The following is a 72089-nucleotide window of genomic DNA, read 5'->3' as shown; positions in this document are numbered from 1 at the left end:
TTAGCCAACATTTGTTATAGAAGGAAATCTGAATCATCTTTCCAGGATCTAAGTTTATAGAGGAAATGGGAAATTACTCTGACTGACTTGTGGAAAAATTGGAGCTCTAACTTCAAAAAAAATACCAGCCAACCCAAGAGTCACCAAGAAAGCTAACAGCAACAAGCTGTTGCTTGTTACATAAATGCAGCAATTTCAAATAGAAAACACTAACAAATTTGAGTTTGTACAGTTAGAGTCACCACCAGCAATCAATATTGATATGTCACAGCTCTTTCCACATGACAGCATTGTGTATTTGGCTAAAACTTTAATTGTTCTCATATGAGGAAACTCAAAATAAGGATGAATGAGATTATGAAATCTGCAGAATGCTTTCAAGAGATGCCAAGTGGATCAATGTCATTAGAAGGGATTGATTTAGACAACAAGATTAACACCCAGAACGATGAAGCACTATATTTCATAACCAAATAAAGAAATGGAAGATTTAGTAAAGCAAATAACTAGTAAAATTGACACTTACTGGCCAAGTTAACGTAAACAAGCAAAGATAATTGATATGAGCAAAAAAGGTTCAATTTGCCAGTTAAAGAAATGCAGCACAGACCTTGTTGTCAAAGTAGGACACCTTGTCTTATTGCTTGTTTGGCTTTTCCATCCATGTCACTATTAAGACAAAGTGCAGATGAACACAACACAAGTACCACATGATTTGACATTACACCAGGAGACTCACAGAAACAGTGAGTATAATAACATATAGCTCATGTGCTTGACAATTTGGTCTATGTGCAAGTACAGACAAAGATTTTGGCCAGGGTTGCAAAACAGAATCAAATATATATTTGGAAAAGAAGTGATCTTCTGCAAGCATCACATACCTCACCCTAAAAGAAGAATCCTCACAGATCCCAACTCCAGCTTAAGTCTAAATGCATTAATCTTGAAATATTGAAGAGCTCTCAAAATATGAGAGGAATTCTAGTGTCACAACAGGCAACAACAACATTTACTGGAGTAAACTGCCTTTTTTCATCAAAAGTCTATCTTCAGAACTAAACTACAGATATTCAACTTGATTAGCATTTCCATTTGGATATATGGATATGAAAGCTGAAAATGTATCAGAGATAAAAAAAGGTGTCTGTATACTTCTGAAAGCAAATAGATATCTAAGGGAACAAAACCATGGCAAGCATAAGGATCAATCTGTTGGCTTAACAACCAAAAGTTGTCCAGAAGAGTAGGAGGAAATTTATAGGATATACATTAAGAATGAATATAGAACATCTGCTAGGAAAGGGACGTACAGGGAAGCAGGGCCAAAAAAACATTACTCAACACAAGGAAAATTCATAGGGCTTCATAACACAAAGGACAGAGAGCAGCCAGAAACAGACTGACTGGCAGGGGACATACTCATGCCTCTAGCACATCTAGAAAAGGTTCACCTGTGGTTTAGGCTCAGATGAACTCTGACTGGACTCTAGTAATTCAAAACTGCTTGCTGGTACACTTGTTTCTAAATGAGAAGAGGAGTAAAAGGGCTTTGATAGGGCAGTGGCTGTAATTGTGGTTCTTATGACTTTACTGACAAGTGCTGTTAACTCCTTCCTCTCTGTTAGCTCACAGCCAGGACTAACTGCAATCACCAAGAACTGCAGGTCTATCCTTTTTCCAGCCCTTTATTTGTAGCTCTTGCCTGTGCTGTTGCCACCTGGACTATCATACCCACAGCCAGGAGTAGGTGGTGGAAAAGCCCATCTTATGTCCCTTCCTCAGAAGAAATGGGAACTGTGGGTGTCTAATAAGCCAAACAACTGTATCACTCACTGACCACACTGCTGGACAGCACTTACCCCTCCTAGTGCACCAGCTAACTTGCATAGAAATTGTCACTGGTTAATTTTCCAATGAGGAATGTTCTAAACAAAAATGTAATCTGACCGTCCTTGAAGCTGTTCTTCCAGAACTTGTATTATGCAGTATAGGAAGAATGAGGATATTCATTAAAAGCCCCTCTGGAAAAGTAGCTTCAGTTCTACTTTTTCAGAGGGTAGTGGAAGGAACAAATTCTCAATGCCTCATGGAAAAAGTTCCCAGGCTGTGCTTCTTTATGAAATGGGCAGTGCTCCCCAGGGGTGTCCTATGTTTGTGAATTTGACCTCAGCTTCTTTCTAATTTCACCATAATATGGTGGTGTGATTACATAAAATATATCTTGAAGTTCCCCAAGGCAGCACAAATGACAAACCTGCTCTAGTCTTCCCATTTGGAAGAGTGTAATTGCATCAGATGAAGCAGTTTGACATTCTAACTAATTTCTAAAATTATGCCTGGAGATGGGATCTTTGAGTGACTACTCCCTCATTTACATGAAAATTCAGGATAACCAAAAGAAAATGAGGTTGTAAAACATGCTAACAGTTTATGTCATCCATAAGAGAGAAACCTTCCGGTATGATTGCAAAAGAGAACCTGCCAAAATTTGTCTTTCAATGATCTAAACCCTTGTGATGGTCTGAAAAGTAAGACAACCAAGACAAAACTAAGGCACTTATCAGTTTGAAAGGGTCCCCCCTCAATACAATTGAGAAAAAGTCTCTCTGTGGGTGTTTTCAGTCTCATGCCCATGTTCTTCACATGCTAAGCTGGGATTATCACTTGCACACTTATATGTCGAGGGACCAAGTAAATCCATCTACTATCTTATTTTTACTGGGACTGACCTCCAAACAGAACAGGAAATCTCTTTGTAAGCAAATTCCCATAACCAGTCCCTTTGCTGTTTAGTCTGCATTGGATTAAGCAGTGACTTGCTTGCTTCTTTGATTGGCAACTATAGTACTATAAAAACAAATGTACAGAGCAAGTCTCACCAGAAAAGCCTCCCAATCTGCAGACCCTTTCAGCTTTATTTGGACTGAAACTTGATGATAGCTCCACTAGACAGGAAACACTCACCCCTCCTTTCTAATATGGCACTACCAGGAAGACACATTTTCTCACAGACCAAGTAGCAGGGTTAAGAGCAGGGGAGAGAGCAGGAACACCAGAGACCTCCTATAATACATGTTTAAATTCAAGCTGTTGTAAGACAGCAGAAGCTGACAACACTATTTATTTAACCCGCATTTAATTCTTTAATTGAGAAAAAAAACATGGTTTATGCCATGCTTGAAATTGGGTGAGATATGGAGAAAGCAAAGCAAAAGCATCCCAGGCATTTTAAGCCCACCACATGGTAGAAGCTGGAAGGAGCAGACACTTGAACAGCAAACCATTTTGTTTGTTTTCTCACTGGACATAACACATTGCTTGTTAATGATGCCTTGCAATTCTGCATCACCAGGAAGCCCCTCCAGATGGTTAGGACTCCACCTTTGGTGCTGTAAGAATTCACAGATATGCAGAAGGGCTCAATATGTACAGCTCAATATGTACAGCACTCAATACTGACAGAAAATCTTAAGATAAACATACATGTGACAGAAAAGGAGTTGGGGGCATTATCCTGCTGTTCTGCAGCTTATCTCCTAAGTTGTGATATTTATTATGAAGTGACCACATATTGAAAAGTCAAAGAAATTAAATATTTATTTTTGAGACCAAATTAGAGATTCTGGATAGTTGAACTAACATTAAGCAAAGGAGCCACCAGCAGGTGTGAAGCGCAAGCCCTGTCCTTACACTTGCATCACATGCATTTGACACTGCTCTCAAACTCAAGCCTCACCAGCCATCCCAGCCAATTGCCCCAGTTCCATAAAATCCTGAGTTGGAAGGGACCCATGGGGATCACTGAAGTCCAACTCCTGGCCCTGGCTCAGGACACCCCAAGGACACCACGTGCCTGAGAGCATTGCTCAAAAACAGCTTGAGCTCTGGCAGGCTGGTGCTGTGACCACTGCCCTGGGAAGCCTGTTCCAGATCTAATACCCTCTGGTCCAAACATAACCTCTGCTATGTGTCTAACATTGACTGTCTGTTGGAAAGTTGTGGATTCTCCTCTTACTGGTACCAGTACAACCTGTACAGGCAGGTATGTGTGTGTGTGTGTGTGTGTGTGTGTGTGTAAAATTCATTCAAGTCTGGATGGCCACAGAAAAAAAATATACTGCTTCTTTAACAAAAGCAAAGATGGATAAGTAACAGGTTTGAAATTATGCAGCCACTTACCTGTGCACAACAACTTGAATCCAAAGAGTCCTAGGATTTTGAGAAAGGCAGATCACAACTCCTTGCCTGAGTCACTTGCCATGCTAAGTGCTGGTGCTCAGCTATACCCAGGCTGAGGTCCCCTTCCTAAAAGCCCAACAGGAAGGACACAAATAAAACTTCTGTGAGATTCTCTAGCCTTTTTTTTTAACTGAAGAAGTGGAGGTGGCCACTTACTGTGAAGCAGAAAGGTGCTAAATCCAGGAAACACCAGGAAAGCCATGAGCTCATCCTTCTCCCTCCTAAGCCCAGCTATATTCTGACTTTCTGTCTCACTTTCCTTCTGCTGACTCTCCTACCTGCTCCATTTGGCATGAGCTTTATTGTTGCTCTCCAAAGTCTCATGTGACAAGGTGAAAAGCAGGAAGGGGCAAATGCCTCCATCCCATTCACCTGATTCATATTATTCTGGAGCACATTTCCACTCCTGCTTTCATATGATTCATCTGAAGGCAGTTAAAAAGACACTAGAAGAAGTATCTTGCTTGCAAAAAAGTAGCTGTCTTGTGTTAGCCTGTGCTTTCCTTTGGTGTAGGGAACCTACATTAGCCACTTCTTGTGAACATCAGCTCCTGTGCACAAGGCCCAAGGCTGATTTTGCAGATCAGCTGCTGAACTTCTTCTCTGAAAAAGAAAGAAAAAAAGTTATGCATCTTAGTTTTCTGCAGAAAGCCTTTCCTGGAGCTGGCACCAGCTCATCCCCACCAGCAGGGCTGCTCACAAGGCTTTCTCCCAGCCAGCTCTGGGGGTGGCTGGATCCCTTCATGGGATGACATAACTCACTAAACCTGCAGAAGACTACACCTGCCAAGGTTGTAGGGGGGAACCTTTCTGGCATTTTAGGAAGTTGAATTGCCTCAGCAGAGGCCAGTGGTGCCAGAACTGCCACAAGAGAGGGCAGGGCTCATGACTGTGGGGTGAGGGAGAAGGGCCTCCCCCTTCTTGGCAGCAGGGACAGCTGGTTTGGCCATCCAGATCACAGCCTGAGACTCCTGCCAAATGCCTGCATCACCAGGCTGGAGGCAGGAAGCTGCAGTGCTCCCAGGCCCTCCCTGCTGAGGCTGGCACTGTGCCTGGCACCCCAGGGTGTTAACTGGGACAGGGAAACAGAGCTGCTGGCTGGACACAAGGACACAGGGACACTTGCCAGCTGGGGCAGAGCTCCAGGGACATCTCTCCACAGCCAAGAGAGGCAGGTCGACGCCCTGCAAAAGAACATCAGCCTCATCTGGGGAAACCCTCGTGATGCCCTAGACAGATAACAATCCTTGCCTTTAGCTTGGAGCACAGCAATAAGGGGGAGTGTCCCCTCTCCGGCAGAGAAAGAACCTGATGTCAGGTGTCCTGTCACTGTGAAAAGCTTAGGCTGAAGTTAAACCACTATTTTCAGCAGCTGCACTACTTTTGGGGTTATGGGTTTTTGGGGGGGCTCTTTTGGTCTTGAGGGACTACTGGGGCTTCTCATAGGATATTTGTCAGAGCTCCCATTGGTGGATGCCATCAGGAGTTAAACAGGAGCTGAGCATCTACATACTGCACTCAGGAAGGGAAGAGGAGGGAAAAAAAAAAAAAAGGAAAGGAAAAACAGAGGCAGTCCCAGGCATGCCCAGGAGCAGACCTTTGGGCACCTCAGGAATTTTACTGGCAGGAACATAGGCACTTGCAGACTTCAGACGCCTCTAGGGTTAGGCAGTAGCTGAACAGGGGTTTTGAGGATCTAAATATTGGCCACAAATGCCTACGAGGCAGTTAGGCAGAGCTTACATGCCTAAACCTTTTTTGTGGCTCTAGCCCTAAACTAATATTATGGAAAATACCAGCAATTATTAGGGACTTCTTATCAGATTGGATACATATTTCCTTTGCATAGCTTTACCATGGCCTCATTTATGTGGTGCTTAGAGAGGATGAATACCTGTTCTGCATGAGTAATTATGGCAAAGGCTCGTGTGAGGGAGGTAGTTTATGACCGCTGAGTAAGGCCAGCTACATTTACCTACACAGCTCCAGCTAAAAATTGGTCTTACTGCTGAATCTCCCTTGTTGCTTCCTTTGCCTGATTGCAAACAGATCCCAGAATATGCAGTTGCACTGAGGTGATTGATGCCAAGATGCTGCAGTGAAAAGGAAGTATTCTTTTAAGTGTTATCACGTCCACGAGCATAAGCAAAGCCATGTCACGTGACAAAATGTAAATAGAGCATTTCTTAGAAAAGCCATTTATTTGCCTCCATGATTTATTATTCAATGACATGTAGGCTATTTTTTCTTTGTTACTGGCACTCATGTTCATAATAACAAGGTACTTGACTTGAAGGTATTTGGCCAACCTTTCCAAAGTGCTATGTAAGCAGTAATCAGAGAGAGCTAGGTTCGTGAGTCAACAAATTGCTCTCCCATGCTGATCAAACAGTCTTGGCATCTCTATAAAAAAAAATACAAAAGCAGATTTTGGGCTGGCTCGCCCAGTTTTCTCTCTAAAATTATTTATTGTATTTGCATTTGGCAGAGTTCAGGCTTAAAATAACCAAAAGTGACAGTTGTTTTATTAATACAATTTTACATGTGATTTTCATTTACGTTTAGAAGGATAAATGAGACAGCAAGTTAGCCTCTGAAGTTTTTGTTGCCATAAATTGGCTTTCATTTGCTCAACCTAAAGGCAAATGATTCTCTCATTTTACATCATACCTCCACAGCCTTCAGCAGTCTAATACTTAGGTCAAAGCTGGTCAGATCAGTAGATCTGAGGTTTATTGTGAAAAGCTTTTATTCCAGCCTACACCAGGTTATTACTACTAAAGCAAGTAACAATCAGATAGCCTGCACAAGCTGCAGGCTTTACCAGGAGGAGGAACTCAAATCTAAGTGGGATTTTTACTCAATTTCCATCATATATGCTCGCAAACCCAGATTCTAAATCCAAAACACATATTCCTATGCTCAATATTGCTACTTCACTGTGTAAATGAATGTTTTAAAATGAAATATCTTTAGTTGTGAATTATCTCACTGCTTCTGTGTGCAAAGTGAGTAGAGCTGTGTGAATAATTGCATTTATTTTCACTGTGACTGCTGAATTAAAAATATTTTGGAAACTTGCATTAAACAGATGCAACTTTCCTTTCTCCCCCTGCTCTTAATTTTTTTTCCATGAAATGAAAAGAGGAGAGCCTCATGTGCACTGAAAAACTCCATCTGACCCCCAAAATGAAACACTTTGTTTTTGGGCACACGTAGTAAAAGCAAAGGAAATTAAAAGGCTAAATTTCATAAAGGAAGAAACGGTGTTCTCCCTATTCAGATTCAGTAGCCAGTATGCAAGAGACAAATACTTTGGTTTCCTGAGATCTTTGAAGCTGCCATCTCCATTCCCTGGAGATCCCACCTACTATCCCTCAGCTTAAGTGGGGGCCACCAGGCTGTGGCTGTCCACACAGCCAGTCTGCTGTGCAGCTTTTCTTTGTGCTGCCTGTTTTGTGGTGCCCCAGACATGGAAGCAACTCACAGGGAAATGAGGTGAGGTGTCACTGCCTGAACCAGCTGCCCTGAAAGCAGCAGGCTATCCTGCTGCAGACAAGATGCTCCCCCAAGGTACAGCTCTGCAGGTGGAGGCTCTTCCAAGCACCCTTCTTTTGGTTCTGTTTTGGTTTGTCTGTGTAGTAAGCTGCTTCCTGAACCCAGAGGTTCCTTTATTCTCCGTGAGGGACCCCTTCCCATTAGGCTACACAGTCATGCTGCTTTTTATCCAAAGGGTTTCTTCAGCATTTGGTTTCTACCAAAAGGCTGTTAAAATAGTTTTGCTTATTGCAGGACCACAAACATCTGTTAATTATGGGTCTGGGGTTTATTTATTTATTTACTTACTTACTTACTTATTTATTTTAATAGCTAGGTCTTATTGACCTTCACTTAAGCACTTTTGAATATTTTACCCTATATAAAGATTGCTGTGTTGAAAAGTGCTAACAATTGCCATCATGGGAGTCTTGGATTCAAAGACAGTTTGCAGACCTCATTAAGCCAAGGAGCTTGCCAAGTCCAGTCTTTTCAGTTCAATGGAAGCAACACTTAAGTGTCCCTTCATGTGGCAAAGCAGCTGCTAGCAATGGAGCTGCCTGGCATGGGCAGAGAGAGCTAAGCTCACCCAGGGAGACTCGTCCGTCCTGGTAGTAGAAGACAGGGAGTCACACTGGAAACAAAGGGAGCTGTGAGTAGAACCCTAAAAAGCAGCAGGATGGCAGGGCTTTTTCGACATATCAACAAAGCAGAGTCAAGATCTCTTGGCTAGACAAAAGCCTCCTGGTTGTTTCACATCACGGGGAACATGACTTCTGTATAGTCTCTGTGTAGTTACAGTGATGAATCTTGATCAATGTAGAGCAAGACTGGCAAGGTTTTCCAAGCCCACCTAGTGATGGGCTAGCACGCTAGGAGGTCTGCATAATGCCATTGAGAATTCTTGTCTTGTATGCTGGAGAAAAGCAGGTATTTGAGAAGTTTCAAAAAAGATAAGCAAAATCAACTCTTCAAAGAGAGGTAAGATGCTTTAGGCATTCAACAGATTGAAAAGCCAGACTTCATATTTGCATACTAAACATGGAGGTAGGAGAATGCCTCGGGTTAGACAACAGTGTTTCTATGCTTTTCAGCTCTATGTGTGAAGGATCAACTACAGGCACTCAACTACATCAGTCTGAGTCAGATCAATCTTACATTGCTACAGGAATATGCACAGGGCAAGAGCAATTTAGAAGCTTTAAGTCTAAAGGAAGTGAGAAGCATAGTGGCATTGGTATTCTATCAGGGAACTCAAAAATAAGAAGGAAATTAACAAATCCACAAAAGTATTGAGGCTTCTGAATCCAGCAGTATTTAGGCACTTTTAATCTGTGAGAGAAAGGAAAAGTTGTGAAAACACATGACAGGTATCCTGATTCTGAGGCCAGTGCTGTCCACAAAGTCCATCCTTCATGCATTGTGTCATTCTCAGCTCAGGATGTTTTCAAATGAGTATTTTCAAAGGACAAGTCCTCTTTCCTCTCTATTTGCAGTGAAGTTACAAAGATGAACCCTCATACTAGCTCAGCACAACCCCACAAAATTAGTTTTCCCAAACCACTCTTATTATATGAAGGATTCTCCCTGTATTTGTATTCAACCATACATTCTTACAAGTACTAGTCCAGAATAAAACCCAGAAGCTGCCCAAACACAATTCCCAAGTACGATGTAAGTGAATGGCACGATCGTTAACAAGTTTTATAGAAATAAGAAAATAACATAAGATTTGCTCTTCAATAAAAATGAATGATAAAATTCCTTAGTGAACATTTTTGAGACATTGTTTTTGCATTTAATTTACAGCTTCCTAGTGTTATCTCTTCAGGTGGGATTTTACAAATTAACCATGGGTAGAACACACCCCACTTCATAATTCCCTTATCTTACTTAAATAGGAGGCAGATAGCAACTTCTATACATGCTCACACCTTGCTAACAGAAAACAGTGATATATTGAAAATTTCCTTATCACCTCCAGTTCCCACACAGGTGTTCTTGGTGATAAACTACTGAATGATATAAACAGTGATTTCAGGTAAAAAGTAACAATTAGTCAAAAGGAAAAAGAAAAAAAAAGAAAAACAAACCACAAATTAAACCACCTTTCCCAAGTAGGATTTTGAACTGAAAATACTCAAATACAGAGTATAAGTTTTTCAGTATGAATTTTTTCAGTGAGGCACATAATCCCTTGGACTTCCCTTTAGTAATGCTTGCTGTCACTTCTCACAACCCTTTTCTTCCCTTTTGAGATGATCTTGATGGGCAATTCACAGATATGAAAAGGAAATTTATGATATTCCCTTTGATGTCAGCCAATGCTGATTTGTCTCCAGTGGGTGCTATCACAGATGGGGTTTACAACTGTTCCTGAACAACAGTGGTAGGAGAGTTAATCTGGAAGAGAAATTACCGAGTAAGATCTTTCCATTTTAGTTCTCCTGGGACTGTTCTTTCAGATGTAATAGAGAGTATTTGAATGTATTTAAACCAGCTAAACTGTGTTGCTATAGTGCAATGAGTGTATTGAATTCCTCAGGTCCACAGAAAATTGTAAAAGTTTGGGTTCTACTTTGCCTTTGATTATTTTCAATTTTATTCAAAAGAATGTCTTTATTTTATAGACCTTACTAATTCCTTCCAAACAGATTACTAGAGGCCCCCACCCAGAAAAATAAAAAAAAAATCATGCCTATATGCTGTAGAAGTGCATGGCCAAGTCTTCATTCCTGTGAGGACCACAGCTTTCTGGACAGTGTCACTTGGGACAAAACTGAAAACCCACACATGTGATGATATTTTCAAAAATCCACCCTCTCACAATTTTCCACCATCTGCACTAATTATCCAATAATGATATCAACTAAGATTGGTAATTTAATCAACCTCTTCATAAAAGGTAGAGGAATAGAATATCAGTTTAACAGAAGCAGGAATTCAAACATACATTAAATTTCACAGTAAATATTCCAATGTTGTGTCTCAGGCTTTTTCCAGAGTAACACTGACTGTTCTCTCTGTCAGAACAGGACTCTGGCTTTGTATTTATTATTCATGTGGTACCCACAGGATTCAGTGACTAAACTCAGCCAGGCAGACATCACCATGCCTGGACAAGAGTTCCAGACTCCTCAGTCTAAAGGACAGCACTGCCCTTCTTTTATCAATTCTCTTTAAAGTTTCTGCCAACTTACAAGGAATAAAAGTACTTTCAAAAAATGGTAATTTAATTTTAGGGGAAAAAGTAATGTTTTTTTTTTTCTCAGTGGCTTTTAGATTATTTCTGTAGCACCAGCAGTATCCTGTTGAACAGGGAAATCCATTTTAGGTTTTATATCAGACCTATTAAATTTCTCTATTATTTCTGCAGTGGTTTTATGCCCCAGTTATATTCTCCACATATTGGTGTCTACTGAACTTCTGGAACTTGGAGGTAGATACCTAGTTAATAAGTATGGGTTGTTCTGGGTTTTGTCTTTTGTTGTTTGTTTTTTTTTCCCATTCCTTTTACCAAAGCCAACCAACAGTTTAAAAAAATGATCTTCAATGTTTTCTATAGGTCAGGCATTGTCTGGGTAGGCTTCTTCTGGCACCTACAGGAGGCACCAAGTTAATGACAGAGATTTCTAGTCCAGAATGCTTGAATCACCTATGGAAGGGTTCAGTTATTATCTCTTATTTCTCAATAAGAGATGCAGGGTGCCACTACATAGGCACAGCATGCCATTGCACAGCTGAACAGCATCCTTAGTATATCTACTTAGTAAATATTGCTTTCTTAAATCCTCAGGACAGATGGGAGGAGGAATTTAGATCAAAAGTACCACTGGCAGAACATCTATTCCAAGGGCAGTTGTACAGAGTATCAAATATATTTGATTATTCCTAAGCATTCTTGATAAGCATCAGATACGCTTAACACTTCTCAAGAAATCTTTTCACAGAACAAGGCCTCATAGGCATAATTTATCATGAGTTAACCAAAGCAGAATAAAGCTCTTGAAGCATCTTTGCATTCTTGATTGTTTTTATTTGGAGTGGTCACAAGCAATCACATAAGTACTTTTTTTTCTTGTTGCAGTTGTTGTAACATGAGTGTTGGCTGTTGTCCCTGTGCACAAAGGGATTGTGCCTCACACTCCAGCACCACCAGAATCATCTCATGTCACTGACTCCTCCTTACTTTGCTCAGTCAGGGTCCAGTTGGATGCCACCATCTGTCAGAGACCACAAGGAGGCATGGGGTCTGACAGTGGATTCTCATGAGAAAGACAGTAATGTGAACAGGAAATATCCCATCAGGAATCCTTTCTTGGGACAGGCTCCTGTGGAAAAGAACAAACCCTTATTGTCACTATTGCCGCTTTAGCTTTATATTCTTGTGCTCATCCTTTGATTCATTCTCTCTCCCCCCACTCTATTCCCATCCGATGGGTGGGAAACAGGATATTTTGTGAAATTCTTTCCTTCCTGTGTGGGTCTACATGACATCTTTAATTAGCAACTGTCTGCAATGGAAGTGAACAATTAGAAAGCACAACTATCCTGCTGATGAGATCATAATACCGTTGCTTTTTGAACAGGTATTTAAGGCATCACTTTCTGTCATTTACAAAGATCGTTGATGTTATTATTTAAAAATATCACACTCCAAAAAAAGTCTTAAAACACTTCCCTACAGAACGAGTGATCAGGAAGAGTTTTACAAACATTTTCTGTCTTTGTGTCCCCTGAAGAGTTTTTTATTTTTGTTATGCAAAAGCGTGATGGGAAGGAGACCTCTGCCTTCTTCCATGGACAGAACTCCTGCAAGCTGGCACCTGCCATTTTACCTGGAATAAGGAGGAATACTTGTTTATTTAACAACCCTAGTGCTGGGGCTGATCAGAGTGATGTGTCCTTCTACAAAAAAACCCAGTGGTTGAAAATATTTTTCTCAGGGTGGGATTTGACAGTATGGAGGCACAGAGAGCAGCACTGCCTTGGAAGAAGACCAAAATATAGACAAATCTGGCACACTCAGAGGACCTGGAACTGGTCCTTCCTAGCCTTGTCCTGCAGACTGGTAGGTGTCAATGCTATTAAGCCTCATCTGGCAAGACTGCCCTTAAATGCCAGGAGTCAGAGTGATAGCCCTCAACTGGATGTCCTATAGGGCTGGCCTATCCCTCTCTCCCACATCCACCATGATGAAGTTTTCTTTTCCCACTGCTGCAACTGTACAGCCCCAGGGGACATTAAGACAATCTTGCTTTCTGATTTTCCTTCCTTTCTTTCCTTTGCTTCTTTTTATTAGTTTGAATCTCTGATGTTCTACCTGGCACCTGAGAAAACTCATTTACACCACTACAGAGCAGCATACACTCTTTTTGTGAAAACAAAGAGTAACCACACAGGAAGCTAGATCAGGGAAATAACAGGATCTCTGAGCCAGTATGACATTCCAAAATCTGGGGCGGTGAACTAAGAAAACTGCAGAGCAAAGCACAGGGTTGTGCTTTTGCTAGAATATCTGTCATTTCCTCAAGGTGTCTGAAGGTTGGTGTGGAAACCCATGTAGGATCTCACCAGGCTGTGTGTCACATCCGAGAAGACACAGACAGGAATAAGAAGTTTTTTTCCAGGCTGAACTTGTGTGCCAAATCTCCCAATTGCTATCTCACGTTGTCACAGCAACAGGTTTGTCTACAGCTGCTTCACAACACAAAGCAACTGCAAGCACTGCCTCCTCATTTCCATACAGATCTAATCATGAAACAAGAATGTGCTCGGTCATAATCGTGCTGGGACTGGGTGTCTTCAGCGAGGTTTGCACACCCCGATAAATTGGCTTGCAGTTGAAAATAGAAACCACTACTGTAATAACAGAACATATAACTGAGCGAAGACTGCCAGGGTGTGAATATTGCTAATGGCATTGAGGGTCTTTATCGCATCTTGTAAAGTGTTATCAATCAAACTACAGGTGTTAAGCAGGTAAAAGCTGTAGTTTGAGGCAATAGATAAGAACTTTTCCCTTGGATCTGAAGCACTGTTTCCTACTAGACCTTTCCTGAAAGAAAGTGTCAGGATATCAAAGGGGAAAGGAAAGATATATTTTTAGGCCTTGAGGCAAAAGAGGGAGTGGATTTTGTAGATAGTTTTAGGAGAAGCATTATCAACCTCTCGGAATGACTTCAAATAGCAATCTCTTCCCCAATCACAACCAGATGTTTATTATATTTACCAAAGAATTTGCCTTATTTTTTTTTTCTTAAATAGCAATATGCTAATAATATTAAAGCTATGACTTGTGAACTTGTGAAGTGTATGTGGGAAGAGAGGCAAGCACATTTGATTTGCGTAGCTTGCCATATACCATAGGCACCCAATATAAATGGGTGGCTACATTAAACTGGGGCTTGTTTGATGTACTGGGATCTAATGCACATCACTTGGTTTGCTCCCAGCAAGTGTTATGCTTATTTAATACACAGGAGGTAAAGAAATCAATTTCAAGGCTATAACTGAAAGCCACTATAAAATTCCACTGTTACTGCCATGCTGTAAAGTACATATGTTATTGATTCCTCTGGCCTCCTTTACATGGGAGGTGACTTGGTGGCTTGGGGCCTCAGCCTTTTATCTGAATTCAGGCCCTGCCCAAGGAATCTGTTGGCCTTATTCTGAGTCTCCATTTGGGTACAGAAATAGCTGTACCATTTATAGCAAGGAAAGATACCTATGCCTGGTTCTGGTTTGAACCACAAGCTCGTAGTTTTGGAAGCTGAAAATCTGTAATTCAGGACAATTTTTTTTTTTCTGAAACAAACAATTTATTTATTTTTTTTTTCAACTTTATACTTTCTTCCTTCTTTAAAAAAGAAAAGGAATGACCAAAATTAAAGATATAGGTATGAGTTTACAGAAAAGTAAAAGCCCCTTTCACTGTGCAGTTGATCAGATACTTCAACTAATTTCTGAGGCAGGCAAACCCTTTTATAGTCATTTTACAGTCTGGGAAGAGAGGCAGGGATGTACCTAGGGACCTTACTTGGGGCAGAGGCCAGAAACTTGGCCCCACATTTCCAGTTTTGAGTTCCAGAGACCCAACCTGAACTCTAAACCATGGGAACTGCAAACCAAAACCAATCATGAAAAGTGAAAAGGAAAAAAAAAAACCCTACTAGGAAAAAGATCTGTGCATACAACCTGATATCTGAGCCATCTACCTCCTAACACAAACCACTGCAGATGAAACAGCCAATCTCCTCATACACAGCTACTTTTTTAAACTAGCAGATTTTGTCTGGATTTCAGCCAGAACTTTAGTGTATTATAGGTTCAGCTAAAACATTTTTAATAATCTCATATTGTAGTGGTCATCTCCTATGGCCACTCAATTTTCACAGAGTGTTACAGTATTTTTTTATCTAATGGTCTAAGTCTATTAAAAAAGGCAGTGCCCCTGGAAAGGTGAGAATTTTTTTGTATCTAAACTGACGGTAGGTCAAAACTCAAACCTTGACTCTGAGCCCTTTGTACGCTGGAGACAGTAGCTCTGGGCTTGTGAACCCAAGCTGTGTCTGTGCCATGGTGTGGTCCAAGTGTGGAGGAAATATCTTGCCAGATGCCCAACTAGAGCACTAAGAAATACATGCCAGTTGATTTATCCCATTTATTACCTGAATCTCATAGTAGTTGATCAGCCTCTGAAATGAAGAACTCAATCTTAGTTACCAAGATTGACTGATTGGAGTAATTGAAGCAATCTTATTTAATGTTTGCCTCAAATGATCTGGCAGTCTGATTCAGATAAGATTTCAAACAGTCTCTGTGCTTTTGATCTCAAATTAGCTTCAGGATTAACTCAAGATTGGTTCAGACACAGTAAAAAATTCTCTCAAGTGTATCTTGCACCGTAGCCGTGCTCAAGCCCTCTTCCTAATTCCACTGGATTAATTAAAATCTCACTTCAACCCAGTTGTGCTAAGGACAGTTTGAACTGTATGACAGCTCTGGGAAGCTGAGGGGAGACACAAAACAGCACTTACAGAAGCTCCTGTGGATGAAGAATTGTTGCAGGAGGGAGAATCCTTGCTGCCTCCTTCTTTTAATGCTGTGATTTCTTGTCTCTCTGGTACACAAAGAAAAGTATCTGTGAGCGATAAGATCACGAGACAACATGTCCTCCCAGCACAAATAACATTAAATTAGTTTATTCAAGACAGCAGTCAAAACCCATTTCTACCAGTGAAAGCTCCAAGCGAGCCTGAGCCTTTAAGGAGCTTTCCTTCTGCCTTCTGCTCCCTTCACAGGACTGCTTCAGACAGAAATGCTTCTAACATTTTGAAGGCATACTACACAAGAGGTATGATTTAACATAAAAAGACCTATTTTGATGTAAGTATTTGCTTTTAACAGCTCTGTTCCTTTGTGCATTCCTTTCCCAGGTACAGGACAGGTGCTTCAGGGCAACTCTAAAGACAATTTCCAACAGTTTGGGAGCCTAACTATGGTCTGCTAAACAACATAGCTAAGCAGACAGACAGATACCTGTTAGAGTCAAGTTACTCCTGTAACTAACCTCATGTAATAAACTCTCCCAGGCAGCCTATTTACAATTTGAGGGGAAAATATACCTTTGAAAATTGTTTTCTAAAGGCATTCTGGCTCACATTTCTCTGTTCATGATTAGGCTTTGTGGTATTAATTCCCTTATTTTTTTTTTTTAAGATAGGGAGGTATCTAGGCTCAGGTTTCTAGAAGTTCCTAGGTGTGAATAGCTGCAGATGTGTGCACTGGTACCTCAGGCTTGCTGAAATACCTGCCTATGACTTGCAGCTCTCTATTTATCATTTACTCTTTGCTACTGTTGAGAGAGGCAATAAACACTTTGAAAAAGCTGCTCCCAAGTAGCAAGATTACTTCAGAAGGTGAGTTTGAGGTTCTTAATTCCCTTAGAAATGCTCTGCATTTTTCACCCCAGGTCTACAGAAGTGTTTGTGTATCACCTAAAACCGCAAAGCCTGATTCTGATTAGGCTGTGGGTACCACTGCTAGGTTATTGTTTTAAGATACCATCATGGAAAAACTTCAGTTATAACTTAATTAATTCAAACACTATCGTTACTTTTGAATGGAAGCATTTTATCCAAGCAAAGGATCACCCCCGAACGACTGTATTTGTACTGCAGAACCACCACGGCTCTAGGGTTCAGCTAAGGTCTGCATTCAAAGTTATTGCATTAACACTTATGTTATACTGCTGCCTACAGGTCCATATTTAAATTTAGGATGTTATGCTAACTTATGTTTAAACAAGGCTCCTGTTCCAAAGCTTAGGAAACAAGCAAGATAAGAAAGGTATGGGAGAAGCTGAACCCATTTTAACTTTCCATGGTTATGTTTGTGTATGTAATTGAATGCATTTCTTCCACTGGCCTGGAGCCACCCGAGAGGGGTTGGTTTTGTAGCAGAAAAAATCCTACATTTGGGAATGCAGTTCAAGAGGAAGACAGGGATTATGGTAGTGCCTGTATGAGAGGTGCTGTGGAGGAAAGCACAGGGATGCTTAGAATGGCAGCCCTGCACACGACAGACAGGTAGGTGTCTGATGATCTCTCCTGTGGTGTTTGTTGCACACTGTCATTTTGCCTTGTGGAAACTGCATGTTTTTAAAGCAAATGTATATGTATTTTGAGGTTGGACACAGAATATAAGGACTGTCTTTTCCTAATCTGAAATTTAAAGATCCCTTATGAGAAGCCTATAAAAAGAATGATACGTGCCACGTGTTTCACCAAAATGGAAACATCTTTCTTGCAGAGGCTGGAGTGGGGAAGGGTAGTTTTCCTTTCCAGTTCATGTGCATAGTTCTTTGATTAACCAGCTTAAATTGCTACACCCATATTTTGAATTTCAAAATATTTTCTGAATACAGGAAGAAGAAATTTCAACTTAGTGCCTGTAGGGGAGCCAGACACCTCTGCAAGCACTTTCTCTTCTCCCCACAGAACTGATAGATCTTAGCAACTCAAGATGTTGGTGGTTTCAACTAAAGCTAACAGCAGCTGAAATAATTTTCTGTTCTGTAAACTACGCTATTTTTGCAAAAGGAGACTCCTTTATTTGAACAATTAACAAACTGACATTTCCTCAGATCATATAAATTAATAGAAATGTTAGCATTTAGCACTGAAAATCCTCTGCACCCTGGAGGCTGGATAAGGTATTAGTCAGCTCTAATTAAAGTTGTCTAATGCCAGGCAGTCCCCAGTGACTGCCACAATGCTGTTTCCTATGTAATTGTTGGTCAATTTGTTGCAATATATCATCAGGATTACTGAATTATTAGTTATAATAACAACTTCAGAGTCAATAGCAGTGTCACAGCAAGGGTAAGTAAACACTAGAAAATGATGAGGGATGGAAATACCTTTCTAGCAGCTACATCATATTAGTAGTGCAGGGACCACCCACTGTAACAGCTAGGCACAATGATAAATTCCTACTTGGAGAAGGTAGAGTTGGATGTTTTTGCCTTAATGTTCTGCATTCATCTCAGTGACATCCCCTATAAGCTCCTCTTTGATTCCTGCCCACCAGCTGTGGAGCATGCACATGAGGTAGCTTAAACTGACTAAAACCCACACAATCTGACAGACAAAATTTTACAGCTACCAATGTCAAACCATTTGCACAGACCATCCCCAGGGATGCTTCTCCCAAAGATCTACAGGTCATTTTCCTATGGCTCTTGGGTCATCCCGAGTCCCATTTTCACAAATGGTCTGGGGGATCAGGAGCCCAAACCCTGTCAGTCAGGTGCCAGTTCTTCATTCTCCAAAGGCCACCTCTCCAAACACTTTTGATTCCTGATACGGTTGGTGGGTTATGACCACTTGGAAAATCTGCCCCTTGTGTATTTCTGAGAAAGGCAACACAAGGTCCTCTATGGAAGAGGTGTGATCGAAGTGTCTGTTGCTTTTCAAAGAAGAACATAGTATTTGCTGTTACTATTTTGACTAAGGTGAGAGATACTTTTCAGAACTATTCACAATTTCAAAGGATGCATTAATTTTAGAAGAAAAAAAAAAAAAAAAGTATTTTTCTGTGAGTGAAGTCCAGGACTTCCAGGAACTCCAAAGAAAAAGTACTTCTGAAAAGAAATTTCAAGATTGATTTTAAGTTCAAGGTGTGTTGGGAAATGGACTGAGAATTCAGTGTGTGGAAACATGACCCGTAAAGTTCAGCGTATACTGCAAGAACCAAAACCTAATTAGAGGAGTTGGTCAGGTTTTTAACTTATCTACCTAATCTCCAACCACAGCCTCAAAGGTTGAAAATGTGAATCCATCTTCTAAACCGAGAAACAGGTCATTAAAATTCAGGCTGTACAACTAACATTGCACTCATTTAACAAAACAAGAGTTCAAAACATAAGAAGTTAAACTCCACATCAGAGACATTTCTGGAAACCGCAGACTTAACGAACTATCTTCCCTCCATTGGTTTCAAATCAAACAGGCACAGAGGCTTTCTTTGGCACAGCCTAACCCTGTTCAACCAGGTGTGGGTCTCCATTAAGTTACCCTTGTGCAGGAATTTGAAGACAAGCATTTGTAAACTTTTTTTTTTTTTGGTTGGTTTGTTTGCGTTTAAAAAATGCACCCACAGTGGTTGCCCTGCTGAAAGCAGCCCGGACTGATGGAACAGCAACCCAGAGCCAACCAGCCGAGTCACAGCCCTGGCTGCGTGTGAGCTTGTGGTCTGCTCTCACAGCCTGACCCACTGGAAAAAAAGAAGTCTGTGGAAGCTCAAGCTACAGTGAGATGACAGGTGACTTCTGAGGAAAAAGAAAACCCTATAGCTGTAGCCTATACTGTTTCTGGAAACCTGGGACAAGTAATTTGTGGGAGAGACGGTGTCAGGCAGAGCTGGCTGAGTGATAGTGGAATAAGTCCATTCCAAAACTGTGAAGGTTTTCCAATTTTTTTGTATGGTCTTGAAATGAAAAACAAAACAAAACAAAAAACTTTTAAAATGGAAGGGTGTGGAACTGTGTTGAAACATCTATTTCTGAGTTAGAGAGATCGAGTTGTCAGGTCAGACATAACCAGAGACCTCAACCTGCGATGCAGAAAACTCCCCATTCATCAACACCAGCACCACTGCAAAATGGTTTGGAGTCCAAGAAGCAGCATATTTTAGTTAAATATATTTCATCAAACATGTTCTGATGAATTCCAATCTTGAGATGTCATTGTGTCACCAGTTTGTGGAAAGATCAGTATTTAAAAAAAACTCATAAAAATAAAGAACTGGAAAAGAAGCTGAAGTACAGTCACTCAAAAGACATTTGTCAGCAAAATCAAATATATGTTCAGGCATATTCTGTTTCATCACATACTGTTCCTTTTAGGGGTGAGGCACTTAAGTAATTTCTCTATTTTGGAACGAGACTGCAAGACAAAACGTTGATCTTCACTTTGGCAAAAAAAGTTACATTAAGTCTATCAAGATGAAAGTGGAGCAAACCAATAATTTACAGCTTAAAATAGCGACTCTGTTCTTCAGCTATGTGTAAACTTTTCATCTCACAGGATGCAATCAAATATATATCAAATATATATATATATATATATATATATATATATAGTACCTATCTATATATACATTCACACATAAATATAATATTTTCATGTACACACACACACACAGATGCAAACCACATCTGGAGTTCCATTAAAATATTTCTCCTACCTCCTCAATAACCACAGTTACAGTAATCCCTAGAAGGAACAGAGTAGGGCTAAGGTCAGCCGTCTCTGATCACCAGTGTTTGTACAAAGTGATTTTATGTTTCATTTGCATTAGAGATTGATATCAAGTTAGAATTTTGGCTCAAAAGAGTTTTTATGGAAGAAAAAAATGTTTGGAAAGTTGAAATATTTTCCCAAAGGAAGGTTCAGGGAATAAATGAGAACATATTTATCTTTTTCAAGGCTTTTGCAAGCTGTAAAACAGGGAGAAAATTCCCAACCTTGCTTCTCACAACACTGCATTATCACAAGAGAGTCTGTACTGTATTTTTTATGCTGAAATAGAAATAATTTAGAAAAAGAAAAGAGGGAAAACATAATGTGTAAAATTCAGTCTGTTCTTCAGTGAAAATACTACAATTTTTTCATTTTAAGAGTGTTACCACCTTTTCACCAAGATGATTTCAAGCATGATGTACGTTTTCCATCAAGCTTGAAAGAGTATTTAAGAAACACCTTCATTTCCATGAGAGTTCATAGTTTGAGAGTTCATAGTTTGGGTTTTAATTTATTTTTTTCCCCCAAATGTTTTTATTGAAACAAATTTCAGCCTATTCTAGCTTGCATTTTGGATTCTCTCAAAATTCAAACACAAAACTTCAAAGCAAGCCATCTCCACAACCATTACTTTTGTAGGATTTTGATCAAAGCCATGAAAATTCCTGGTTCCACCCTGCAATAATGAACCAGCCCATGTTTCATTTGAAATCCAGCTCTGAGGAGGTGACTTACCTATCTGGTTTGCAAGAATCCTGCTGTCTTCACCTGACCCGAGAGCATCTCCGCATAGCAAAGCCCTCCTCCAACTGGAATGCATCCATGCAATACAGTCCCTATTCCCTCGATGTGGGGGGCACCAAAGTTTGGCTGTCAAACTCCTGTTTACCAACCTTCTCCAAGTTCAGAAAGCTCCCTCTTTCTGCAACCTGAAGATCAAGGTTTTTTTTGTTTTTTTGTTGTTTTTTCTTAGCAATTCACTAGATAGCTGTGTTTGCCTAAAGAGACCCTCCCACTGCTCTTTTATCCTCTGAAGGCAGGCCAATTTTCAACTACAGCCTGATGGTTGCCTGGGTTAACCTCTGCCTTGTTTCATGAGGCTTAGAAACCCCAATACACCTTTCAAATGGCGTGTCTGATCACACTGCTCTGGCAGATAAGGAGAAAATTAGAATGAGTTTCTCCAGGTAAGCGCCAGCATGAAGGTACCATCATCTTCCAGGGGGGAATGCCTGGCAGGCAGGCATGCAGGCAGGCAGGTTTGGAGATCAGTTCTGATGGGGACACAGAAAAGGCAGCTGTGTAACAGCACAGTAACAACATTATTTCAGTGCTGCTGCCAGGCAAGGCTGTGGTGCTTCCTTCTGTGGTGCAATTTGGGACAAATATCTTGAGAGCACTTTTAACCCTAAAATATTGTACGTAAGACATTTAGGTGTTGAAGATAAAGTTATCCTTACCTTGTTCTTTATAGCTTATATTCAAGTATTTTAGATTTGAATCTTCATGTTCCAATCTAAGGCCTTTACCCTTTAAGTTTTCCTACTATTTGTAGGATTTTTCCATCAGGCTGGCAGACTCTTCCTCCTCTCTCACCATGACTGCATGCCACAGTCCTGTGCAATATCATAGGTAAAAAACATGGGTTACTACAACTTGGTTTCTAGTTTCTATTTAATTATGTTTCTTCAGGTTCAAATGCAATCTTCACTGCACAGAAAAAATTTGGTCTTGCAGTTGGTCCAGACTGCTTTCACCAACTAAACTGTCCTTTGAGTGAGGGGTGACATCCAGCAGAGCCATCTGAATTTTCCAAACTGACTCTGAGGATATCTAATTACTCCTCTGGATACCTGGCTTTCCTGAGGCACAAGTTGTCTTTCCTAAATCAGAATGTGTTCAAAATAAATACAATTGAAAGAATAAAAAGGAAAATCTCAAGCCTAAAAAGTACAAAACAGAAAAAACCCCAACAACTTTCACCTTGGCATTTTAAATGATTTTTTTTTAAACTACAAAGCCAGAGAAGTTCAGAATTCACCACCAAATCCCCACTCTTTAGGTCTCCATTCTCTTGTGTGCCCTTCACAGCTTTCCTCAAAACCCTAGACAGACATTTTAGCATCTCCTGCTGAGGTCAGTGGGATTTAGGCAGATCCACGCCCCTGCAGCATGCAGGAACTCAGCTCCTCTGCACTGACAGCAACTCAGCTGCTCAGATTTGTTCCACGGTGTGGCCTGCAAAAGAAATTGTTTCAAGGTGTACAAAGCATTTGCTGTTTGCTGCTGTTGGCAGGGTAAAACTGCCATGGAGCTGTTGCCAGGGGAAGGAAGAAATTAAATCCCCTCAGGAAAGAGAAGAACACACAGGTAGAGAAGGGGGAGTGGGGTGGGAGGCATGGGGTCAGCCCTGGGACCCAGCCCTCATTTGGAAATGAGTTTGCTGTTGGCACAAGGTTTGGCCAGGCTTGCTGATCCTCCTGTGTGCACCTGAGCATCCCTGTTTGCAGATGTCTGCCACAGGCTCAGGGTTGTCCTTTGCCCCTCTGAGCCTTTGGTGTGAAGCCTCCTTGTGCAAGTCTTTTAAAAGCAGTGACTCTTACTCTGGCAACTTGTGGTCTAATGGCACACCGAGGAGGGCACTCAAAAGCCTTCACTGTCTGGGAACACAAGTGACTGCATGGGAGCACAGCCCTTCTGCAAATACCTGGGTGGCTCGGGAAGTCTTCCCTGGGTCTGCCCCATATTCCCAACCCAAAACACACCAAAGTGCTTTCTCACCCACACTGATTTGCTGATACCCATTTGTGGTACAAGAAACTAGACTCCAGACCATGAGGCAACACTTTCAAAATGTATAAACCCTCTTCTTATCCCCATGCAGCCCAATCTGCTTTGAGTGTGATGAAATAGCTTTGAAAGGGAAGGAAGCCACACAGGGGCAGTAAGCTGAGAGATGGAGAGCAAAAGCCATGGGAAAGGTCTGGGGCCTGATAGTCCTTCCCTTGATCTCAAGTCTTAAATTTTCTGTTGCATCTATGGTTTCCCCAGAGTATTTTTCTCCAGCTAATGCAGCAGGTATACCCATGCTCATTACCCATGCTCACACTATAGTAGCAGGAATCAAATGAGAATCCAAATTTAAGAGCTTTAAATGTTAATTAAAAAAAAAAAAAAAAGAAAAAAAAAAAGGCTAGATACACAATCTTATTTTTCTTCATTCATTTTGGGGCCATGCGTATATGAAACTTCCTCTTCTGTAACTTCTTTCACAGTCTCCCACAGAGTCCTCCTGCAGATAATCTCAGCAGTAACAAAACAATGCTGTTCTTGCTGAATGACAGCACCAATTCTTCCCACTCTGCTGAGTGGGTGCCTAAAACAGACACTTTGCCTCTCGATTCATTATTTTCTCATCACTCTCTGAAAAACCATTGCACCTTCTAAAGAATGAGACTGAGCACTAAAAAGGGATATTCCCTAGCAGAAGATTTTACAATTCACTTCATAGATTAAAAAATATAGTTTTACTTATCTATCTTATTGAACAGACCTTTTCAAACTATTTCAGTGGATTCTTTGCCCCAGAGTGTTAGTTCCAAACCACAGTTTTATGCAACAAAGCTCACTAAAAGACAGAAAAAATTACATTAAGTTTACAGCTAGTTTACACACTAGACATATTTTCCAACAAAAGTCTCTTTGATCTGATAATGCAATGCTTCATTTTGAAGCAAGTTCTACTACTACTACTCAAAAAGTGTTGCCCAATGTCACACAGAGACAGTATTTTTCAAAGATTAATTCACAGCTTTCATTTTAAGGACATGTTTATAGAGGTTGAAAGGAAGTTCAGATAAAGTTGTTGCATTGTGGCAATATATGAAATGAATTGTTTTAATAGGAAAGAAGTTTAAGATAATCTCTCGGCCTTATTTCCTTTACTGGTTAAACCCCTTTGGTCACGTCTGTGAGAGCAATGCTGGCCACTTTTGTTTATTTTTCTTTAACTGAAATTTTTTAACCCTGAAAGTAAAGTTAAGAAGAAAAAATTAGTCCAAGGGGCTTCATGCTGTACCAGTGTGAGCCCTTTTCCAGTTGCAGATGCCTCACTAAGCAAGTACAGTGATGATTTTTGCCTTCCTCCCTGAATTTTGTTTTGGTTGTACCCGCCCTCTGCAAAGGGAAGATTGGCATTGCCATCTGCCGACTCCAGAGATACATAAAAGGAGGATCTAGGTCTACCCAACCAGAAAAATTGTAAAGCTGATGGAAACAGGACAGGCCTGACAAGAAGAGAGGAACTCCTCAGAGGAGCTGTCAGGTGGAAAACTGGAAGTGAGGAGATTGTACAGCACCAGCACAAGTGCAACACTACCTTCTTAAACCATAAGGTAAAGCTTAGGATTTTGGAGGTGAAGTCTGAAATCCAGAGGCTGCTTTCAACCAAGATTTCTGTGGTCTGTGTCTTATGTGGATAAGAAGAGAGTTCCTATTCCTGGAGGACTGCCAAAGTTGTCCCTTTCCATTGGTTTCTTTTTTGTTTTTTTCCAGCAGAGACTGCTAGACAATTTTATATATAGTTACTTTTGATTTCTTTCAAATACCAGAAGTTAAAAATGTGAGGTGGACTAGCCAGACAACACCAAGTTTCTACTGATCCTTTACCTAACAGACCAGAAAACAGAGACTGTTTCCAGTAATACCATCTATGTTTTGTGGATTTTACCTCCCTCAGGTCCAGGACAGAGGCCCACACAAGTGCTTCCCACACAAGTGCTCCTCATGGCTAGGGAGACTGAGAGTGCAGTTCTGCATCTGGGGTCTGAGGTTGCTAAACCAGCAGGCTTGGAGCTCACCCAGGTGCCTGTTTTGTGCAGACATGTCACCAATGTGCCCTTCATCCACCTCTACAGAAAGGCTCTGGCAACGTGCTCATCTGTCCTCCTGCTCTCAGATATGATGTGTCACCCCCAGGCTTGTGAGAGATCCATACAGAGGCTAAGGACTACCACAAGGTACCTGAACCATGTAGGGCTGAAACCTTCCCTCAGAGACTGTTCCTTATCTCAGACACTGCAGAACATTATTAGCTGAGCTACAGGTAGCCAAACCTGACTGGAAGGCTTTCTGCCAGTTTGCTTGTACCCGGCAGCCTCTGCCAGACCACTCACAGCGACACCCTCCAACCACAAAATATACAAGTCATAATGTACACTGCACTTGAGCATTAGCAGAGGTGTTACAAAGTGGATTTACTTATGTCCATCACACTCTCAAGGAGCCCTTGCAGACGTCACTTAAAGATTAACAGTAATACTAAGGAACAAACACTAAAACCCGCAGCTTCATTTGCCAATATTGAAGGGACAACTTGCCGATAGCGCAGCAGCTCACTGACTGTGAGCAGACAGGCTCAGTTCTGCATTATCTGTATCTGACTTTTATTGAGGTACCTAACTTTGATCTTTGATAAAGGAAAATCTTGGCAGGTAGCTTCTTTTTATGCTGTTTCTGGAAATCCTGCACATTTGAAACTTTGGTGAGAAGGGCCGACTAACATTTTCATGAATGCAGACATTCACAGTTACCACTGAAGTATGACCTGAGTTATTTTTCTCAAGACCACAATCACATCCAGCTCTGCAACTGAATTGATTTTAATGTAAGTGAAAATATTTCTGTGTTTAGATATGACAGAGAATCGTATGTACACCTTTGTCCAACAAAAGAACAGTTTATGTCTCCAAAGCTGAGAGTGAATGTTCTGTGGTGTCTGTCTTCAAAGCACCTCAGTGTGAAAGCAGCTACTTCAGTTGCTTTAGCCTACACAGAAAGGCAGCTTCCAGGGATGTACAGTATCACTGCTGCACTGGTTCATTCATTAGAACCTTTCCAGCTCACTTTTCAAAGTGCTGTAGAAACAAAGAGAATGTGCCAGGGGACACTTTTGCAAGGGTACAACTTATACAACTTCCTTGTTTTAATTATCTAAGTGGTAGGTGGGTGGAGCACACCTTCATAATTTGCTTTTCTCTTTTATTACTGAAATAAAATATCTGAAATATCTGAGGGTGCTGGGAGAGAGGTCGCTCTTATTGCATTCCTTTGCAGGCAGCATGGCTTTTTCAGGGACACCTGTCCACATGAAACTCTGTAAACGCTTTCTAACAGGTCCCCAGGTAGTAGAAAGAACACAGCTGCTAAAGAGCGCTAATGGCAGGACAGCTGCTTGGCTGACAGAATTGGAACCAGCATGGTGCATGTGCTGGGACTGTAAACAGGAATGAATTTTCCTAAAAGCTTTATAAGTAAAAATGTTTATTTTTGGAATATTAGCAAAATAAAAGGAGTTACAATGTTCCTTTAATTTTAAGTCAAAACATAATGACATGCAGCTTTTAAGAAGGTTTATTTTATAGCATAATCTCAAATTGAAACAAGGTGGCTTCGAAACAACTTCAGAAATACCATAGATTTCTTCCTACATGTATATATAAAACATGCTTGGGCATTTATTTTTTGTCCTTAATGTGTAGTAAAATTGATCATGAAATTCTGCTTTCAACAAACCACACATCAGGTATTGGGGAATGCCCCTCTGTCTCCAGGCCTGTCACTGACAGCAAATGCTTGGTGTGTAGTGCAAGAGGGTACAACAAGGTATCTGGAACGGGTTATTCACATGCTAAAAAGATGAAATAGAGATCTTGCCTGCCTCCCTGCCTTCCCCCAACCATAGCCTTCCTCTCAGAGCCATCCAGTGCCAAGAAAGTGCCCTCTTGTGACAGCCTCAGTGCAGGCTCAGAGATGGGATTTTGAACTCAGATGAACACCAGCATCAGACTAGTTGCAAACAACTTAAATTCTTTTTGGAGTGTTAGTAAACAACACATTCTCTTTGGGAAGTTCACCTGAGGACAGCAGAACACAAACTGCTTGCTACTCCCCCCACAGCACTTGCAGTGCAGCACACCAGCCTGGATGATGAGCAGCACTTACCTTGCCCTCTTGAAATGCCATCCCTATCTTTTTAGGAATGACAGAGGCATCTATCTAGACTTTGTCATGTTTCTCAAAGTCTCTCAAAGGCACTTTCTGCTGTACATGCTTCACCAGCATCTCATCAAGGGATGAAAACAGTGGGTCTACCACTTGTACATAGCTCTTCACAGCTTCATTCTCCTCTTGAGTCTGAAGCTACGCTTGGTGGAAAGTTATTAATTGCCTTTTTCACAGCTGGCACCAGCAGCCTTGCATGTTGACTCAAAGTGTGATGTGATAATTAGGCAGGGTGAGGAATCTTTGTTAAATTTCATTCTTTGGCACTATTTTGCCTTTGATCTTCACTGCTCTCCTTTCCAGAAGAGTTACAGCATTCCAGCAGAAGCCAAGGGTGGGCCTTTCATCAACCTGGGGGAAAAGCTTTGTCCTGTGCCCCACAGCACTCTGCTCTCAGTCTTAAACATCCATTTTGGATGACAGCTTGCTGGAGTGCCGGTGAGGTGCTTACAGTCAGAAAAGCACGTACGGTGCATCCTCCACCGAAACACAGATCACATCAACAAATTAAAAGAGAAGTAGGAACAAAGCTCAGTAATGAAATAAACAAGTAAAGCAGGCTTTTAATAATGCCATTTCCCCATTAATTGGATTGAAACTTTGTATTTTACTCTGCAGGATAGCAAGGCCATGGCACAATAAATTTAAAATCCTGTAAAACCAATGTCCACTTCCTTCTTGGATTCCAAAGCTGTCCATATTCCAGAGTCATGCAGGCAGATAACTTCAGCATTCTCTTGATTTTAACTGGTCAATTACAAACCACTTAACAGATGGTGTAGAATAGCTATATAAACTCAGGAATAAATCCTAGAGCATTTACATGCTTACAGATGAATCACTTTCCAAATGTTCATTCTTGGGCTTTTGTCACTTATAATTTCTTTGAGATCTAGCCTTTCTACTTCCCACAGCCTATTCCTCTCCAGACCTGGGATGACATGCAATGCAGGGAGACAGTGGGAACACCTGAATCTCATGAATCTTGTCCCTGCCATATTGTTAACAACACTGGGCTTTTAGCAATACATCAATGCAAGCTGAAGAAAAAGCATCTGAGATGTAATTGGTAGGAGTTTTGCAATATAGACCAAATAAATGAGAGAACACTGGTTAGCAATTCATTTTTTCCACCCCAGGAAGGATATGATTGCCTGTTACGCTGTGATATGTCCTATGTCCCAGAGCTGTTTTGCTACTAGAAATTAGGCAGGGGTAGGACACCTGCAAGACCGGTATGTAACTGTGCACATGACAATGAACTTAACGTCAAAGTGAATGTATGTGAAGAAATGAACCTGTGTGGTGTGTGATACATAAAGAGTTACTCTTGAAAGATGCTTTCACCAAGCCGCTGTCCTCACAGACCCTTGGTCTTCCAAACTGGGGAGACTGAGTGTGAGCTGCCTGTTAGTAGGTTTTGCTGCCACAGCCTTTTAATGGTGGTAATCAACAGAGCTTGTATGCATCATCTTTAGTTTCTTCTGGAGAAATGTGTGAAAATTCCAGGAGGAGATTTCACGTGACTGCTGGGATCACGTGACACCTGATGCTGGTGCAGGAGCAGATATCTGGCTGTTCCATCTCTTATCTGATGGCTAGCATGTTGCTGCTCCTACCCCAGAGAAAGTTCAAAAGAGTAATTCCCTTCAGGGGTATGAGACCTCCCTTTCACACACAGTGGGCTGAGCCACAGCGCTTTTTTTCCCTCTTATGCCAGTCTGCCTTCCCTCTTTTCCACATCGTGCTCCTGGCTGCAGCTGGCCCTATCTGAAATTCAAGAGCTGGGATGCAAAGCAGCAACTCACAGTTAATTGATAAACAGCCACAGCAACAGAAGTACAGAAGTGGAAAAAGGCAAAGAAAGCCTCTTTCTTCTCCTTAGAGCCTAAGGATTATCCAGGATACATGATTTACAGGGCAGGTTTTTTGTGGATTGGGTCAAAGAGGTATCCTGGTCCCAGGATGCAACAAAGAGAACACAGTGCTGGGTCACACTTACACTGGGCTGCCCAGGGACTGTAACCAGTCCTTCTCGTTCTTCTGCAGCTTCAGCTTCTGCAGCAAGTTTTAAAGATGCTTCTTACAGAGAGTGTCCCCGTGGGAATGCACTGGACTAGGTAAGACCCAGCAGCCCAGTGAAGTTAATTTAAATACATTTTCCTGAAGCGTGGCTCCATTTTAACTGAGACACCATACATCCCAGCTAACTGCACATCTTCCTGGCTCACAACTGTAGGGGTTTTTATGACATCTCCAACTACTTCTACTCCACAGGTATCACCAATGGCTGGATGGATTTCCATGCCTTTAATGAATGGCACTTAAGTAATTAATTTTCCTTATTGGGGCTTTTGTCTTTGTGCTTTGAGTTTTCCAGGAGGGTCTCTTCAAGCTTCTGTCAAACTCCTGTTATAGACAGCCAGATAAAACCAGACATAGAATAAAGGCTATTAAAGATAAAAATCATATGTTCCATGTTAAATTTATACACCTAATGTTCACTGGACTATATGGATATGCTATAGACATGAAAGAGAGAAGATAATTTGCTGGTAGGAAAACCACCACCAGAAGTTCAACTGGGGCAGAGCCTCTCTGAGTTTTTTCTGAACTGGAAAAGGTATAAAAAATGTATTTGAATCTGAACTGAAAAAGAATTAATCAGAATCTTTTCTTGCTTCTAACAAGAGTGGGTTCTGAAGCAGATGGTAAGATTTTTAGATTTCAATTAATCAAGACCGCAAGAAGTGAGATCACATGGCGAAGATATGAAGCCGGCTCTACTCCAGTGAAAAAATTAGATTTCAGAGATGGCAATTCTTGAACAGAGACTATAAATAGAAGAGGAAAAAAAAAAAGCCTGTCTGTGACTGAACCCGGTTTGCAGGTACCCCGTGGCAGAACACCGAAGGACACATGAAGAGACCTTGAAAGTTTGCTCAGATTTACCCACATAAGAGAGCCCAGTGGAACTATCTGAGAAAATTGATTGATGACAAAAGAGTGGGAGCAAAAGGCAGCAAGGCTGTCTAAGTCAGAACCCAGCAGGACTTGTAGCTTGAAACACTGTGCCAGCTAGCGCTTACCATGACCCTGCCCAACAACTCTGGGCATATGCAGCACTTCCTATGACAGGATTTCCTCAAGCTGCACTTGGGTTAATTTCAGGACACAAGAATTATATCCGAACATGCAAGTGTTTAGGTTGCCTGGGTCTACAATAGGCACCAAGTTCAACAGAGACAGCATTTTTTGACCATGGGAAAACCAGTGGAAGAACATGACTTGAAAAGAAAAGGGGTGCTAGATTGACAATAACAAGAATGAGTCTGTGTAAGAGCTGGGGGGATGCTTCAGTTGAGTTCTGCCTCTGACAGACAAAGGAGACATAAAAATATTGCTCAGAATAATGAAATATGCATTGGGAAATTCGTTGCTCATTGGTTGCTCATTTGTTGTTCATTTTGCTCGTGGTCTGATGGAGCAGGTACAGTGTAAAAAGTTGAAGCCTGGATTCCAGAACCGAGTGGTCTCAGAACCACTTATATATCAGAAACATTTAAATTGCTCAAGGAAGTTATTAGCTCAAGTTCTGACAGCAAAATCAGTCATAATCACAACTGACAACTGATGGCTTGAGACATCAGGAGCTCTAGAATAGAAAGAAGGCTGCTGCAATTTTAAGCCATGTATAGAAAATTTTTAATATTTTTACTGATAGGAGCCTTATGAACTTCAAACTGTTTGCAAACTCTTTACTATCATTGCCAGACACACGTTTTGAAAAAAGCACAACTATACTTATTTTTTCCAGCTACCAAACATATGATCTGCAAGGCAAATTTAAGTGAGGCTGATAGTGCAGACACACATATTTCAGCATTCAAGGAAAGTCTGGGGTAACAAACTAAATTTGGTGGGAGCTAATCTAACTATAAAAGCTTTGTCTAGATGAAATACAGACCATGAAATGGTTGTTGGAACAACTGCTCAGGATGTGACCCCACGGAGAGAGGTCTGTAACAGCCTGTGGGTTGTGTTACAGCTATAGGGTTGCTGGGGTTTTAAGTGCTATTGTTCCATTGAAAAGAAATCATGGAACTGAGAACTGTGCTTTAAAGGCTTAAGCAACTTAGGCAGAGACTCCAGGTCTGGGTTGGGACTCAGGCTGCTGTCAACATTAGGCACAACTAGCTGAAAATGCATATGGGAGAAAGTTCTTTTATAAATGCCTTCAGAGCCTATGGTCTGAAAGCCAAAGTCTAGTGTTGAGATGCTGCTGCTGCTCAGGATCTCACCACTGATGCAGCATGACCTCGGGCAAGTGCTTCCACCTTCAGTAGGCTTCATGTTCAACATCTGGAAAACTGAGAAAATTCATTGAGTTCCATAGAGATGCCACATGAAGCTACTGACAGCTGTCAATGGCTCTGATTTTTCTGACTGTAAAGTCCACTTAATGCACAGAGTGGCTGACTGCAGTAACTTTTGGATCAGGCTTTAGATAAAACCTGTATTACTACTGACTGAGTAGTGAAATTAATTTTTTTTAAGCAGCTCTCTAATGTGTCACTATTCTAAACTGATACATTTGTAAAGAAGCCACTTGGGAATTTCTTCATACAACTTCCTCAGTCAGAGAACACCAATCTGAAAAAAAAGAAATAAATCAGTTATTGGTTTGGTTTTTTGCTGGTGGTTGTTTGGGCTTTTTACCATGAAAAGTCACTTCTAATAAATTTCATAATGTAGGAAATATTAACAAAAATATTCCAGAGCCACAAAGAACTTTTTTTCTTGTTTTAAAAAAGTTCACATGGTTAATTTCAGTTAAAAACTACTATTGTTTCAAAATTCTTCATATCTACCTGGTAGTTATAATAGAAAAGTAAGTCCACAGCCCAAGGGGAAAATTTCCAACAGATTGCAAATGGGATGAAAACCATGGTTACAAAACTAAACTGGGGGAAAGGAAAGCAGTTCCTGGTGCAGTACTAGCCATGGTAATATCAAGCAAGCTGCTGCACAAGCACAGAACCACCCCTTTTTAACTCCTAATGTGCTGTGGTCAGAAAGAGCAGGAATATTTGTGCTGGGAAACTGAACACAGGTTGTACATCTATGGAATGGCACAGACAAGCAATTGCTTATTTTCATAAAGTTAAATAACCTACTAGTGTGGTAAGGAAAAAAAAAAAAGGAAAAGAGAAAATTTAGAAAGTGTGAACCCATAACTGCTTTCTGAATTGATTCCCTTTTTTTTAAAGAGTTTGAATGGGACAAAGGAAGGAAAGTTACATACTGCTGTGGGTAACAAAGCCAGCAGGAAATATGGTTAGCGGTCAAAAGAACGTACACGGTAACACCCAAGTTCACACGCAAGAACAAAATTTATCTCCTCTTCCCACCACTGTCAGAGAAATAGTGGGTCCAATAAAGAGTATCTGCATTACCAAAGTGCTCATATAGGAAGGGTTTAGAAAAAGTACAGGAGCACATCAAAATCTGAAGGAGTGGAGGCAGATATGCACCATGATTCAGGAGAAGAAAGTGAACTTGAGATGAAAAAGAGAGATCTGCCTCAAACCTGTCAGTCAAATAGGGAGGGGTACAAGCCTTGGCATCAAAATCCATATTTCAGACACCTACATTGACCTACAGGCTCCACTCAGCAGCCATAAAGGCAGAGGCTGGGCTGTATGCATGGTGTTTGAGGGCAGCACATCTGTATCTAAGTACAGGCAGTCTCCAAGTCCTGGTTTCACCAAGGGGATGGTCTGCAGAGTCACTTTTCTCAGGTTACTTCTGTGCTTCAAAACTGTGGTGCATCTTTAGTGAGAACTGACTTTAGATGAGCTGTATACCCTCCATATATGGAAAATACAGTGCAGAGGCAGGTTCCAAAGAGTCCTAAAGTTTAAAAATACTTAGGGGCAGGGTTCTGTTTCGGAGCCATGTATATTAAATAAAAATGAGACATAGCTTGCAAATGAGTGGCCTGCTTGAATCTTCATTCAGGTCATAGATTTTATGAAAACCCCATTACTCTTAAAAAATATCTCTAATTGTATTTATATTCTGTCAGTTACTATAGTTTTGGAATTAGGCTTCAGTCCCTTTCTCTTTTAAGATTATCTCTGCACTCCCTGGCTTTAACTGGATAAGAAATGCTGGAATAGAATGAAAAATTACTTCTTTTGAAATGTTTCCAACCCAGCTAAAAGCTGTCCGTTTGAGAAATCTTTCAAGAAAATCTGTTCCCGTCGTATTTCCAGCTGGTCTGCTTCCAGTTCCAAAAGTACTTGCTGATGGTGGGAGAAAAGTATCTGGATACAGACAGTTATGTTATTTGAGACTCTGAATTTTGGACTGTGAATACAAACAACTCTAGAAACACCAGGGAGATGTGTTAAGGACAATAACAGAAAGGAGAGGTGAATTGAGACAGCTTCCTCTCCTGAGGAAAGGCCACACAGCCTCTCCGGTCCTGCTGTTACTGCCTTTACCACTTCACAGATGCTTTTACCTCACTTCCCACCCTTGCTTTTCCCTTACCTCTGTTCTTCTGAAGGCAGCAGCTCATAATAAATCCCCTACCAGCTTTTTAGGTGTTTCATACACCTTTCTCTCTTCTTCATGTTTTGAAAGTGAAATCTGTCATTGCCAGCACAGAGCTACTCTATGTCCTTCAAAGCACCTCCTAAAGCTCTCCTCTGCCATCACACCTAGAAAAACCTGGGAAGAGGCTCTCAGGGCACTGCTCCACAGCCCTACATACAACAACCATCAGTGTAGATGTACTGTTTTCCCATGTTCCCTCACCTCTGGGTAAGTACTTACTTGGCAAGCCTGAAGGAGGCTGTGTTTTCTTTCTCTGCTTATACAACACCGAGGTTCTTATCTGTGGCTAAGTCTTCTTGATCCTACCATCACACAAATAACAACAGGGAATGATTTAAAAGAAAAAAAGCCAAGTAAAAACATAAAGCTTAATTGTTTGAATCGCTTTCACACAGTGCTGAAAAGTCATTATTTGATACTACCAGAAGTGACAGAATCTTGTTATTATTTTTTTACATTGCTGTGTTGTTCCAGGTTTTTTTTTTAACAATCACTGTCAGTTCTAATTCTCTGAACAGGCAAAAATTTGGGTGGAAATCCTGTCTCCACTGAAGCCAAGTGACGGATTTCCATTGGCCTCAGTGGGCCTGGAATTCACCCGGTCACAACCTAGAGAAAGAATATTTGTAGTAGCAAACCAAATAAATATATCCGTGTTTTTCTGTGAAAAATCAATTTGAGACCCCTTTTTCCTGGCAGGAGCTATGCATAGCGATATAATATGAGATACAGCAGTACTTGGAACAGGAAATGACTGTGGACACATTGTCAGGGCAGTGCTGTGCTATACCAATGGCTGAAGCAGAGAAAACTCCTAAGAATTTGTTGAAATACTCCAGGAAATAAAATAAAACAAAATAAAAAACAAACCCAGAAATAAAATAGAGTGCACAATGAAAATACCAGAGTCAAAATTTCTGTGAGCTTGAGAGAAAACAAAGAGATGGGAAACTATATTGAAAGAAAAATAGTACTGCATGGGAGCTGCCAGTGAGGAGCCAGGTGCCCTTTGCAAGGGAAAGAAAATGTCTCTACAGAGCTTGCCAAGAACTAAGAGTAGCAACACAGCAGAGCACCTGGAGGAACAACAACCATACAAAATATCTTAATATAGAAATTGGGTTCAGGATGTAACAGCTTTATTAGACATCCAAAGAGTGATTTCCCTATTCTGTGGAATTAATATCAACTGAAGCATATATGTGTGTACTCAACAGATCACATGAAACAGAAAATTACTCTTTCATGGATTATTAATTACCTGTTTGTTGTCTAAACATGAGCAAGTAACCCTTAAAGGTAGGAGGCCTATGCCAGAAGTATGAGAAGCAGAACATCACTGTGAATCAAAGGACATAAAAGATGTTCTCTACATCAGATATACATGACATTTTCAGGTATTTAAAAACCTCGCTTAGAGAAACAACTACTCATTATGTTAAGTCAGAGCATTATACAGCAGTGGGTAGTTAGTCAGTGAAGTGAGAAATAGCCCAGAAACATGAAATGTTTGTGTACAAAACCAGTGTGACTTTGTGCCTGAATGTGACTAGAGGCACTCTGCTTGTATACATGTGACAGACACATCAGTTCAGGATTTTGGGGGAAGTGACTGACCACTTTCTTTCCTGTTCACTGATAATTCAACCAAAACATTTCTCTTTCCCTGTTTGTTTATTTGTTTGTTTGTTTCAATTAGCAGATTAATATACTTTTCCCACTGAAAATGCTAACTTTTTGCAATAGCTCTAACACTATACAGACAAAAATATTTCAGGTGAAAAATTTTATAATTGCATGTGAGAGAATAACTACTGTAATACCAGCTTCCAAGAGAAACATTGAATTCCCATGACAATTTAATTACTGGGGCATGAGACACATTCTTGTAACATGAGCTACACCAGTGCATAGTTTATATCATATAATATCATATAATGGGGGATATATTTGTACAGCATAAGAACATCATCAGAATCAAGTGTTTAATCAAAAGTGCAATTGGCAGGGTTCCAAATTGCATTCAAACTGATGATCATTTATGTCATATCAGTCACATTCAGTTTGTAATATGCTCATTCACTGCAGTGCATGTTGCACAATTCTAAATGTTCCTCATTCCAATGTATTGTATAATGAGTTTCCATTCTTAGTACTTCCTTACTTCTTCTGGATGAGGTACTACTAAAGAGATTCTGTATATATGCTTCTAACTTTTATGAAAATTTTCTGTTCATTTGAAGTGTATTTGATATGAACACTTTAGAAAACAGGGTTTTGCTGGCAGAAACTCAGTTTCTGGGCACAGAGTGTGTGGACAGATGTGTGTTATCAGTGCACACAGATTAGATCTGTTGGGGAAGCAAGCAGTACCCATGTGCACTCCACTCTTACACAACAGTCCACATCATCAGCCCAAAATGGACTGGAAGGGCAAGTGGACATGCCCCATATAAGGACCAAAAGAATGTATTTTTTTAGCCTGCTATATTTTTACTCAAGTTTTGCTCCCTTTATTAAGCTGTAGCTCATATACCTGGGTCTTCACAGTTCAAACTCCAGAAGATTCAAGCTTCCTTGCTATCCCAGAGTTACTTCTATTTTCTTAACTTTAAAAATATATTTTGACATAAGAGTATTTCTCTTCAAAATATTTCATTAAAGCAGAGTACTGTTCATGCAAGTGAGTGATTCCTGACTCTCAGACCCAGGACGAGCTGCAATGCACTATCATGGCATGAGACCTTAATTTTGTTTTCTTCCTTAGGTGAACTCCCCTCACAATCCCCAGTTCTACAAATTGTACAACATGGGTAGACCTTACAAAAGCTTACATATGTCACTTTCACCTAACAGATGGATGTTCATTCACTGTTGTATCCCAATTATTTTTATTTTATATACTTCAAAAATTATTTTTGCAACTATTTTCTTTTTTTTTCTTCTCCTTAACCAGACCAAATAGAGGAAAAACACAATGTTGACTTTTTCTTAATCTTAGGAAAAATTATTTTAAAATTAAGTAGGAGAATTGAATAAGAGCTTGCCCTTTTCCTCCCTCCTTGCAGTCCTTTTTAGCTTCACACTGCGATTTTCCTTGATTCAGACTGTTGTATCACAAGCTTAGCTGACATCCTGGTAGCAGCAAGGGTTGTGAAAAGGTACAACCATTGGCAGAGAGAACTGTATTATTGCCTTTGTGACACAGAGGCAGCTTTATTTGCATATTGGGAGAGTTGCTTTCTTTAATTTATGAAAGGAAGCAGGAGAAAGAATAAATGATACAAATAAAAATGCCACGTTGCTATTGTGTACATAGTAATATCATAAGGAAAAGCTCCTCTGGCAATGAACTTTCCAGGGTTACTTCACACCCATAAAAGCAGGAAGATAACCTCAGACAGCAAATTAATTTCTTTTTATTAAATGCTGCTGTTCCTCATTTCCTATGTAAAAAAAATTAATGTTATATATTAGCTGTAGTGCTTGCAGTAAGAATTAGTACCAGAAGTTTTGTAAGCACGTGCTCCCATCTTCTAGGTTTTTATTCCACAGCACATGGAATGAAGGGCTGCTTGATCATGTGAAGAGCAGAACCAAGCTCTCACAGCAGTGATCTTGGTGATACCCCCTGAGCAGGCAGCACCAGCACAGCCTTTGTTAAAATGGATAAAGACAGAAGAACACCCATGAGGTGCAAGACCAGAGCAACAGAAGCAGAAGTGAGTTTAATTCCCAAAAAAATCCCATCAGGATATTGGTACACTCTAGGACTTTCTACACTTGGTGTAAAACTGGCAGAGGGCATGAGGAAGCCCTTTGAGGAATAAGGACAGATATGTGTTAGTAACAGGACATATGACAAAATAGTTTTGTGGGGGCAAACAACGCACATTGTGCAAGTGTGCAAAGGCAGATGAGACTGCAGGTCTATAAAATAGAACAAAGTAGTCCACATTAGTGGGTACAGAGATTAGAACCCAGATGTCTCACTAATAAGGGCCTTTGTTTTGATTGAAGGAAGATGTATGACAGTGCTTTGAAGGACCTGAGGACACAACATCACAGATACTCAGCTACCAAAACTGTTTATTTCAGTGAGCAGAACAGAGGGAGACACAAGAGAAATGTGAGCTAATGGGGAATAGCTGAATTAAAGAAACACACAATCTAAAAAACCTTGTCATAGATTAATGTAAGAAGAGACACTGTTCGAAGGTTTTATCTCTTATTCACTTAGATATTTTACACTCAGATTAGTTATTTTATGTCTTCTTTCATTATTCCCTGGGGAGCCATAAAAGCATACTCCTGGCAGCTGAGCTTTTTTGCAGGATAAACAGATGAGCAAAGCCATTTCCTTATGTGGTCCTAACCACTCTTTGTATGTTTTTTTCACATACTGTTCATGAGAAACTGTATTTACAACAGAGAAAACTCTCAACTGATGAGCAAATAAAGACACTGTCAGTGTTGCCAATCCTTATGTTGAGATTTCTTGGCCCTGCATACACCACCAAAGCTTCTATAATCATCATGCTATTTTAATTAACATACTGGCAATGTAAGTTTACATATCAGTGAAAGAGAAGAGAGCTGTGATACACAGCAAAGTAGAACTCCTTCCATATGGCATCAGAGTAGGTCTAGCAAAGACAGACCACTTATGAAGTCTTTGTAACAAACGTAAAAGAAATCATCCTAAACTAACACACCATTCCTGAACTTAGCTCAAGGTGTGTGTTAAGAACATACTCAACATTTTTCACTTAGAGACTCTGCAAATTCAAAAATGGTGAGTCATTTTCAACAGTGACCATGCTCTGATTGTGTGCAAAGAATACAATGACATAATAGATGAGTACATTAATCTGTAACACAGAAGGCAATGGATAAAAACAGAGGACTGCTGACCAAACAGTGGTTTGAGAACATTTTTTGATATCAGACACAATAATGATAGGCAGGTTAACAGCATACGAGGAAAAGATAGTTAACGTCTTAGAAGCACCAATATTTTATTAAGCTATAGATTAGATAACAGCTTATTCTCAACTGGTTTGTTTGTCCCAGTATCACCATCTGCAAGCCATGGCAGAGGGGGCACAAAGACCTTGTGAAGAGCTTGACTACTCAAATATTCTATTGTTCCTCTCCAAGCAGGTCGTGTCCTGGCTGTCTTTTTTTTTGTTTGTTTGTTTGTGGTTTTTTTGGTTTTTTGTTTTGTTTGTTTGTTTGTTTGTTGGGGGTTTTTTTTGGGTTTTTTTTTTGCAGAATGCCTCTGAGTTTAGGAAAGGATTACTTGGCAACACATTCCAATTTCTATTCAGACTCAAGGCAATTTCTTACCTGTAGAATGCTGAGAAGATAAAGAAGATAAAAGAGAGGAAAAGTGGAAAGAGAAACAAAGTAAGATCTCTTATTGAATGTGTTGAATGGGAACCCCCTAGCTAGCACAAATTGCTGCCTAAATCCTGACTCCAACTGTTATTTATCTTTCACAGAATTCACAGGCACAATAGAAATTCACCCCATCCACAGATATGAAGACAGAACAAATGCTCATTTTCTAAATAAGAGGGGGAAAAGCAGCCCAAACCCCTCATTTTCCTCCTCATCCTACAGACTATACAGCTACAAACGTCCCTGTGTCATCCTGTCAATACTGATGTCAGTGTGTACACAAACACATCTGTCTTTTTTATTTATTCAGTCATCAAAATTCCAAATCTGAAAGATAGTCATAATTATGCCTTCCAAAGAGGCAGGCACCTGCCATTTACTCTACCTTTTTCAATTACATCTAATTGAAGACTTGAGCTCAAATAGAGGAAGGGAGACAAGAGTTCTTCAAATTGTCTAAACACTCTCTGTTGAATAGAAAAAGAGAGGTCTCCTACCATAGCTCTAAAGAAGTCCTCCAACATGACTGGCATAATAAAGAAGTGAAACATGACATGCATTTCCTTCCTCTAAGCACTCTACACCATGAGGATGTTTTTTACACAGGTGATGGCTCACAGCCAGAAGAAAAACCCCCTCACTGCTACCTTCTTCCCTCATCTCCCATCACTGCTGAAGTTAAGCCATTAGGAAATTTTTTTGAGTATAAGAACTTGGCAACTTCCAGTAATTTTCTCCTCTCAAGAGCACCCAGATGATGGAGGACAGCACATCAGAAATGAAAAAAGAAATTAAAATAGAAACCAAGTTTGTATTTGATGATACAGATGAGATGACTGATATTTTATTTTCCTCTCTAAGAACAGCTGTAAACTCCTTGGCAACAGTAACCTGATAGTCCTGAGCTACAGTAACCTTCTAGGAATTGAAGAAGCTGGGGAAAAAAACCCACCCAGCTGGCTCCACTTATATAAGGGATGTAATTAAGCCTAAAAGAGAGGATGATTTCAGCCTGTGTGATCTGCATTAAGAATAGGTCCCTGAGAGCATTGTTGAAAAGGTGCTCTTGGAACTTGTGTATGTGCACACATGTGTCTTGGGATTTTCCCTTTCCTCAGGCAGTAATGCAGAACTTTCCATGGAGCGTAGGAGAGAAGATGGGAACAGTCAAAGAAAGAAATCCTTCTATCATGTGATGAAAAGAGTTGACCACGTTGGTTTGTCCCTCAGATTCATAGACAAGAAGCCACAGCTAACATATTGTTAGTAAATGAGACTGCTTATGCTAAAACCAAAATGGCCAAGAGGAAAATCTCTCACATTAGTTATGGGGGAGCTGGTGGTAACTTGTGTAACAGAAAAAGCAAAGTAGTTAAAAATATAACAACCCATCATCAAATTAGTGATACATCCACAAAGATGCCCCAGTATAATCCTTCAGTACTTTTATAAGCGAAGCTAAGAAAACTATTTGTAATCTAAACAGAGGATATTACTTCATCAGAACATCCTAGCCCCATTACTACCTTCCTAAGTACAGAGTAAACCTGTAGTGATCATACATTTAATTTTAAGAAAATGGATGCTGAGAGACATTTAGACATTTAGGGCTCTGTACATAAAAATCTAAGCTAGATAAATGAAATATAAACTTTCTAATGGAGTTATTATGGTTGTTAGAAAGCCTGAAGGAGTTAATGCTGTTAGGCAAAGACAAGGAAGAACTCAGATATTTTTTGTTATTTGTATCATCTGCTGGAAAATACAAACAACTCTGTCAAGGGAAGAAGAATGGAAGAGTCCCTTTTTCTGTCTTTCACCAATTTTTTCTATAGAGAAATGTAGGCTGATGTAGTCATCATTAAACAGTCTCAAAAAGTCAAGGTGATTCTTTCACTCTCCTGGGCATTCCAGAATACCGTCCATCCATGGGTTTTGTGGAGAGTGCAGTGTCACAGGCAGGAACCTCAGGGATGAACACACTGCACCAACACCACCAGCAACTCTCTGAGCTGTGTGCACCTGCTCCTTTTATCTACTGCTTTGAGGGGAAGAAACAGAAAGGAACAGTTAATTTGCTTTCCTAGCTAGATGCTTTAGTCAGAGAGATACCTGCCAGGCCACAAAAGCACAATAAGAAAAGAAGACATACTCTGTGGGTTGTAAGTGTATACTTTTAATTTAATTTGTGTAGCCTCTTTTTGTAATATATAAAGAGGATGAGAAGAACTTGATTTTTCAGTATCACTTGAATAGCTCTCCTTATGTTCATGTTTGTATTTCTTTTTGTTGCATTGCATATTTCTTCTCATTCTTGTTCATTTCTCCTAATATCTCCATCTTTCAATACTATTTCCAGCCAGTTCCAGAGCAGATGACACTGGGACAAGGAGTGGATATTCAATTAATTATTTCCATATGCAGGTACATACTGGCAGCCATGGGCGTTGCCGGATTTGATGATACAAAACATGCAAAGAACCATGCTCAATTCTTTAGGATTACTTAAATGCTGTAGAGCAGGTGAAAGACCTGGTCTTGGTTTATATAAATAAAGTAGAAGCACAAATTCATGGACAGATCATTCTACTCGCCAAAAAATGCAAAATCGGTGACCTTAAGGGAGTGACTTGAAAGATTCACTTGGCTTATTGGCTTCCCCACCTATTCATTTACTCATGCCCCTGGGAAACTGAAGCATGATTTCACTGAATACATGTCATGGTTTGTGTGCAGGCCTAAGGGAATATGTACATGCTGTAAGCCTGCACTCTTTCTTTCACCTCCATAGCATCACCCTCCCTTTCCATTTTATCAGCCTGACACAAAGAGTAAAGACACTTAATTTACTCTCTTTCCCCGACATGAGAAAAAAGTCTTGTTTGACAGCACAGGTTAACCATGTCCACAATGACAACCAAATCCAGAGAGAAACTGAGAAAATGTACTCAAGTCTTTCTCTCTGCATCAAAGGTCTGAGCTCTACTCCAGTTTAAGATGGGGGGAGCAGGGGCACAGGGAAGCAAAACTAAACCAAACGAAAGTGTGCTTAGGAAGGTGAGTAAACCAAGATGATGTGGAACATCACTGTTGCACTGGCTGAGAAATACGAGATTTCTCTGATGGGTTCAGGGCTCTGCAGGTTCTCACAACACTGAAATAATTTCTCTCACATCGCTGAAAACAGATTTCAGACCTCTTGTGCAGAAATGTTATACAGAGCTAATTGTTACCTTTGCAATGAGAAACGCTTCAAGTAAATTATCTATTATGTTTGTGTCCATTATTAAACCCTCTTTCATCCATGCACAAATGTAGTGCCCAGCAGCACGCTGAACAATAAGGAAAGCCAGAACTCTTTATAGCTCTTGTGTTAATATATTTAACACATTGCTACTTACTGCACTTTACCCTAAACTGGCATTCAGTGCTTCACTATTCCTTTTTATTTCATCGTCACTGTTACTTGTTCAATGTTAAAGCAGTTTCTTGTTCACATGCTTCATTCAAGTAATTAGAATAATTAACATTTGTGGTTTGCCTCTTATATGACTTAGCTTTTTCATTGCTTATTTTAAAGAGGGAAACCCTGTTCATTCTTTTAATACCCATATGAGCTATAGTTCAATTTTTTTTATTCAACATAGCACAATTAACAGAGCTTTTGTAGAAGCCTCAACAGCCTCACAGACCCAGCCTGTGGGTGAGACTGCATTTAATAAAGAGCAAACACAATAAATAAAAGGTAGGCAGGGTAAACTGAACTTTAGCCTCCAAAGCATGTTTTTACTCCTAGAATGGGACAATCCTCTTTCATGCATGTGAAAGGGGGAAAGGAAAGCCAAAAACATGTTCCTTGGTGCAGAATGGGGCTGCTCTAGAGCTCAGTGGGGATTCCTGCTGAGGGCTGCCCTCAGAGGGAGCAAGGAGCCAGGGACACTTGCATCTCCTGGACAAGAGAGCCTGGCTTCACAGGCAGCCCGAAGATGTCACTTCCCATCAAAAACAGCACTGAGCTACTGAAACATCTAAAAGAAAGATGTGGCAGGACAAACACAGCACAAGCTTCATGGGAGGCAGAGAACTGCTGTGATAATGCCAAGCTGCATTGCCACTAAGCTCTGACAGGCAAACACCTGTCATGTGGAGGTAGTTTAAGAAGTTACCTCATGTTACATCCAAATGTACAGTGCTACTTAGGAATATTAATGTGTTAGCTCTGTGCAGCATTGTACTATGTTGACATAACCTTAGTTTTTACCTAGCTAGATGTGTTCCCTCTTTCCTCTTCAGCCTGTTTCATGTTGCTTCAGATTTAATTTGCTTCCCGATCATTTGTTTAAGGAGCTGAATGAAATGGGGTGGCACAAACTTTCCCAAGGCAGTATTGACGTTCCAAGTGTGGTGAAACGGTGCAATATGCAAGAGAACAGACTGCAGATATTCAGTACAGCAAAAGGCAGGTTTGTTTTTTCTAGAAATGTTTCATTTGTTCTAGCAGGTGTGTCTGATACCTTTTGCATAATGATAAACCCACACACATTCTTCATGCAAATAGTGACCCAAGAGTTGCTCTGAGTTGCTTCAAGTAGTGAGTGCGTGTAACAACCTGTGCTTGCATACACACTCTATGTGTACAGAGCGTTCATACAGTGCAAGATAAACAGAGCCCGTTGTGCCAGGGCAGGGACACATAGGGCTGCTGGAACAGAGGTGCCATACCATGGCCAACACAGTCAGAATCAGCCAGAATTGTCAGAAAAACTCTTCAGAGATATTGGGAGAGTCATACATTTATTTCTTCTCCTTTCTGCAGCCAGAAAATATTTTTCTCTCATGTGTGTTATTTGAAATGCCTCCTATATCAACTGTTCCTGCTCCACAAAGGTTTGGAGAGCAAGGTATGGGAGCAAATGTGGAGGCTTAGCAATCTGGACTTTACATGATGTGACCACTGCACACTTGGGTACCTCCACGTGCTCCATTGACCTGCCTTGGAAACTCAGCCTTGGTCAGCAGAGTTTCTCTCATCCTATCTCACATCTGCTAGCTTCATCTTTCCTCAAGTATCCCAGGTGCTTTGCCTCAAATGTCAGCAGAGCACTTCTTATACCAGCTCTCACCATTAATTAGGTCCGATTATTACTAAGTGCTTCTTATTTTCTTATTAGTGATTTCTCTTCACAATGGAACCCAATCCTGATAGGTTGATGGATATTTTCTTAATAGGATAAATAAGAATGTTTGTCCAAATGGTTGTTCTAGCAAATGTGTCTGTGAGCTAGCTTGTTGATAATTTTTTAGTTCACTGTATTTGAAGGAAAGTGGAAAGGAAAAAAATTTAAAAAGAGGCACCTTAGGGTTAGGTGCATTAGGACCTAATGCACCTAATGCACCTAACCTTAGGGTTAGGTGCATTATGGCAATGTCCTAATGCACCTAAAGTCTGCTTTTTCAACACAGAATTACCACTCTAGATATAACTCTGATACGCTAAAGTATTAAAATATCTGAATGTTCTACCTCAAGCCAGGAGGTCAATTCAGCACCCCTGTTTGATGCAGAACCTTCACAACATCACGGCACCTGTCTGAGCTTAGAGATTGTGAATTGCAACAGATGAGAGGCAGACATTTGCTTGCATCTGTGTTTTACCAGCTCTTTGGTGTCTACAAACTCTGTTTGACAGTAAATAGTTTAGCTTCACCCGTTTGATCTTGCACTGAAATGAAATGCTGACTTCACTCACCTCTGAGTGTTAACTGGAGCTGTAACTACACAAGGATGAAGATCCTGATATGCTTTCATGGCCCACCTCAGTGTTTTTAATGCTTTCAAGACAGTTAAACATATAGTTTTAAACAATGTAAGTCATCTGCAGTGCAGTTCAAGTTTCCAAAGGTTTGACTTTGCACAGGAACACGCAGGGAGTGCCTGGTCAGCAGAAATGTGTTTGCAGAGGCTGGCACCCCTGCATGGAGAGACAGTGTCTGTGTGTGCACCCAGCCTAGCAGCGACAGCCCCACTCCCCTCTGCCTCTGCTCCTGTGCTGCCAGCAGCCAGGGAGGATATGGGAAATGGACTGCAGCTGCAGGACTTTAGCAGGCTCTAAATGGAAGGTTCCCCACCAGGACTGAGGTATGGTCCCTTAGGAGATTTACTCTGTTTTCAGTGGGGTCAGGATTTTGTTTGATAATGTACTTACCACTCTAAAACCTGCTAAACTGCACAGACATCTGATAACCAGATAACTGATGGTGTTTCTTGCAGTGAGTTCCTGTGAAACATTGTACTCCCACTACAAGTCAGTAAATATTTTATGCCCATTTGGGTACAGCTACAACATGCCATAGTAAGCAGGATGAGTAAATCAAGAAAATTCATGTGGGTTGCCTGGGACAGATTCTGACCTCTGCATCTTCTAATCCCTCAAATGTGTGAAAGACAAAAATGAGTTTTGTCTTTCCCTGTGAGCAGCTTCATTCATTTCATAGTGTTTAGTTTTCATAAAAAGCACTAGAATTTGTCTCAGTATGACTAAGAAAAGTAGCTAATAATTGTCATCATGCTTATCTCTTTGGCATTTTAGCTTGAGTTCCTACTAATAAAGAACTATTTGAGATTTTAACAGAAATGTAAATGTTGAAGTTTCACAGGTCATTGAGTTTTATAATATTGAGTCATTGGGCTATTATACATTGATCAAGCAAATAGCAAATGGTGTGACTTGCCAAAGAGCATTACTCAAATATTGACCAGGAATTGATGACAGTCGGCTACTCTCCAAGGACTACAAAAGTTAACAGGAAATTTCTACCTGAGGCAACTGCAAGCTTCTGCCTCACGACAGGTAGGTTTTTTGGTTCCTTTTTGTTAGCATTTTTTTTTAGCCTCCTCTGCTATATCCAAACACTTTTATCATAAACAGAAATGTGCCTGGAGTAAATGCTTTAATTTCTGTCAACTTTTTTGGTTTATCTCTCAGTCATCTCTTATTTCGAATAGTCTGTTGATTTCTTTAATTAATCATACCTATTCTTCTTCTTATATTTCAATATTATTTTATTATGATAATATAAATTTTTATTTAATTATATAAATAAATGCTTCCACCTATAAAGGGTGGATGCAAGGACAGGTAGACTGAGAGGAATACAGAGATATCATCCAGGATCATGTAAGGAAAGCTAAAGCTCTGATAAAATTAAATTCAGCCACTCAGTTGTTGTTAAGGTCAACAAGAGGTACATAAAAGGAAGATTTGGGAAACTATAGTTGCTCTCCAGAGGGAAACAGAAGACCTGTTTACCCAGAATATGGAGATGGTCTCAGTCTTGACCAGCAAGGGATCCAGACACACTGCTCAAATTGAAGAACTCAAGGGAAGGGACTGGGAGAGTGAAAAACTGTTCACCTTAGAAAATCAGATTCGAGGGCATCTAATGAACCTTAAGGTGCATAAGTCCATGGGACTTGTGACAAGATACATCCACAGTTCTTGAAGGAATTGGCCAAGGAAGTGGCTAAGCCACTACCCATCATATTTGAGATGTTGTGAAGTCCCAGTGAAGTTCCCACTGACTGGAAAAGGGGAAACATTGTTGTCATTTTTCAAAAGAGAAAAATGAAAGACCCAGGCAACCACAGGCTGGTCAGTCTCACCTCTGGGCCTGGCAAACTTATGGAGCAGATCTGCCTGGAAACCATGCTAAAGCACAAGGAAAGTAAGGAGATGGTTGGTGACAGCCAGCTTTGCTAAGAGCAGATCAAGCCTGACAAATTTGGTGGCCTTCTAAGATGGGCTTACAGTGCTGCTGGACAAGGGAAGAGTGACAGACATCATCCACCTGGTCTTGCGCAAAGCATTTGATACTGTCCCACCCCCATCCCTAAACTGGAGAGAGATGGATCTGTGAGATGAACCACTCAATGGATAGGGAACTGGCTGAAGAAATGGTTTTCAAGGGCTCACTGGTCCAAGCAGAGACATGTGACAGCTGGAGTTCCTTGGGGTTGGTATTGGGACTGGTGCTGTTCAGCCTCTTGGTCAGTGACATGGACAGTAGGATCAAAGGCACCCTCGGCAAGAGGTGTTTTGCAGTACCTAAAGGAGACCTGCAGGAGAGATGGAGAGGGACTTTTTTCAAGGGCCTGTAGTGATGGGACAAGAGATAATAGGCTTAAACTGGAAGAGGGTGAGTTTAGATTAGAAAATAGGGTGGTGAGGGTGGTGAGAAACCGGAACAGGTTGCCCACAGAAACTGTGAATTCCCTTCACTGGAAGTGTTCAAGGCCAGGCTGGACGGGACTTTGAGCAGCCTGTTCTGGTGGAAGGTATTCCTGCCTGTTGCAGGGAGGTTGACACTAGGTGATTTTCAGGGTTCCTCCCAACCCAACCCATTCTATTGTATCAAAAAAACAGGAATATGAATGCAGTATACTGCTCCATTGAGAATGTGATTTGTATACAGTACAATGCATCTTATCTTGAACAAAGAACACTAAAATACAAGCTTCTAGCATGGTCTTATTTGATTTTACTTTTCCAGAGTCATAAGCCTGATCCCAAAGACAATATTTCAGCTGAGAAAGAACTACTGTTGAGAAGTTCTTAGGACAGAGGACACCCTGCAGAAATTTCAAAACCTGGTGTTCAGGTAAGACCCTGATCTAGTCTGGGGTAAGAGCACACTCAGTTTCTCAAAATATACAGTTAGAGGTTTGTCCACTTGGCTCAGAACCAGTGACCCCACCCATATCCACAGAGGAATGGGCTTCGTTCTCATTCTCACCATAAAAGAATATGAATTAATTCCCTGAAGAGCCCATAAGGCAGTTTGGGAACAATGTTCTTTCCTATGAAAGCTATTCCACACTACTTGGAACAACCAGGTACTATCTTGGCCAGAGAGAGTGCTATAGGAAATTCAGCTGGATAGAGGAAACCAACATGTCAGTCCCTGTTCCACTGTCTATTTCACACTTTTGTGCTGTATGTTAATAAAACAGGAACTGGCATCAAAGTGTCTTCTCTCCCATGTGTGTTGTTAACATGAGATCATAGCATCACAGTAAATCTCCTTCTTTATTTTCCTTTCCCTTATTTTTAATCTAATGGCTTTTGAACTAGTTCATAAAAATCAGCCCAATTTCAACAGAACAGCTGTGAGGATGAGGAGACACTGCAAGAGGTCACCCAGAGAAGAGCTGTGGATGGCCCATCCCTTGGAGAGTTCCAGAGCAGGTCAGATGGGGCTTTGGGTAACTTCCAGTATCACTGAACAAGACACAGTCTCGAAGTTCCCTGTGGCAGAGGAGGAACCTGAGCCCAAGCAGTCACTTTTGTACCATGGGGCTCTGCATTGAACACATGCCTGTTAAGCAACCCTTCCACACAGACTGTGGCCAGTTAAGCATTTGGATAGCAAGCCACTGGATCAGGTCCTGCCCACAGTGAGCTGAAGAGAGCAGCTTATTCATGGACACAGAAGTGGTTTAAGCACAAGACAAGAACCAATTTGCTGGTTAGTCTGACTGTGCTGGAGGCCCTTGGCCAAAGCCAGGTCTTCAGCATGGACCAGCAAACAAAGTAAGCCTCTGGACTTCCCATTGCACTAAGAGAGGGAGTCTGCCCTGCTGCTCTTCCCAGCTGCTGCCACACCATCAGGTAAACAAAAGGAGCACCTCCAGAGCCAGCTACCTCGAGATGCGTTCACTCACCACCAAGCACACAGAGTCACAGAGCAACTGCAAATAAATACCTGTCAACACCTGAGCTGTGAATATCGCATTGCTAGCCTTTGTGTAAAATGCCAGAAGATTTCCTTTGTATTTTTAGAGATTTGCACTCACATAATTGTTTTCCAGCCCTCCTTAGAGTTCTAAGCCACTGTCTAGAAGGGGTTATATTCTGCTCCTGGTTCGGGAGCAGAAGTGACTTTGGAATAGCTCTTGCAGTTTTCTGCCAGCAGAGGATACCCAGGACCAAAGCTTCTCACAGTGTTGCATGCAGATCCTGCTTTGAGGCTACACATGTTCACTTCTGCTGTCTTTGAACAAGGAGCATACGAGATCTGATGCCTCACTTTATTCATCTCTATAATTTGGGGAAAATACATAAAGCTGCTTTTGAAGCTGTACCATTTTCAGTTAGACTTGCAATGTTTTCCAGCAGCAGGAATTTTGCACTGCCAGTCTTTGGGGTTTTAAGAACCACTGCACTTTGCCAAGAACATTTCTCATGACACAGGCTCATGATGGATAGATCAATAGATTCTTGAATCCTCATATCCTTTTCAAATTACTACCCGAGATATCTACCTGAGTAGGCCATCTTATCTGATAACTTAAACAAGCAACCTGTCTACACTTTAATTGTTATTGAGGATTAATGTTGTTTATAAAATGAAATCAATACAATCTCTATTGCTTATTAACTGAAACATTCTAGGCTATGCTTTGTTTGCTTTGCTTTTCAATTAGTTTCTATTATTTTCCCTATTGGCTTTTAACAAATAGCTGTAGAAATAAACTTAATGGTTGTGAAACTGTTATCAGAGTCAACAAAGTCCCTTAATGGAAAGTCTTGTATATTTAAATGTAAAAAAGAATCTACTGTTTAATCATTTGACATTATGAGATAAGTTTATTACTATACATCTGTTCTGTGCTGGGCCTTGCCTTTTTTTTAAGCTATGCAATTAAGAGTTCTTAAGGGTTCTCTAAAGTTCAGATGTCAGAACTGCTAAGTTGGTCTCTACATTTAAGATGAAAAAACTCCACAGACTAATAATTTTTGTTAAAAAACTGCAAAACTGGGGATGGGCAGAAAACCATGGGATTCCTAGGAACATAATAAATACCATCCATTTATACTGCAAAAGTGTTCTCAAAACTATTCAACAATTAAGTATCTGAAACATCTTACAGACACTGCTCATACTTCCCCTGTGATCCCAGCATGCAAGAGGACTGCTGCAGTTCCCAGGGTTTGTTCCTCCCCCTCAGAAAGGAAGAAGAGCAAGAAGTGTTGAAGGATGGTTTCTCAACTCTAGATGTACTCCTGAGTCTGAGTTGGATCTAGAAGATAAACAGGTGGACGTGAAGGAGGGATGGACAGGTAGAGTAGTTTTTTTGGGTCAGGAGGGGCCATGATGTTGGTGACAAGTCTCAATATATAGCGTGACAGTAGCATATCCCTTTCCAGCTAGCATCAAGATGTAAAAAAATCTTTTTCCTCAGTCATCACTTTTTTCTCTCTGAACAAAGAAAACTTTTCTTCCCCATTACTCACCATGTAGGTGACAGAAGTGTGTTTGCCGATGGGCTTTTCAAGAAACTCTCAGTCTATGGGAACCGAGTTCCACCACACTTGCTGAGTTGTACCTTTATGGATCTTTCCAGCACTGCAGTTTTACACATCACTACTCATAGCCAGAGACACCTGCAACCCACACGCTCTTGGCACACTGTTTGTGGGCTCTCAGCAGCTTAGCTGGACGTGGTCGTGAAGCAAGCAAAGTTACAGGAGAGTGTTACATAATGAAGTGACGAGTTCACACAGGCCAGCAGCTTTGCCTGCTGCTGCTCAAACCACAGGCACCACAAACAAGTGGCACAATTCCTGCACTTCTCTACAAAATGGTTCTGATTTGGCAGCGTCACCTCTACTTTGTGTTCAATGACATAAGTGGAGAGCTGGTAAAAACACAAGGCAGGCTTGAACCAAGCTCAGGAAACACGGAAACTTTAGGATGCAAGTGTATCCTCCCCAGCAGAGACTACCATTTTGCTCCTGGGAGTGGGCTCAGAACCACACACAAGGAAAGAGTTCTAAAATCTACCACAAGTGCAACCTATCTCAGGAAATGTTCTGTGCTCTCCTGGCTTCAAATAATTCTGCTTACAATCACCAGAACTGTTCCTGGCCTTCACACAGCACAGATGCATTCCAGGGTAGGGCGAGGCAAATGGTTATGAAGCTTACTCAGGTGTCATTTATTTCATGAAAGTTTGCAGGTTATTATAATCAAATGTCAATTGTCTGTAATTGTGGCATGCAATGGAAAATCCCTGCTAAGGACATGTTCTGCCACTTGCTGGTGAAGTACACTAACCCTCAACAATGAAGCAATACTGAAAAATAGTTCTGACATGTAAGCACGTCTAGGAGTATAATTAACACATATTTATTTTTATTTCTTTTTCTTATGGTTTTGCTGTAAGGAAACCATCCTGTATTTTAAAAGAAAAGTTCCATGCAGAATTAAAGAATTGTTCCTACTCAGTTCATTTACTAATCTAATTACTAATTAATAAAACTATCTGCTTTAATAGCCTCTGTTTTGGCTTATCTTCACTAACACACTGCATCATCTTGCAGTGATTTCGTAATACACAAATGTATCTGTGGCTTGTAAGTAACAACCAGAGCACAGAGCATAACTTGAGCTCAGATGCTGTTATAAGACATAATGTGATAGGGAGTTGCATTCAGAGCTTCAAAATTAAGTAATAACTACTTTCAAGGGGATCCTATGTGAGAAGAGAGGAGTAAAATTTGGTGTCAGAACTGTGACTGATCATTGAGACTGAGCTGCATGGGGCATAGAAGACGACTCATTATTTTATTTTTTTTCCTTCTTTTTAAATGAAGCAAACTAATGGATTTTATAGATATTTACGAACCATATTATTCTGAGCAATTACAGAAGTGTGGAAATGGCTTGGCAATGCTAAAATTGATGAAGCAAACCCTTAAAGAAAACTTAAAAAAAATTCCAGTAGCAAACATTTTTTTAACATTAGAGGCTGCAGAATGTAAAAGCACAATGACAGTTTGCATTTTGAAACTGAGGATGAAGAAATTAATATCAGAATCTAACCTCTGGGTCAGCTTGCACATAGATGCAGTAGACTTGCCATCACTTGTAGATTAAAGCTGAGGCTGATTTACTTTCTGAAAAGATGGTACAGTTCAAACAGTCACGCTGGGCTTGATGCAGAAATCAAATCATGTGGTTTTATGGGCTGTTCTATGCATATGGAAAAATATTATCTTTATCTACCCTTAAAATCCTGGAATCTTGTGGAAGGAAAAGAAGTTAATAGTATCTCAGCAGCCAAGTAATCAGGGTAGATTATGAGAAGACGTACTTGAAAAATTAAGAGGGGAGAGGAAAGGGAGGAATTTCCGCAAGAATTACATTAGCATGCCAGGTTGGTCTAATATTCCTCATTAATGTTTATATTCTGTGCACTGTATTTTTTTTTTTTTATAGCTGGCCTACTGTAGATGAAAATACAAACAAAGAAAATGTGCAAAGTTTCCTTGAGCCTGTGCCTGAAGAATTCTTACAATTCCGAAACTATCTGTACTGATTTTAACTGGGATGCATATGACAAACACCCAGATTTTATGCAGGTTTTTTAGAAAAGCTGAATTCAGCTGATTTGTAGCAGTCATTCCAGTGATCACATCAGCACTTTTAAACACATTCACTGTCAGTTCCTGTAATGAGAAGTGACATGAATATAAGAGCCAGTGGGACTTCCAATTTTTTTCCAACCACTGATTGTATATATCACACATATATACAAGAAAGAACAGAAATTATGGAACAAAACTAATTAAAGGTTTACTGGGGATAAAGGTCCATAACTCTTAAAGAAAGTGTATATGTATATGCACCTCTATAAAAATATAATTATACATGCTGATCATTTTGAGAAACCACTTAATTTGCAAAATTATTTAATTCTGGGTATTCAGATCATTAGCAAAAGAGGACTTATTATTGTGTTTATTGGCATAATAATACATAATAATTTCTTATACTTGCTTGGAGAAGTGTACAACAATAGTAAAAACATTATTCCAGGGATTAATTATTCTCAGGATTAATGTTTTCACAGCTTGAACTGACATGATTTTAGCCATTGTATTACAGCTCTCCTCTTTTCCATCTGCATCTATTCACTTCTTTGTACTCCTGAGACTACACTTTAAACAACTCTGACCTTTGTTAAATTACCTGGTTAAGGCTGATTTAGGGGCACAACTTTATTATTATTAATATGCACGCCTGTAGGAAAATTGGAGAAATGCTCTGCAAAACCAGCATTTTATTTAGTAGACAGAAGAACAAAGTATTATGGTTTTGGCACAAATATGCAACTCTTCACTCATAGGATGGAAAATAATTGGTTAGCAGCTCTTCAAAAAAAGGATTGCAGAGTTATAAACTGCAAGCTGAACTTGAAATTACAGTGCTGGACCTGTAAGCAAGATTAAACATGGTCTGAAATTTCAGAGAAGACATTTCAAGAAAGAGTCTTATAATGATATAGATCATACACAGAGCACAAAAGTGGTTGAAGTTCAGCACCTAAATGGCAAACCTGCAAATTATTTTCAGAGACTATGAGTGGAAATGGTCAAGAGTTACTGCAAATACATAGGAATAAAATAACATGAGAACTCAACAGAATATACTCCTAAGTAAAGTGAGAGACACTAAGCGACCATAAATGCAAGGTATACTAACAAACTTACAGGCAAAATATATTTTGCTAGAAAATGGCCAGAGTAAGTATTGGCTTGCACAGAACTATAAGGATCAGGTCCCTGATGGTATCCTTGCAGGGGAGACACCTCCCTCTCTAATCAGCTTTTGCAGTCTTGGCAAACAAAAAGAGCTCACTAAAATCACACAACCTGCACAGCAGCTCCAGGGATTACGCAGAGCAGAAAGTATCATTCAGATGTCTAGAGCAGATGCAAATATGATTTTTTTGGGCTTATTCTCTTAAATGGTATGTATCTCTATGTTTAAAATAGGTTAATGTATTCCAGTTAATTTTTTATATAACATGAATAGTTATATTTTAAGTATTTTTATGTAAAAAGAACCCAAAAAAATTTAGAAAAAGATCCATTGGCCCATTTTTAGACTGACAACCCAAGCACCACATTCTCCTTCTGGATCCAAGCTTGCTCAAAATGTTCTCAGTATTGTTTTATTTGGTTTGATTTCCGTCCCACTCTCCTAAAAGAAATGCCTGCTAATAGTTAACCAAAAAGTTACATAAAATGCTAGTATACATAATTAAAAACTTGATTGAATGCTTGGCAAAACTGTGGTCATTTATCACAAAAAGCTATAAATAGAAGGAATATTGAAGAAAAACCAGCTAAACCTAATGAGAAGGTCTCTTTAAATGCCTAGTTTTTATCAGAAGCTTTACTTATTTGAAACAGTAGGATACAAAAGTTACCTTACAAAGCTGATTAAACTTCACCATGGAGGTCACAGCTGAAGGTGTATTTTTTTTTTTTTACCTCCCAGATCAGTTCTCGTAAATATTACTTTGCAATAACAACTCTGGAAATGACCTAGGAGCCAAAGTACCCTGCAGCAAGAATGGGAAGGGTAATATCCTCTCCAAGCAGACCCAAGGATCCTTTGGTGAGAAGCCAGCTCTCTGGTGGAAAGTACCCACATTTTTCTGGATTGGCCTGCATCTCCAACCCCTTCTCTCTTCCTACCCTCTGGCTCAGCAAACCACTTTCTCCCCAGTGCTCCCTCCACAATGCTGCCTGTGCCAACACAACTTCAGAGCCTCCTGGGGGGGCGTTTTGGCTGTGCTCTGGGAGGCTTGGTGCTGAGCCATGGAGGAAGCAGCTCAGGAGAGACTTTTTGGGCTGTGACTGCCATGCTCAGCACTACCAGGGCACTTTGTGTTCTGTACTGGAGGGGACAATTGTCTTCTGGGTGGGAACAGTGAAGAGTTGGTACCTTGCTCTCATCCCTCAAGATCTCTGATGGCACACCAGTCAAGGCCAGCTGGCAAGGGACCCATGCAGGTGTTTGGTTTCACCATTTAAAAAGCCCTGTACAAACCAATGTGGCTTTTTCCTCACAGCATGCTCTTGCTTGCCCTCCTGAACACTGTTGAGGACACTGGATCCTAAGAGAGTGAATGCAATTTATGACCTAGCAGAGGAAATAATCAGTGTATTGTTGGCACTAGCCTGGAAAGAACATCAAATAGAGAAGACTCACTGAACTCAGTGAGAGCACTGGAAACTACAAAAGTCCAAAAGAAAAACAGTAAGCACCAATAGTAGTAGCGAACTTGAAGTGAGCAAGGACAACAAACTACATGTGCATTTGTGATGTGCTGTGCCTCAGAGAAAAAAATCCAGTTTTATGGTGTGCATACTGAAACAGTTCTGCCCAGAACTGGCAAAAGGTATGAGTGAAAGAACCTGATTATATCATTTATCTAGGAATTGCTGCCTTGTGGACAAACAGGGAGAAGTTAAACGAAGCCAAACTTCTGTGGGTTTGCCTGACACACAATTTAAAATTACTGAATCCAAAGTCTAATACTGGGACCTCCCTAGCTCCAAATATAATCAAAATTGATATGATGTATGCATGTCCCTCTGATCTCACTGAGATACACCATATCACTGAGGTTAAATGCACATTGCTGCACTGTACTAGCACAGGGCCTGAGAAACCAAAAAAGACATGGAAGTTTCCTGAAGAATACATATGAAACCTCTACTGTGACTTAAGAAATTGTTTCCATTGTCTGAATTTCTTTTCCAATGCCTCCAGCTAAATTAAAAGCAGAAAGAGACAATTTTTCAGAGGCTCTTTCAGCACATTATAATTAGAGATCATTTCATCATCTTAAACATCCTTTAGTGAAATAAATGCTTATTTGAGCTGCAGCATCAACAGCTGCAATGAACTAAAGTTATATAGAAATCTTCATGCACTTTGCTTCGAGCCAAAGTTGTGTGTATTCCCATGGCCAGGGCCAGGGCTGTGACCACAGGTTCCAGACTGTCAGACCAGCACCTGCCCTGTCTGCTGGCTGGGTCACCATGATGCCCACAAGCTTTTCTTATTAACACTCTCACACACGCTTCTGTGCATCTGTACCAACTAAATCCCACATAACTCTTTTGAGTGATGATAATTAATTATGGTAACTCCTGCTTAATTCTTTTTTTAACTTTTTTTTTTTTATACTCTCTAATAATATTGGCACAGTAAGCTATTAAAGGTACATTATTTCCAGTTTGCTGATACAGGATGCAACCTGATCAGAGATACCAAGATCAGAGCTAAAAACATTCCCCAACTTTTAAGTCCCTCCATATTGTATGCTTTTAGAATAAACTTGGACAGACAAACCCTTGTTGCTATTGTGTAGTGAATTATTATTGCACTGAGGAACACGTTGGTGCAATTGCTAGCTTGGTAGACTATTTATGTCAAGTTTGATCTCATAAAGGGTTTCTACAACAAACTCCTCCTGAATACCTTCAAAGTTCACATTAAGAACTCCTGCAGGATTTGAGCTCTTACTGATTTTCCCTCTTTCAAATACTCCTACCATACTCTGTGTCTATGATGGAAACAAAACCAAACCATATGAGAGGAGAACTGCAAGAAAAAAAAGTGAAAGGTGGAATATGATGGTCCCCGCAGACTTGTAAGTCTGACTGCTGTTGTATGCAAACACATGACAGCAGATGGAAAATAGCATAAAATACAGCTTGGGTTGATTAAAATGGGACCATGACTTTTAATGTTTCTCTCTGAACTGATTTTCCTGGAGATGTGGCAGATTTATGTCAAGTCTTGTAAGACATCTGATATAGGAGCATATAGAAGCTTGCTGTTTTAAACTATAGAAAATGTGGATTAGCAGAATTATAAGGCAGGTAAAGAGACATAGGGGATATAAGAGTATCCAGTGCCGAAAGGGCATAATGAGAGAAATCAATAGCATAAAGGAAATTGGAGAGGCTGTAAGAACCTTGATAACTGGAATAAAATTAGTGAGAATAATATTTAGTGGTTCAAAGCAGAAGAATCTCCGCTTGGCAGGTGACAAGTACTTCTGCTGAAAGGAGATTTAGTTGAGCCTGCACCTACACTGGGATGCAGGGGATTTGGTTGGAGCATTTCATTATCTGCTGCTTTCTTCTGGCCTGTGTACCTGGATTTTTCCAAGGAGTAATGGCTATAAACTGGAAGAGGGTGGGTTTACATTAGATTTTAGGAAGAAATTATTTACAGTGAGGGTGGTAAGGCACTGGAAAATTGCCCAGAGAAGTTGTGGATGCCCCATCCCTGGCAGTGTTCAAAGCCAGATTAGATGGGGACTTTAGCAACCTGGTCCAGTGAAAAGTGTCCATGCCCATGGCAGGGAGGCTGGAACTAGATGATTTTTAAAGTTCTTTTCAATCCAAACCCATTTATTGCCTCCACAGTAATTTGGATTTGCAAGTCCAGCTTGAAATAACATATGTGAAAGCGTGTTGCTCCAGACATCAAAGTTAATCGGAAGCATCCTGGATTTTCATCTGTATGGTGTAAGGAAAGTTAGTACAGGTTCCAAAGTTCTTAGTTCTTAGTACAGGTTCCAAAAAGCTGCTCCAGCCATCCAACACCACACTCCAGGAAGACTCTGGGGGGGTTTCAGTCTGGCTCCCTCAAAACTGTTTTTTGGTGTTCACAGGAAATTCCATGGACTTCTGTGGACCAGCTCTGACACTGAGCTTCAATGCTCAGGATTCTCTGTGTAAGTAAGTGGCTGCTGTATGAGAAAGCAGATCACTGGAGCTGCCAGGGAGGTTACCTGGGCATGCAGCTGTCAGGCCTTGTGCAAGTACCACTGGTGTGGGGATTTGCCTATGCAAATGTAGACCCTGTGGAGTTCATCTAAACACAGACAGCTCCAACAGTTTGTCAAGCCCTAGAAAAGCTGTACAGGTGGTTGGAACAGAGCTATTCCTTTCCAAGCACTGATGGAACACCTACACCTTCAGTTAATACAACTAAATACAACAAGAAAACAAAGCCCATATAAACTAAGAGAAAATGTGAGTCTGCATAAAATTTCCTCATCTGTTTCTTCCCAAGCTCATCTCTGATAGGTATCTACACATTGGCCACACGCCAGAATGGGCTACATTGTGAAAGACATGCATATTTTAAATACATTGCATTGCTACACACGGAAAACAAGTTTCATGCCCCGACTGCTAGGGTCCATAAAACAACATTTTCTTTTTCCTAAAATATCATAAAACTCAAGAAAAGGTATCCTCTTTCATAATGTGGGGAACAAACAAACTCAGCAAGTTTCTGAATTAGTAAGCCAAAGGGGAGGGGGGCGGGAAGTGCATGACATCATTGCCCCAGTTAAAATTGCATTTCTTCATTTCAGGTTGGGTTTTTTGTATGTTTTTGTGGTTTTGTTTTTATTTTTGTTTTGTTGTTGGTTTAGGTAGAAGAGATATCAATTTAAATTTACAATTACATTTTTTTTCCTGAAAATACTTCAATGAGTCCTCTTAACAAGATTAGAAATTTCCCAAAACATTCTTTGAGTAAGAAGTGTAGAAGTTACATTAATTTTGACTAACAAGAGTTTGTCTGTCCTCCAGATAAAAGGCTGTCCCAGTTTGCCATACCAAGGAAAAGGCAGTTTCTTGAAGAAATGCCAGTTCACACTATCAATAATGCAAGTCCTGTGCTCTTGCAATGTCCATCTCAGTAGACAAGGTGGAGAGTAACTACTGACCTAGTAATCCTGACCCAATGAGCTTGTCTCCATAGGAAACTATAGCTAAAACTACACATGTAAACATCACTTCAGTCTATTAATACAATCTGAAATATTTCATTGGATAAATTGAATAAATTGCTGTCATTCTTTTTGCCTGAAACCTTCTTCTAAAAACAAAATGAAATTACCAAATAAAACACATCCAATTACAATTTTTTTCTCTCCTAATATGTCTCTCCATGACTAAGCTAACACTTGCCTACAAAGCTTAGCCTTGGGCTCTGCTGTACAGTCACCTCTTCTGTGTTACAACATGCTGAGAACTTTTTTAAACTGGAAAAAAAAAAATTGAGCTAGAAGAAGTTACTAGGGTTACTGTTTCTTGACTACTGTTGATATGAAAAGAAGATTTAGGTACTTGTTAGGGTAAAACTATTCAGAGTAACAGACAGAAGAAGTTGTGGATGAGCCTACCTAATCCTTCCTATATATAAGAGCATGTTAGACTTGATTACTGATGTACTGAACTTACCCTCAGTGGCACAGGGGTAGCTAATAATTCCAGCCTAAGTGTAAAGGAAAGCCAAGCATGCCAGAAACAATTGCTAGTAGGACTGCACATAGAATAAAACACTTCTCTCAGAAAATGGATGTGTCAAAAAATCTAGTTGATGTCAGCACTTTCAATACTTTTTCAAAAGTCAAAACTGTAAAAGAACTTCTGGGTATCACTGGCTTTCTCATTATTTTTCCATTTCAGCCTTTTTTTTTTCTCCAGTCCTTTCTCTTATGTACTTTAATTCTTTTCACTCTCTGGCTCCTTCCTAGACTTTTGCCTAATATGTACTGCTCTCTGACCTGAATTCCTAGATTGACCCTTTCTTTTTGTTTGTCCTGTCCTTTCCATGCCCTTTACCATGCTTTTTTGTTGGCTTTTTTAATTAAAAAACAAAAAATCTGGTTATTTATGAACCTTGGAGGATCAAGATTTATTGAAACTGTGGTTGGGCAGTTCCTGAAGCTTCATTAGCAGGATACTGTTCTGAAGACCAAGAACTCAACATCCTTCTAGTACTAACTAATTTAATTTTTTTTGGTGGCTATTTAGGATCATTTTTTTGATAAAAAGCAGAAAGGGTTAGATTGCATGGTCAAAACTATTAAATTACATGAACCAGGTGCTTCACCTCATGACAGCTGGCTATAAAGTGATGTCCTCAGCAAAAAACTCCAGGTCAGGAATTCACAAAAATTAGACATTGACCATTGCTTTTGAATGCTTTCCAATTATCTATGATAGCTTGGGACTACCTCTCTTAATAAATTTAGCAGCCTGATGGACTGGAGCTAGAAATGCAAAAGTTTTCCTGAACAGACCTAAAGTCAGTCTTCAGCATTACTGAGTACAATGAAACAGCAGCTTGCAAAAGTGTCTTTGATTCAGGAGTTCAGGTTAAACGGTAGTGGAGGGATTTATATCATGTTAAGGAGCATGTTGCAGAAGAAGACCAAGGCCAGTCTATACTGGGACATTTTATCTTTACCAGAATCAAGTGATGGAATTTTAGTCCTCTTCAGAGACAAAAACACAGCCCTGAACCACTTCTGCCACTCATAGCTGGCAACTTTAATCTGTTTTTATCTTCAGCTCCAAGAGAGCAACATCTCACATGCATTCCCATCAATACAGACACAACAACTTTTGGATTATAGATTCCTAAAGTTATGTGTCCTTAAGTAAATAGTGGCCCCTTAAATTAAAAGTAGCCAGCCAGACCAATACACTTGATTGAATCAGGAGTTATTAATGTAAAATTCCTGAATTATTTATTCCTTTCTATTATTCGCAGCCTTTTCCGAACAGCACTGGGTATTTTTTTTCTCCATTTGAAGAAGCTCCTTTAGCAGTGTTACAACAAGCTTCTTCCATTCTTCACATCTTCCATAATTTTTAGCTAACCCTGTGCTGGCTGCTGCTTCTTGTGCTGTTTTTCTAGACCCAAAGACTTGGAGCTTTGGGCATCATGCTTCTGGTGCCTTTTGTTAGTACAGAACAGAGAATCACACAGCAATGGAAATCAGACACAGACTTTTGCTTTTCTAGTGTGCTTTGTGCTGACTTTAATATACATGCTGATTCCCATGAGCTTTCATCCTTTTAACAGCAGGAGTAGGAAGCCACTCCATCTGTATTTGGCATGAACTATTCAAAGATCACACAGCAGAAAATATTATAAATAGCCTGGGTCAATGTTGGTTTTGTAGTCACCTTGTGCATGCCACATCCACCACAGATGTAATGTGTACTTGGTTAACTCTACTGTGTCTTGCAAAGGCTGAGAGTTAAGAAACCCTGCCCTAGAGTGTTGGAAGGCCTCCAAGTCTGAGAACATGTTTTAAGCTAAAAGAACAGCATAAATGTACAGGCAGATAAGTAAGAAAGAAAAAATTGCTACAGCTGGCTCTTTAGCAGCCCAGAACAACCTAAATGTTCCAAAAGAGACAGTACAGGTCCAGCTCACAGCTGTGCATCCCTCCCCTCTGCAGCATGGATGCTAGCTGCTGTGGACAAGCAAGGGAGCCTCTGCTGCTCAGGGAAGCTGTTGCATTTTGACAATAGGACACAACCTGTTTATATCTATCCTGCAGGAAAAGAAGGGTTTGCAGGCCAGGGAAACCACTACACAACTAACCATGCTTTGCCTAACAGAGTGCCCATCTCCAGTCCATGCATCCTTGTGTAGAAAGCCAACAAATGCTAGCACCTCAAGGAAAGAGTGGTGTTTTTGCAGAGGATTAGGGATGATGAGCAAGCAGTCCATAGGACTTCCTTTGGAAGCATTTGCACATGGGCCACTCCACAGAGGCAAGCATGTTCATCTCTTATCACCTGGGCTTCAATGGAAATTCTCCTGGTTTTGTCAATCACAGCTCCATAATGAATAAGGGAGAGGATGAATGTGCCAAATATTCTGGCCGCGTTCACAGTGGTCTTGCTAGCTCTGGCCAACACAGAATGATATTAAAATGTCCTCTATTTATGTGTATGTGGACTGAACAAGCAAGCAATGTGGTGGTAGCAAGGGCTGACAAAATATCCTTACTCCAATCCAACTTATCAGCCCACCCTCTGTATCTGGCTCTCTGTGTGGCTATTTCTTAGTAAAAACTGTTCTGGAGAGCAAGATCTTCCTTTATTTTTGGAAAATAGTTTTGCAGTAATATTCCAGTAATTAAGGACAGAATCTAGTTAATAGCTGGAGACGGCATTTTAATTTATTCAATCTGCTTTTAAATGTCAGCAGTGACTGCACATTTGAAGTTCTGTTGGGCAACTGATTCCATAACCCCCCAGTCATAATTAACCTGCAATCAGGGTAAGACAATTCAAATAACCTACCAAGATGGATCTTAGAAACGATCACAAACATTAAGCAAAAAATTAACAGTGGCTAGCAATGGCCATTCAACACTAAAAAAAAAAAAAAAAAAAAAAAAAAATTCATTAGTATGAATTTTTCATTATGAATTTCCATTAGTAGGAAACAACTAGTTCCATCACAGCTTTGTTCTTTGGCATTTAGCTTTTACTAAGCAGAATATATTGGAAAGGACACTTGGGCTCACCCTGAGCTTAGAAGTAGGAGCCAGCCCTCGGAATTTTGCCAGTGGGATTCAAAAACCAAAAGCAGTAACAGGCAGAAATCAAGAATTTAAACTCCTTTACCCTCAATGTTCTTTCCTTGTTTACATTTTCTATCCATAAAAACAAATAAACAAACAATTTAAAAAACCAAACAAAAAAATCCCAACAAAACACAAAAACACCAAAACAACCCAAACCCAGCCACAAAGTTCTGCAGATGACCTTCATGTGCTATTTGCAGTGTAGGAGGAGGCTGGAGGGAGGGGGAAGAGAAGCAGTAACTTTCATGTGCCTTTTGGTGCTAATCATCTATGTTAACCCCACTGAAATGCCTATTTCATCTTCACACCATGCAAGATGTCTGGAGTCCTTTGAAACAGAGATTAGTCACTCGCACCTCAAGGGCACTACGATGTTAGCTGTATCTAGCTGCATTTAAACATTGAAACGTCTTTCTCATCCAAAGGGAAAACAACAAAATGACTTTTTGAATCCTGACTCACAAGGGAAAGCCACTTTCTGAACCAGTGCTACAACCTTTGGGCAATACCTGACTCTTCCTGGCAAGTGCTGCTTCTCTATAACCACTTGAGTGCCCCAACACCAAACATTTCTGAGAAGGAAGGATCAGCTCATGGAGGAACAATGAATTTGAAAAGCAAGACACAGCAAAAATAAAAATTAAAAAATCATTGTTTATAATAAACACACTAAAATAACTTTTCTGTTCATTTGAGAATAGTGGGTCTGAACAACTTCACATTCTGAAAGCAGAGAATGGGAACAAGAAATGTTCCAAGATGACATAAGAATCTGGCAAGTTTACCTGTGCTCTGCTTCTTCTAGAGACTAACATGTGGAACTTTCCATCAAGGAGGGGGCAGAAATTTCCTTCATTTTTCCTCTTTTGGTTCTCTCCCTTAACTCCTGCTGTTGTAAGGAAACGTCACCTTTTCAAGTTTTATGAAATATCTGGTATTATTCTTTCAGTTGGGAATGCATAGGATTTTCATAGAATTTCAGCTGTCAAAATACTTGATTACTACAACACATATCTGTTGAAAGAAGCCAGATGGAAAGTGTAGAAGTTTCCAGCTTAAATACTGAACAAAAAACCTCACCAAAACTGGCTTAAATTGATGTCTATTTTTGTTACAACAACCTATGTTTGTTCCATTTTACATATCAATTTCAGCTTTCCAATTGGAAAACTTAAAAAAAATATTTTATGGCAATATTTATTTATCAGTAATTCCCCATTTCACATATAAAATAAGGGATAAAAACCTAGCATATAACTACATCATTAACTGTCACAAAGTGATGAACCTGGTGATAAAGGTAAATAGGATCCTAAATTCCGTTTAGATATCACACTACCAATGAAATATATGAGTATGAAGCCCTTTTTTGGCTGTATACTGTTGGGCAGTGATTCTTAGTTTAAAGCCAGATTTTTTTATTTTTTTTTTAGGTTGCAATGATTACCTGTCTTGTAGGGTTGTAGTTTTGATAACTGGCTTGTGATCATCTCAGGCACAAGTTTCTCAGGGAATTGAACTTCCAGCAATACTGCACTGGGAATTCATACAAATATTTGATAGGCTGGTGAGACATGTGGTAAGAAGCCAAAGAAGAAGCAAGACAGCCTAGAAAGGTAACATGGTTTGTAAATGGAGGAGCAGGAAGAAGGAGAATGAAAAATTCCATTTGTCTAATAGTGAGAGGCACCAGTACACCCACTTGTTTTCTCTACTTTCTTCCAGCCTTTCACTCTCCTCCTATAAACAAGCAGACACAACCCCCACCATCTTCTGTAACAGACTTTGTCATAGTCCTAAATATTTTAATATATACATAAATGCAGAGGGAAAGTTTGTTGTTTCCATTTTTCCAGCAGAACCCATATGCTCTGTTTCCATGTCTGTTTCTTTGAACTTTCTTTCTGCGTGATCTACTTTTCTCCAATATGCATGTTTCTTGCACAACCATGTCTTCCTTTAGAAACCCTCCTATTTGTAGACAAGCTTTTTCATCCTTTTTCTGCAACTACTCCTCATAGTCAAGTTCTGGAATGTTTCTTTCCCTCTGGGCTTGGTATTCATTTATCTCTTCTCAGAGGCAGAAATTACTTCATCATCCCCAAATGCAGGACACTAGGCACACACAGATATGAGAACTATGTTGTTTCTTACAGGAAAGTATTCCCAGGCTGCTAAGTAAGTCTCATGGTCCTCTATAACAGAACTAATGCTGCCAATATACTAAAATCATAGTGATTCTCCAGGAGTTCCCATCTGATTGGAATTATCCTGAAAGACACACTCCCAAGCTTAAGTAACAGAAGACAGTCCCAAAGATGAGAGACAGGAGAATTTCCCCCAGGCCCAGACCCCATTCCATCATTCTGAAGGAGCCTTCTTGATACTGCAGATGTTTCATGCTCTAAATAGAACACTTTTTAAAATAAAGAACCTTCTCTTCATACTTTAACTTCCATGAACCCTGAGCAAGAAATTCTTTGTAAGAATCAGCCAAGCTTTACACGCCCCACTGTAAGAAAATCACCGCAAGCTTATCTCAGATTTGCAGGGCGACCTCATCGTCCACAAGCAAAACCAACCTTCACTTTTCCCTGGCTGTCAATTTCCCAAGCTTATTCATCAAAGTTGCTTTAATTTTCTTAACAATACAGAACTGTTAGAGCAGTGAAAAAGCTGATTATATATATTTTAATTTATTTTAATAACAAACCAAAAAAGAAAGGGAATGAAAAAATGAGAAATCCTTTGTCTGAAGACATCTAAATCTGAAACCAAAAAATTCTGTAGAAACCAGCTATCTCTATTTTAAGGTGACAAAATATTCAGGACTTCAGATCATATGCTTCTCATCTCCCTGTGGCTGCTCTTAAACTCTGAAATATAGTTAGATAAAATTGATTAAAAAAAAGACGAAAAACTTTTCCCCCTCCCAAAAAAACCAAAACAAAACAAAACCACCCCACTTCATATTCACAGTTTAACCACACATCAACCTTAAAACACTCATGTTTTCTAGCCTGTGCCTATCACATAGGTTAATAACTAATCTCCAGAGGATTGGAACAACAGCTCTTTTTTCTTTTTAACGTTTTAGTACCACTTTCATCTGGGGGGGAATTGCTGGGGAATTAATTTTTCAGAGACTCAGTCAGAGCAGGGCAGGGGCAGGGCAGGAGTACAGGCTGAAGAAGCTGACTCTGCTTCACTGTCTAGCCCATGGCTTCCATGCACTGCTGGAGGACTATGTGGCTATGGAGGATACACCACACTCTCCTAGAGATCAGTTCACTGCTGGAAATCTCAGCCATAAAGTTTATTTAAAAAGTAATGCTAAACACAACTGGGCTGCAGTATGCCCACCTACTCAATTACTGCAAAAATCAGAGGACACTTCACCCACACATTGCAGGAGATATTAACTCTGTGTAGCATGCTGAACTGCAAGTTTAAATCTGGATATCTGGGGAGAGGTCTGGACAGCTCTCCCAAATTGGCTAAATAATTTGCTCCAAGAGCAGAGAGTTAGGCTGGTTTTTCCCTGGGAAACAATGTTTTGTGACACTATCCTACAAAGAAGCTGTGTGGTATCCTGACCCACTGCTGGTGAAAGCCAGCCCCTATGGCGCAGAATTTCAGGAGAGCTCATCAGATGCTTCTGGCAACTATCTGCCAACTGTGTTGCACATGGACAACCTCATTAAATTCAATTAAGCAACCTTGCAGTTGCAAGCAGGGCAGACACCCTGGCTGGGATTTGAACAATGGGGATTTGTACAGCATCTACCTCCAGTCAAGGTCAGGATTTAGATTCAGCACTTTTTATAAGCAACACATGCACACATCACAGGATACAAGAGTCCAAGTTATAAGTCGTATTCCTTTTTTTTAGCTCACCTGATGGCTGATGGGTGCTACTTTTCCCCATGAAGACACACCTTGTGATTGTCCTGACTGTGGTGGAAAGCAGAATCAGATGGAAAACCAAATGTAGCAACAAACCATGGAACCGTTATTCACTGTCTGATGGCAAGGAATAGGCATAGCTGCCTTGGAAAGTGCACACCTAGCCACATAATCATTCTACAATTGCTTCTTAATGCAAAGGATAAAGCCTTTCACCTCCTTTTCAGCCTTTTCCCATGGCCAGCACTACTGTTCTGCAATAACTCATCTCTGAGTAACAAAGTAAACAGCATTACAAAATAATTTCTGAAGCCAAATATCTGATAAAGATGATTAATGCCTCATGAAATGCCCAAGTCATATTTGCAATAATTGCAATATTTGAGATGGATAAGAGGAGAGAATTATAGGATTTGCTGTAAGGCTGAATTATCTACAGGAAGTTCATGTGAAAGTCATGCTACCATCTAACTCGCTGGTACCTGCCAGGCATGCTCCTTAATAGCTTATTTGCTTTCTGGATTTTTGAATTAGAACAGTTAGAGTTTTGAGATAGATTTTTTTTTTTTAAAGCTACCTTCATAAATACCCTCATTCTTGAGAGAGACTGTATTGGTCTAGAAACTACAGGAATCTTTCCCAGTGAAAAGAGTTTTGGGGTATTCTTGAATGGCTGCCCAAACCAAAGTTTCACAATGTTTGTTCATGACAAAGTTTGCCTGCAAATATAATGTACTTTCAAAGAAAAGTGATGTATTTCTTCTTCTGAACAACTCACGTGGGTATGTTCTGTAGTTTCCCAGCACAACAAAAATCTAAATGTTTGCACATGCTTTGGGGGAAAAAGGGTACTGTCTTAGAGGGCTTCAACCACTTCACATTACATAGTCCATAAACTGTGAAGACAATTATGGATAATTTCCTTTTTTTCCTATGATGGGATAAAGAAACTATTTCGTTTATAATCATAAACTCTTGGTAACCAGCTAATACACAATATGATAACATTTGATGAAAAAACAATACAAAAGAGACGATATTACTGTTGTCAGCCACCTACTCCACAGTTCTCATATTTATTCAAGCAAAATTATTATTACTACATCATTTTGTTAATAATGACTGAACACTTTGTAAGGATTGTTAAAAGCTAAATTCACAACTGGAGTTGTTCTGACTGGACATAACTGTTTTGTTTTGCTTTCATGATGCCTTAAGGTTCTCTCTTATAGTCAGCCACTTCTCTGGTGCTAATGAAAAGCCTTGCTGCAAATACTCCAATTTAATTATTATTCTGTGACCACTCCTATACCCCCCAGCCCCAAATTGCACCAACATGAACACCAGTGGCAAACAAGCACAAACAGGGCATGAAAAAGGTCAAAGAGAATTTGTTTTTAACGTTAAAAAAGTATCTCTGTAAAACTCTTAGCACTGGCTGAGTCCTTATAGCCTGTAGAATTTTCTGTACTCCTGCAAAATGCTCATTTCACATGGAGAGGCAAGGAGGAAATATGTGGAAGAGGAAAGCTGGCACTTAGGATGATCCTTCTCCAGCCATTCTTGTCAATCATGTGAAACTCCAGGCTGCCTTGAACAGTCACAGTGTAGCAGGGCAGGAACCTGGACAGACTTTTCCCCCCATTTCCAGTGCAAACAAGTAGAAACAGGGAAACGCCTTGCAGGCCCAACCGAGCACAGGCAGGTGCACAGGGGATACGGCTGAGGCACCACACTCAGTTTTTATACACAGTCATCTTTTTCTTAAGGTGTGCTGCAATATCCAGCCACTTGCAGCTGCCACCAAAGAGCCTGGCGGTTTAGCACATTCAGACTTGCATCCAGACTGTTTTTTCCCACCAGAAGACTCTATAAGTAACAGAAACACCCTTATTTGAGCCCTTCCTGTGACTGCAAAATCCTGGCACAGGAGATGGAGCACACCTTGCTCCAAAGGCGAAACACTGAGGGAAAAGCACAGTTGCCAGCGCTCCTCTGCCCAGTCACCACAAGTGCTGTGGCAGACAACACTGACGGAACGGGCATGGCCTTCATCTGCTCCTCCTTGGCTATCCAGAATGTCCCTGAATAAATCCTGCTTCCTCCCTTGTTAGGAAAGATGGAAGCGGGTCTGAAATCAGCTTAGTCACGATTGCTGATGCAGTTGCACAGCGCTTGCTGAAACAAAGAAACCTTTCCTACCCATGCCCAATCTGATACTACAAAACCCTGGTCTGTAACAATACATTTTTGGAAGTACTTGTCAAGAGCGATAATTTTGCTAACAAAAACTATGACAGAGGAACATTAGAAAACAAGCAAGAACCAAAACCTGCAGTAAATGAGACTTCGGAAACTACAATATTTCTTTTATTTACGAGCAACAAAGAACCTCAAGTGTGTCAGGAATAAACAGAAATCAGCCTCCAGCCTTCACAAATGAATAATCATGTGTAGAAAACATAGTGTTTTTGTTAAAGAAGTAATTTGCAATTAACTCAGGAGCAAGAACTATTTATTCTAGAGCCAATCTAGTGAGGTTTTTAAAACTGGCATATTCTGATCTGTTTCCCTATGGGCAAAGTAGCCGATCTTGAGCCTTCCTGCTGCAGATCAAAGTGATGGCTACAAATGCTACTAAAACAAAGCCTCCCCTAATGTCAGGCAAAACAGGATAAAAAGCAAACAAGCAGAACTTCTGCACAAGGATATAAAACAAAATGGGAGAGTACTTCTGCCATGCTAAGAAAGCTGAACATCTACTAGATCTTGGATTTCAACAAATACAAGATTATTATGATAGGAGGCTGGTTACCATATATGCGTCAACTCACTGGGGAATCCGATTTTTATTTTCCTTCCTGTTCAAGGGACAGTTGTTCATATATTTATTTGCATTGCCATAACGTGGAGATGCAGGCTGTGATCAGAGGTCCATTGTGTAAGGTGCTGTACACACAGTTTATCAAAACAGCCTCCGCTTCAGAGACCCTCCAGTCTAAACAGGGAAATTCTAGAAGTCCCGAGGGGAAACAAAAGCTTGTAAGGTTTCCAAGACAGAACCAGAAAGTCTTTGGAAAAGCATCTTTGGGTGGCATTTCAGACTAAACGGAAATCTTGATGTTCTTATTTCAGTGATATATTTCCTTGGGTTTGTGTCATTAGAAATCTTCCCTGTATTTTCTCAGCAATTAGATCAAAACAGTTACAGATAATAAAACTAAGCCTTGAAGTTTGTGCCCATGGTGAAACCTAACCAGAGTACCTTTCTATCAGAGAGATAATGAATTCTCACAATTCCTTCTCAAATATCAGGCACCAGAAATTCCTCATTTACTTCTCATCTGCAAACATTACAAACTAACTCCTTGTTACTCCACTACTTGTTCCATCTTTCTTGAAGATCAAGAGAACTTGGAAAAGCAGAGAAAACTTGTCCACATGAGTGACTGTTGCATGGAAGAGAGAGCAATAAAAATTCTGAAAGCAATACTGGGGTATTTTCAAAATCAAGGCCTAAAAATACATTGAGAAGGACATATTGAAAACAACCTTTTCAAAAACTGATTCCCACATTTATTTGTGTAAAAAAACATAAATAACAAAACAACAGAAATAGTGTTCCTATACAAGTTATCTTGCACCCATTTAGAGAGAAAATTATTAAATATAAGGCACAATGAAATGTCACCCTCTAAACATAAACATGCACTAGAAAGAGAAGTGTGAGCATTTCAAGCAGAAAGTAAATAAATGGTGGGCAGGAGACAAGGAGTTTAGGGAGATACGCTTTACTGTGAGTGCTGCTGTTTGAGGGCATATTCCTCCTTCTCTGTTCTAGAAAACAAAAGGATCAAACAGGGAACACAAAAACTCAAGGGTAATGCCAAGATGATGCTTACCTTTATGTTCATACAGAATCACAGCACCATGAAGCCCCTTGTCATTGAACCTCCTCTCTTTTTCCAGCAACACTGTGCTCCCTTTGGTCTCTGAATGGACTTAAGGATTCTCTACAAGTCTGCAAAGAAAGAGATAGATAGACTAAAAAGATTCTTGCTCCTCAGCTGTGTGGTTGGTAGAGCTCCATCACTTAAAAATAATTTCTCCTAAAGGGACTCCAGATATGCATTAAACTTCTGCCCTACATCTTGTCAAGAAGTGGAGATTGTATAAGGAATGTCACTTCTGCTGGGATGTGCTGGAGGACAAGGTGAGAAAGAGGAGAGAGAAAAAAAGCAGCACATTTCTCACTGGTTATTCGGACCAAGCTGCACCCCCTTAGCCTTACACTGTCCTTACACTGTTGCTTACATAAGCAAAACACATTTACATTCCTATAGAAATACTGCTGCTACATCAGTGGACAAAACCCTGACGTGGAAATTCACTGAACTATTGGAATTTAAGTGAGAAAAAATTGTTAAAGAATTCACAAGTAGTACTTAACTGGTAGAAGACATAAATGCTAGCCATTTTACCACTTATGTAGTTAGGTTCTGATCTTATGTTTCAACAGTTGAACATAGTAAAAATACTTCACTAAGGTCAGATATGCAAGTGTTTTCCTTCTAAGCAAATAATGGCATCATCTAGTTTGGAACTGCTAAACCTTAAGAATGCACCATAAAGAATTTCTCTTTTTCGCATACCATCTTCTGAGTTACAAAAATGTTAATCCCTGCTAGAACCGGAGGAGCTAATTTTGTAAAAAGCAGAACATGCCTGATTTAGTAAAGGGATTTCTGCTCTGAAGCTTTCAAATCTCTTGTTCACCTTCCTGTCAATCACAGACATGAATCAACCTTTTAATGGAAGCAACGTCATCTAATCTGGAGAGAGAAAAAGGGGTATTAAAAAAAGCTAGTTCAGCAGTATGGCAGCCCAATGTGCTGTGTTCCAGACGTGAGATTCTAAATTCTCTAGCTGACAAATGACCTTAAAAAGTACATAGATGTGAAGAGCACAAAGGGAGATGACAGCCTGAAGTATTTGAAAGAAACTGCAATCAGCAGTAGGCAGGCTGACCTGTCCAACTTGACCACCGTCAGCCTCTGGTAGCCTTCCACTTCAAAGCAAGGAGACTGCAGGGCTGTTGGACAAAATCTGCTAAAGCATTGTCATGCAGGTGTTTTTATAAATCTTGCTGTTACCAAGTCCTAGACAGCAAGTGTTTTACCAAACACGGATGCAATACTCCTTCAAACCAGCTGCTTTGCCCCT

General features: G+C 40.2%; 1 long non-coding RNA gene across 2 annotated transcripts; it reads right to left on the bottom strand.

The window, feature by feature from the left end:
• Positions 1-11794: 11794 nt before the first annotated feature.
• Positions 11795-70887, bottom strand: LOC111923837 (uncharacterized). Of its 2 annotated transcripts, XR_015289990.1 has the most exons (5): positions 34491-34573; positions 22046-22201; positions 21321-21514; positions 15819-15901; positions 11795-12110 (listed from the first exon to the last, which is right to left on the bottom strand). It is a non-coding gene; the product is annotated as an uncharacterized LOC111923837 (long non-coding RNA). The 2 variants fall into 2 exon arrangements; XR_015289989.1 differs by lacking the exons at positions 21321-21514; positions 34491-34573 and adding an exon at positions 70769-70887.
• Positions 70888-72089: the final 1202 nt, after the last annotated feature.

Source organism: Cyanistes caeruleus, chromosome 1 (assembly GCF_971803275.1).
Source record: "Cyanistes caeruleus chromosome 1, bCyaCae1.hap1.1, whole genome shotgun sequence".
Classification (NCBI taxonomy): Eukaryota; Metazoa; Chordata; class Aves; order Passeriformes; family Paridae; genus Cyanistes; species Cyanistes caeruleus.
This window is presented reverse-complemented; position numbering and strand designations above follow the sequence as displayed.